This window comes from Camponotus vicinus, unplaced genomic scaffold (genome assembly GCF_025532165.1).
Source record: "Camponotus vicinus isolate PSW18456_S1 unplaced genomic scaffold, iyCamVici1.0 SCAF_3, whole genome shotgun sequence".
Classification (NCBI taxonomy): domain Eukaryota; kingdom Metazoa; phylum Arthropoda; class Insecta; order Hymenoptera; family Formicidae; genus Camponotus; species Camponotus vicinus.
In genome coordinates this window covers 25,654,914-25,724,719 of record NW_028141967.1, presented here as the reverse complement: position 1 = coordinate 25,724,719, position 69,806 = coordinate 25,654,914, and the positions used below count along the sequence as shown (strand labels likewise).

General features: G+C 34.3%; 3 protein-coding genes across 3 annotated transcripts; 2 read left to right on the top strand and 1 right to left on the bottom strand.

Annotated features, from left to right (window-relative positions):
• Positions 1-25,011: 25,011 nt before the first annotated feature.
• Positions 25,012-41,312, top strand: LOC145969121 (uncharacterized). The gene is made up of 9 exons (XM_083094974.1): positions 25,012-25,231; positions 30,257-30,405; positions 31,928-32,128; positions 32,278-32,655; positions 33,314-33,630; positions 35,562-35,706; positions 36,953-37,189; positions 39,718-39,860; positions 40,290-41,312. Exons 2-9 carry the CDS (start codon positions 30,328-30,330, stop codon positions 40,375-40,377), a joined length of 1,587 nt encoding a protein of 528 aa, XP_082951100.1. The 5' UTR covers positions 25,012-25,231; positions 30,257-30,327; the 3' UTR covers positions 40,378-41,312.
• Positions 41,313-46,667: 5,355 nt separating this feature from the next.
• LOC145968501 (uncharacterized) lies at positions 46,668-58,969 on the top strand. The gene is made up of 3 exons (XM_083094008.1): positions 46,668-46,704; positions 54,062-54,264; positions 56,076-58,969. Exons 1-3 carry the CDS (start codon positions 46,683-46,685, stop codon positions 58,053-58,055), a joined length of 2,205 nt encoding a protein of 734 aa, XP_082950134.1. The 5' UTR covers positions 46,668-46,682; the 3' UTR covers positions 58,056-58,969.
• A 6,065-nt stretch (positions 58,970-65,034) lies between these two features.
• On the bottom strand, positions 65,035-69,120 carry LOC145968093 (uncharacterized). The gene is made up of 5 exons (XM_083093340.1): positions 68,979-69,120; positions 68,819-68,871; positions 68,084-68,254; positions 67,450-67,653; positions 65,035-66,536 (listed from the first exon to the last, which is right to left on the bottom strand). Exons 1-5 carry the CDS (start codon positions 69,004-69,006, stop codon positions 66,228-66,230), a joined length of 765 nt encoding a protein of 254 aa, XP_082949466.1. The 5' UTR covers positions 69,007-69,120; the 3' UTR covers positions 65,035-66,227.
• Between the last annotated feature and the right edge of the window lie 686 nt (positions 69,121-69,806).

Here is a 69,806-nt window from a genome sequence, read left to right as displayed (position 1 = left end):
CCTAACCTAACCTAACCTAACCTAACCTAACCTAACCTAACCTAACCTAACCTAACCTAACCTAACCTAACCTAACCTAACCTAACCTAACCTAACCTAACCTAACCTAACCTAACCTAACCTAACCTAACCTAACCTAACCTAACCTAACCTAACCTAACCTAACCTAACCTAACCTAACCTAACCTAACCTAACCTAACCTAACCTAACCTAACCTAACCTAACCTAACCTAACCTAACCTAACCTAACCTAACCTAACCTAACCTAACCTAACCTAACCTAACCTAACCTAACCTAACCTAACCTAACCTAACCTAACCTAACCTAACCTAACCTAACCTAACCTAACCTAACCTAACCTAACCTATACCTAACCTAACCTAACCTAACCTAACCTAACCTAACCTAACCTAACCTAACCTAACCTAACCTAACCTAACCTAACCTAACCTAACCTAACCTAACCTAACCTAACCTAACCTAACCTAACCTAACCTAACCTAACCTAACCTAACCTAACCTAACCTAACCTAACCTAACCTAACCTAACCTAACCTAACCTAACCTAACCTAACCTAACCTAACCTAACCTAACCTAACCTAACCTAACCTAACCTAACCTAACCTAACCTAACCTAACCTAACCTAACCTAACCTAACCTAACCTAACCTAACCTAACCTAACCTAACCTAACCTAACCTAACCTAACCTAACCTAACCTAACCTAACCTAACCTAACCTAACCTAACCTAACCTAACCTAACCTAACCTAACCTAACCTAACCTAACCTAACCTAACCTAACCTAACCTAACCTAACCTAACCTAACCTAACCTAACCTAACCTAACCTAACCTAACCTAACCTAACCTAACCTAACCTAACCTAACCTAACCTAACCTAACCTAACCTAACCTAACCTAACCTAACCTAACCTAACCTAACCTAACCTAACCTAACCTAACCTAACCTAACCTAACCTAACCTAACCTAACCTAACCTAACCTAACCTAACCTAACCTAACCTAACCTAACCTAACCTAACCTAACCTAACCTAACCTAACCTAACCTAACCTAACCTAACCTAACCTAACCTAACCTAACCTAACCTAACCTAACCTAACCTAACCTAACCTAACCTAACCTAACCTAACCTAACCTAACCTAACCTAACCTAACCTAACCTAACCTAACCTAACCTAACCTAACCTAACCTAACCTAACCTAACCTAACCTAACCTAACCTAACCTAACCTAACCTAACCTAACCTAACCTAACCTAACCTAACCTAACCTAACCTAACCTAACCTAACCTAACCTAACCTAACCTAACCTAACCTAACCTAACCTAACCTAACCTAACCTAACCTAACCTAACCTAACCTAACCTAACCTAACCTAACCTAACCTAACCTAACCTAACCTAACCTAACCTAACCTAACCTAACCTAACCTAACCTAACCTAACCTAACCTAACCTAACCTAACCTAACCTAACCTAACCTAACCTAACCTAACCTAACCTAACCTAACCTAACCTAACCTAACCTAACCTAACCTAACCTAACCTAACCTAACCTAACCTAACCTAACCTAACCTAACCTAACCTAACCTAACCTAACCTAACCTAACCTAACCTAACCTAACCTAACCTAACCTAACCTAACCTAACCTAACCTAACCTAACCTAACCTAACCTAACCTAACCTAACCTAACCTAACCTAACCTAACCTAACCTAACCTAACCTAACCTAACCTAACCTAACCTAACCTAACCTAACCTAACCTAACCTAACCTAACCTAACCTAACCTAACCTAACCTAACCTAACCTAACCTAACCTAACCTAACCTAACCTAACCTAACCTAACCTAACCTAACCTAACCTAACCTAACCTAACCTAACCTAACCTAACCTAACCTAACCTAACCTAACCTAACCTAACCTAACCTAACCTAACCTAACCTAACCTAACCTAACCTAACCTAACCTAACCTAACCTAACCTAACCTAACCTAACCTAACCTAACCTAACCTAACCTAACCTAACCTAACCTAACCTAACCTAACCTAACCTAACCTAACCTAACCTAACCTAACCTAACCTAACCTAACCTAACCTAACCTAACCTAACCTAACCTAACCTAACCTAACCTAACCTAACCTAACCTAACCTAACCTAACCTAACCTAACCTAACCTAACCTAACCTAACCTAACCTAACCTAACCTAACCTAACCTAACCTAACCTAACCTAACCTAACCTAACCTAACCTAACCTAACCTAACCTAACCTAACCTAACCTAACCTAACCTAACCTAACCTAACCTAACCTAACCTAACCTAACCTAACCTAACCTAACCTAACCTAACCTAACCTAACCTAACCTAACCTAACCTAACCTAACCTAACCTAACCTAACCTAACCTAACCTAACCTAACCTAACCTAACCTAACCTAACCTAACCTAACCTAACCTAACCTAACCTAACCTAACCTAACCTAACCTAACCTAACCTAACCTAACCTAACCTAACCTAACCTAACCTAACCTAACCTAACCTAACCTAACCTAACCTAACCTAACCTAACCTAACCTAACCTAACCTAACCTAACCTAACCTAACCTAACCTAACCTAACCTAACCTAACCTAACCTAACCTAACCTAACCTAACCTAACCTAACCTAACCTAACCTAACCTAACCTAACCTAACCTAACCTAACCTAACCTAACCTAACCTAACCTAACCTAACCTAACCTAACCTAACCTAACCTAACCTAACCTAACCTAACCTAACCTAACCTAACCTAACCTAACCTAACCTAACCTAACCTAACCTAACCTAACCTAACCTAACCTAACCTAACCTAACCTAACCTAACCTAACCTAACCTAACCTAACCTAACCTAACCTAACCTAACCTAACCTAACCTAACCTAACCTAACCTAACCTAACCTAACCTAACCTAACCTAACCTAACCTAACCTAACCTAACCTAACCTAACCTAACCTAACCTAACCTAACCTAACCTAACCTAACCTAACCTAACCTAACCTAACCTAACCTAACCTAACCTAACCTAACCTAACCTAACCTAACCTAACCTAACCTAACCTAACCTAACCTAACCTAACCTAACCTAACCTAACCTAACCTAACCTAACCTAACCTAACCTAACCTAACCTAACCTAACCTAACCTAACCTAACCTAACCTAACCTAACCTAACCTAACCTAACCTAACCTAACCTAACCTAACCTAACCTAACCTAACCTAACCTAACCTAACCTAACCTAACCTAACCTAACCTAACCTAACCTAACCTAACCTAACCTAACCTAACCTAACCTAACCTAACCTAACCTAACCTAACCTAACCTAACCTAACCTAACCTAACCTAACCTAACCTAACCTAACCTAACCTAACCTAACCTAACCTAACCTAACCTAACCTAACCTAACCTAACCTAACCTAACCTAACCTAACCTAACCTAACCTAACCTAACCTAACCTAACCTAACCTAACCTAACCTAACCTAACCTAACCTAACCTAACCTAACCTAACCTAACCTAACCTAACCTAACCTAACCTAACCTAACCTAACCTAACCTAACCTAACCTAACCTAACCTAACCTAACCTAACCTAACCTAACCTAACCTAACCTAACCTAACCTAACCTAACCTAACCTAACCTAACCTAACCTAACCTAACCTAACCTAACCTAACCTAACCTAACCTAACCTAACCTAACCTAACCTAACCTAACCTAACCTAACCTAACCTAACCTAACCTAACCTAACCTAACCTAACCTAACCTAACCTAACCTAACCTAACCTAACCTAACCTAACCTAACCTAACCTAACCTAACCTAACCTAACCTAACCTAACCTAACCTAACCTAACCTAACCTAACCTAACCTAACCTAACCTAACCTAACCTAACCTAACCTAACCTAACCTAACCTAACCTAACCTAACCTAACCTAACCTAACCTAACCTAACCTAACCTAACCTAACCTAACCTAACCTAACCTAACCTAACCTAACCTAACCTAACCTAACCTAACCTAACCTAACCTAACCTAACCTAACCTAACCTAACCTAACCTAACCTAACCTAACCTAACCTAACCTAACCTAACCTAACCTAACCTAACCTAACCTAACCTAACCTAACCTAACCTAACCTAACCTAACCTAACCTAACCTAACCTAACCTAACCTAACCTAACCTAACCTAACCTAACCTAACCTAACCTAACCTAACCTAACCTAACCTAACCTAACCTAACCTAACCTAACCTAACCTAACCTAACCTAACCTAACCTAACCTAACCTAACCTAACCTAACCTAACCTAACCTAACCTAACCTAACCTAACCTAACCTAACCTAACCTAACCTAACCTAACCTAACCTAACCTAACCTAACCTAACCTAACCTAACCTAACCTAACCTAACCTAACCTAACCTAACCTAACCTAACCTAACCTAACCTAACCTAACCTAACCTAACCTAACCTAACCTAACCTAACCTAACCTAACCTAACCTAACCTAACCTAACCTAACCTAACCTAACCTAACCTAACCTAACCTAACCTAACCTAACCTAACCTAACCTAACCTAACCTAACCTAACCTAACCTAACCTAACCTAACCTAACCTAACCTAACCTAACCTAACCTAACCTAACCTAACCTAACCTAACCTAACCTAACCTAACCTAACCTAACCTAACCTAACCTAACCTAACCTAACCTAACCTAACCTAACCTAACCTAACCTAACCTAACCTAACCTAACCTAACCTAACCTAACCTAACCTAACCTAACCTAACCTAACCTAACCTAACCTAACCTAACCTAACCTAACCTAACCTAACCTAACCTAACCTAACCTAACCTAACCTAACCTAACCTAACCTAACCTAACCTAACCTAACCTAACCTAACCTAACCTAACCTAACCTAACCTAACCTAACCTAACCTAACCTAACCTAACCTAACCTAACCTAACCTAACCTAACCTAACCTAACCTAACCTAACCTAACCTAACCTAACCTAACCTAACCTAACCTAACCTAACCTAACCTAACCTAACCTAACCTAACCTAACCTAACCTAACCTAACCTAACCTAACCTAACCTAACCTAACCTAACCTAACCTAACCTAACCTAACCTAACCTAACCTAACCTAACCTAACCTAACCTAACCTAACCTAACCTAACCTAACCTAACCTAACCTAACCTAACCTAACCTAACCTAACCTAACCTAACCTAACCTAACCTAACCTAACCTAACCTAACCTAACCTAACCTAACCTAACCTAACCTAACCTAACCTAACCTAACCTAACCTAACCTAACCTAACCTAACCTAACCTAACCTAACCTAACCTAACCTAACCTAACCTAACCTAACCTAACCTAACCTAACCTAACCTAACCTAACCTAACCTAACCTAACCTAACCTAACCTAACCTAACCTAACCTAACCTAACCTAACCTAACCTAACCTAACCTAACCTAACCTAACCTAACCTAACCTAACCTAACCTAACCTAACCTAACCTAACCTAACCTAACCTAACCTAACCTAACCTAACCTAACCTAACCTAACCTAACCTAACCTAACCTAACCTAACCTAACCTAACCTAACCTAACCTAACCTAACCTAACCTAACCTAACCTAACCTAACCTAACCTAACCTAACCTAACCTAACCTAACCTAACCTAACCTAACCTAACCTAACCTAACCTAACCTAACCTAACCTAACCTAACCTAACCTAACCTAACCTAACCTAACCTAACCTAACCTAACCTAACCTAACCTAACCTAACCTAACCTAACCTAACCTAACCTAACCTAACCTAACCTAACCTAACCTAACCTAACCTAACCTAACCTAACCTAACCTAACCTAACCTAACCTAACCTAACCTAACCTAACCTAACCTAACCTAACCTAACCTAACCTAACCTAACCTAACCTAACCTAACCTAACCTAACCTAACCTAACCTAACCTAACCTAACCTAACCTAACCTAACCTAACCTAACCTAACCTAACCTAACCTAACCTAACCTAACCTAACCTAACCTAACCTAACCTAACCTAACCTAACCTAACCTAACCTAACCTAACCTAACCTAACCTAACCTAACCTAACCTAACCTAACCTAACCTAACCTAACCTAACCTAACCTAACCTAACCTAACCTAACCTAACCTAACCTAACCTAACCTAACCTAACCTAACCTAACCTAACCTAACCTAACCTAACCTAACCTAACCTAACCTAACCTAACCTAACCTAACCTAACCTAACCTAACCTAACCTAACCTAACCTAACCTAACCTAACCTAACCTAACCTAACCTAACCTAACCTAACCTAACCTAACCTAACCTAACCTAACCTAACCTAACCTAACCTAACCTAACCTAACCTAACCTAACCTAACCTAACCTAACCTAACCTAACCTAACCTAACCTAACCTAACCTAACCTAACCTAACCTAACCTAACCTAACCTAACCTAACCTAACCTAACCTAACCTAACCTAACCTAACCTAACCTAACCTAACCTAACCTAACCTAACCTAACCTAACCTAACCTAACCTAACCTAACCTAACCTAACCTAACCTAACCTAACCTAACCTAACCTAACCTAACCTAACCTAACCTAACCTAACCTAACCTAACCTAACCTAACCTAACCTAACCTAACCTAACCTAACCTAACCTAACCTAACCTAACCTAACCTAACCTAACCTAACCTAACCTAACCTAACCTAACCTAACCTAACCTAACCTAACCTAACCTAACCTAACCTAACCTAACCTAACCTAACCTAACCTAACCTAACCTAACCTAACCTAACCTAACCTAACCTAACCTAACCTAACCTAACCTAACCTAACCTAACCTAACCTAACCTAACCTAACCTAACCTAACCTAACCTAACCTAACCTAACCTAACCTAACCTAACCTAACCTAACCTAACCTAACCTAACCTAACCTAACCTAACCTAACCTAACCTAACCTAACCTAACCTAACCTAACCTAACCTAACCTAACCTAACCTAACCTAACCTAACCTAACCTAACCTAACCTAACCTAACCTAACCTAACCTAACCTAACCTAACCTAACCTAACCTAACCTAACCTAACCTAACCTAACCTAACCTAACCTAACCTAACCTAACCTAACCTAACCTAACCTAACCTAACCTAACCTAACCTAACCTAACCTAACCTAACCTAACCTAACCTAACCTAACCTAACCTAACCTAACCTAACCTAACCTAACCTAACCTAACCTAACCTAACCTAACCTAACCTAACCTAACCTAACCTAACCTAACCTAACCTAACCTAACCTAACCTAACCTAACCTAACCTAACCTAACCTAACCTAACCTAACCTAACCTAACCTAACCTAACCTAACCTAACCTAACCTAACCTAACCTAACCTAACCTAACCTAACCTAACCTAACCTAACCTAACCTAACCTAACCTAACCTAACCTAACCTAACCTAACCTAACCTAACCTAACCTAACCTAACCTAACCTAACCTAACCTAACCTAACCTAACCTAACCTAACCTAACCTAACCTAACCTAACCTAACCTAACCTAACCTAACCTAACCTAACCTAACCTAACCTAACCTAACCTAACCTAACCTAACCTAACCTAACCTAACCTAACCTAACCTAACCTAACCTAACCTAACCTAACCTAACCTAACCTAACCTAACCTAACCTAACCTAACCTAACCTAACCTAACCTAACCTAACCTAACCTAACCTAACCTAACCTAACCTAACCTAACCTAACCTAACCTAACCTAACCTAACCTAACCTAACCTAACCTAACCTAACCTAACCTAACCTAACCTAACCTAACCTAACCTAACCTAACCTAACCTAACCTAACCTAACCTAACCTAACCTAACCTAACCTAACCTAACCTAACCTAACCTAACCTAACCTAACCTAACCTAACCTAACCTAACCTAACCTAACCTAACCTAACCTAACCTAACCTAACCTAACCTAACCTAACCTAACCTAACCTAACCTAACCTAACCTAACCTAACCTAACCTAACCTAACCTAACCTAACCTAACCTAACCTAACCTAACCTAACCTAACCTAACCTAACCTAACCTAACCTAACCTAACCTAACCTAACCTAACCTAACCTAACCTAACCTAACCTAACCTAACCTAACCTAACCTAACCTAACCTAACCTAACCTAACCTAACCTAACCTAACCTAACCTAACCTAACCTAACCTAACCTAACCTAACCTAACCTAACCTAACCTAACCTAACCTAACCTAACCTAACCTAACCTAACCTAACCTAACCTAACCTAACCTAACCTAACCTAACCTAACCTAACCTAACCTAACCTAACCTAACCTAACCTAACCTAACCTAACCTAACCTAACCTAACCTAACCTAACCTAACCTAACCTAACCTAACCTAACCTAACCTAACCTAACCTAACCTAACCTAACCTAACCTAACCTAACCTAACCTAACCTAACCTAACCTAACCTAACCTAACCTAACCTAACCTAACCTAACCTAACCTAACCTAACCTAACCTAACCTAACCTAACCTAACCTAACCTAACCTAACCTAACCTAACCTAACCTAACCTAACCTAACCTAACCTAACCTAACCTAACCTAACCTAACCTAACCTAACCTAACCTAACCTAACCTAACCTAACCTAACCTAACCTAACCTAACCTAACCTAACCTAACCTAACCTAACCTAACCTAACCTAACCTAACCTAACCTAACCTAACCTAACCTAACCTAACCTAACCTAACCTAACCTAACCTAACCTAACCTAACCTAACCTAACCTAACCTAACCTAACCTAACCTAACCTAACCTAACCTAACCTAACCTAACCTAACCTAACCTAACCTAACCTAACCTAACCTAACCTGAGTGGGAAATTTTGAGAATTTCGCGCGGTCAGGACTGGTAAACTAGCGGGTACTTGTTGTATACTAATAGAATCTCCCGGTCAGGACTGGAAATTTTTATTTTCATTCTTCTACCGAGGTCAGGAGTGGGAAATTTTGTGAATTTCGCGGTCAGGACTGGTAAACTATCGGGTACTTGTTGTATTCTACACGAATCTCCCGGTCAGGACTGGAAATTTTTATTTTTCATTCTTCTACCGAGGTCAGGAGTGGGAAATTTTTGAGAATTTCGCGGTCAGGACTGGTAAACTAGCGGGTACTTGTTGTATACTAATAGAATCTCCCGGTCAGGACTGGATATTTTTATTTTTATTCTTCTACCGCGGTCAGGAGTGGGAAATTTTGTGAATTTCGCGGTCAGGACTGGCAAACTAGCGGCTACTTGTTGTAGTCTACTCGATTCTCCCGGTCAGGACTGGAAATTTTTATTTTCATTCTTCTACCGAGGTCAGGAGTGGGAAATTTTTTTGTGAATTTCGCGGTCAGGACTGGTAAACTAGCGGGTACTTGTTGTATACTACTCGAATCTCCCGGTCAGGACTGGAAATTTTTATTTTTCATTCTTCTACCGAGGTCAGGAGTGGGAAATTTTGAGAATTTCGCTGTCAGGACTGGTAAACTAGCGGGTATTTGTTGTATTCTACTCGAATCTCCCGGTCAGGACTGGAACTTTTTATTTTCATTCTTCTACCGAGGTCAGGAGTGGGAAATTTTGTGAATTTCGCGGTCAGGACTGGTAAACTAGCGGGTACTTGTTGTATTCTACTCGAATCTCCCGGTCAGGACTGGAACTTTTTATTTTCATTCTTCTACCGAGGACAGGAGTGGAAAATTTTGAGAATTTCGCGGTCAGGACTGATAAACTAGCGGGTACTTGTTGTATACTACTAGAATCTCCCGGTCAGGTCTTTGGCGTCTGCGCAGAAGTTCGCGTTGGCACGAAATAACTCCCGCGCGTGCGCAGTAGCTCGCGTATGTTCGAAAAGACTCCCGCGCTTACGCCGAAGGTCGCGCATGCGCCAGAAGATTCATGCGCGTGCTTCGAAGGTCGCGCATGCGCGGAATGTCTCCCGCGCGTGCGCAGTAGCTCGCGCATGTTCGAAAAGACTTTCGCGCCTGCGCAGAAGTTCGCGTTGGCACGAAATGACTCCCGCGCGTGCGCAATAGCTCGCGCATGTTCGAAAAGACTTTCGCGCGTGCGCAGAAGTTCGCGTTGGCACGAAATGCCTCGCGCGCTAGCGCAGAAGGTCGCGAATGCGCGGCAAGTCTCCCGCGCGTGCGCAGTAGCTCGCGTTGGCACGAAATGACTCCCGCGCGTGCGCAGTAGCTGGCGCATGTTCGAAAAGACTCCCGCGCGTGCGCCGAATGTCGCGCATGCGCCAACAGATTCATGCGCGTGCGTCGAAGGTCGCGCATGCGCGGCAAGTCTCCCGCGCGTGCGCAGTAGCTCGCGTATGTTCGAAAAGACTCCCGCGCGTGCGCCGAATTTTGCGCATGCGCCAAAAGATTCATGCGTGTGCGTCGAAGGTCGCGCATGAGCGGCAAGTCTCCCGCGCGTGCACAGTAGCTCGCGCATGTTCGAAAAGACTTTCGCGCCTGCGCAGAAGTTCGCGTTGGCACGAAATGACTCGCGCGCTTGCGCAGAAGGTCGCGCATGCGCGGCAAGTCTCCCGCGCGTGCGCAGTAGCTCGCGTATGTTCGAAAAGACTCCCGCGCGTGCGCCGAAGTTCGCGCATTCGCCAAAAGATTCATGCGCGTGCGCCGTAGCTCGCGTATGTTCGAAAAGACTCCCGCGCGTGCGCCGAAGGTCGCGCATGCGCCAGAAGATTCATGCGCGTGCGTCGAAGGTCGCGCATGCGCGGCAAGACTCACGCGCGTGCGCAGTAGCTCGCGCATGTTCGAAAAGACTTTCGCGCGTGCGCAGAAGTTCGCGTTGGCACGAAATGACTCCCGCGCGTGCGCAGTAGTTCACGCATGTTCGAAAAGACTTTCGCGCGTGCGCAGAAGTTCGCGTTGGCACGAAATGACACGCGCGCTTGCGCAGAAGGTCGCGCATGAGCGACAAGTCTCCCGCGCGTGCGCAGTAGCTCGCGTATGTTCGAAAAGACTCCCGCGCGTGCGCCGAAGGTCGCGCATGCGCCAAAAGATTCATGCGTGTGCGTCGAAGGTCGCGCATGCGCGGCAAGTCTCCCGCGCGTGCGCAGTAGCTCGCGTATGTTCGAAAAGACTCGCGCGCGTGCGCCGATGGTCGCGCATGCGCCAGAAGATTCATGCGCCTGCGTCGAAGGTCGCGCATGCGCGGCAAGTCTCCCGCGCGTGCGCAGTATTTCGCGTATGTTCGAAAAGACTCCCGCGAGTGCGCCGAAGGTCGCGCATGCGCCAAAAGATTCATGCGCGTGCGTCGAAGGTCGCGCATGCGCGGCAAGTCTCCCGCGCGTGCGCAGTAGCTCGCGTATGTTCGAAAAGACTCCCGCGCGTGCGCCGAATGTCGCGCATGCGCCAACAGTTTCATGCGCGTGCGTCGAAGGTCGCGCATGAGCGGCAATTCTCCCGCGCGTGCGCAGTAGCTCGCGTATGTTCGAAAAGACTCCGGCGCATGCGCCGAAGTTCACGCATGCGCCAAAAGATTCATGCGTGTGCGTCGAAGGTCGCGCATGCGCGAAAAGTATCCCGTGCGTGCGCAGTAGCTCGCGCATGTTCGAAAAGTCTTTCGCGCGTGCGCAGAAATTCGCTTTGGCACGAAATGACTCCCGCGCGTGCGCTGTAGCTCGCGTATGTTCGAAAAGACTCCCGCGCGTGCGCCGAAGGTCGCGCATGCGCGAAAAGATTCATGCGCGTGGGTCGAAGGTCGCGCATGCGTAGCAAGTCTCCCGCGCATGCGCAGTAGCTCGCGTATGTTCGAAAAGACCCCCGCGCGTGCGCCGAAGGTCGCGCATGCGCCAGAAGATTCATGCGCGTGCGTCGAAGGTCGCGCATGCGCGGCAAGTCTCCCGCGCTTGCGCAGTATTTCGCGTATGTTCGAAAAGACTCCCGCGAGTGCGTTGAAGGTCGCGAATGCGCCAAAAGATTCATGCGCGTGCGTCGAAGGTCGCGCATGTGCGGAAAGTCTCCCGCGCGTGCGCAGTAGCTCGCGTATGTTCGAAAAGACTCCTGCGCGTACGCCGAAGGTCGCGCATGCGCCAGAAGATTCATGCGCGTGCTTCAAAGGTCGCGCATGCGCGGCATGTCTCCCGCGCGTGCGCAGTAGCTCGCGCATGTTCGAAAAGACTTTCGCGCCTGCGCAGAAGTTCGCGTTGGCACGAAATGACTCCCGCGCGTGCGCAGTAGTTCGCGCATGTTCGAAAAGACTTTCGCGCGTGCGCAGAAGTTCGCGTTGGCACGAAATGCCTCGCGCGCTAGCGCAGAAGGTCGCGAATGCGCGGCAAGTCTCCCGCGCGTGCGCAGTAGCTCGCGTTGGCACGAAATGACTCCCGCGCGTGCGCAGTAGCTGGCGTATGTTCGAAAAGACTCCCGCGCGTGCGCCGAATTTTGCGCATGCGCCAAAAGATTCATGCGTGTGCGTCGAAGGTCGCGCATGAGCGGCAAGTCTCCCGCGCGTGCACAGTAGCTCGCGCATGTTCGAAAAGACTTTCGCGCCTGCGCAGAAGTTCGCGTTGGCACGAAATGACTCGCGCGCTTGCGCAGAATGTCGCGCATGCGCGGCAAGTCTCCCGCGCGTGCGCAGTAGCTCGCGTATGTTCGAAAAGACTCCCGCGCGTGCGCCGAATGTCGCGCATGCGCCAACAGATTCATGCGCGTGCGTCGAAGGTCGCGCATGCGCGGCAAGTCTCCCGCGCGTGCGCAGTAGCTCGCGTATGTTCGAAAAGACTCCCGCGCGTGCGCCGAATTTTGCGCATGCGCCAAAAGATTCATGCGTGTGCGTCGAAGGTCGCGCATGAGCGGCAAGTCTCCCGCGCGTGCACAGTAGCTCGCGCATGTTCGAAAAGACTTTCGCGCCTGCGCAGAAGTTCGCGTTGGCACGAAATGACTCGCGCGCTTGCGCAGAAGGTCGCGCATGCGCGGCAAGTCTCCCGCGCGTGCGCAGTAGCTCGCGTATGTTCGAAAAGACTCCCGCGCGTGCGCCGAAGTTCGCGCATTCGCCAAAAGATTCATGCGCGTGCGCCGTAGCTCGCGTATGTTCGAAAAGACTCCCGCGCGTGCGCCGAAGGTCGCGCATGCGCCAGAAGATTCATGCGCGTGCGTCGAAGGTCGCGCATGCGCGGCAAGTCTCCCGCGCGTGCGCAGTAGCTCGCGTATGTTCGAAAAGACTCCCGCGCGTGCGCCGAATGTCGCGCATGCGCCAACAGTTTCATGCGCGTGCGTCGAAGGTCGCGCATGAGCGGCAATTCTCCCGCGCGTGCGCAGTAGCTCGCGTATGTTCGAAAAGACTCCGGCGCATGCGCCGAAGTTCGCGCATGCGCCAAAAGATTCATGCGTGTGCGTCGTAGGTCGCGCATGCGCGAAAAGTATCCCGTGCGTGCGCAGTAGCTCGCGCATGTTCGAAAAGACTTTCGCGCGTGCGCAGAAATTCGCGTTGGCACGAAATGACTCCCGCGCGTGCGCTGTAGCTCGCGTATGTTCGAAAAGACTCCCGCGCGTGCGCCGAAGGTCGCGCATGCGCCAAAAGATTCATGCGCGTGGGTCGAAGGTCGCGCATGCGTAGCAAGTCTCCCGCGCATGCGCAGTAGCTCGCGTATGTTCGAAAAGGCCCCCGCGCGTGCGCCGAAGGTCGCGCATGCGCCAGAAGATTCATGCGCGTGCGTCGAAGGTCGCGCATGCGCGGCAAGTCTCCCGCGCGTGCGCAGTATTTCGCGTATGTTCGAAAAGACTCCCGCGAGTGCGTTGAAGTTCGCGAATGCGCCAAAAGATTCATGCGCGTGCGTCGAAGGTCGCGCATGTGCGGAAAGTCTCCCGCGCGTGCGCAGTAGCTCGCGTATGTTCGAAAAGACTCCCGCGCGTACGCCGAAGGTCGCGCATGCGCCAGAAGATTCATGCGCGTGCTTCAAAGGTCGCGCATGCGCGGCATGTCTCCCGCGCGTGCGCAGTAGCTCGCGCATGTTCGAAAAGACTTTCGCGCCTGCGCAGAAGTTCGCGTTGGCACGAAATGACTCCCGCGCGTGCGCAGTAGTTCGCGCATGTTCGAAAAGACTTTCGCGCGTGCGCAGAAGTTCGCGTTGGCACGAAATGCCTCGCGCGTTAGCGCAGAAGGTCGCGAATGCGCGGCAAGTCTCCCGCGCGTGCGCAGTAGCTCGCGTTGGCACGAAATGACTCCCGCGCGTGCGCAGTAGCTGGCGTATGTTCGAAAAGACTCCCGCGCGTGCGCAGTATTTCGCGTATGTTCGAAAAGACTCCCGCGAGTGCGCCGAAGGTCGCGCATGCGCCAAAAGATTCATGCGCGTGCGTCGAAGGTCGCGCATGCGCGGCAAGTCTCCCGCGCGTGCGCAGTAGCTCGCGTATGTTCGAAAAGACTCCCGCGCGTGCGCCGAATGTCGCGCATGCGCCAACAGTTTCATGCGCGTGCGTCGAAGGTCGCGCATGAGCGGCAATTCTCCCGCGCGTGCGCATTAGCTCGCGTATGTTCGAAAAGACTCCGGCGCATGCGCCGAAGTTCGCGCATGCGCCAAAAGATTCATGCGTGTGCGTCGAAGGTCGCGCATGCGCGAAAAGTATCCCGTGCGTGCGCAGTAGCTCGCGTATGTTCGAAAAGATTCCCGCGCGTGCGCCGAAGGTCTCGCATGCGCCAAAAGATTCATGCGCGTGCGTCGAAGGTCGCGCATGCGCGGCAAGTCTCCCGCGCGTGCGCAGTAGCTGGCGCATGTTCGAAAAGACTTTCGCGCCTGCGCAGAAGTTCGCGTTGGCACGAAATGACTCGCGCGCTTGCGCAGAAGGTCGCGCATGCGCGGCAAGTCTCCCGCGCGTGCGCAGTAGCTCGCGTATGTTCGAAAACACTCCCGCGCGTGCGCCGAAGGTCGCGCATGCGCCAAAAGATTCATACGCGTGCGTCGAAGGTCGCGCATGCGCGGCAAGACTCCCTCGCGTGCGCCGTAGCTCGCGTATGTTCGAAAAGACTCCCGCGCGTGCGCCGAAGGTCGCACATGCGCCAGAAGATTCATGCGCGTGCGTCGAAGGTCGCGCATGCGCGGCAAGTCTTCCGCTCGTGCGCAGTAGCTCGCGCATGTTCGAAAAGACTTTCGCGCTTGCGCAGAAGTTCGCGTTGGCACGAAATGACTCCCCCGCGTGCGCAGTAGTTCGCGCATGTTCGAAAAGACTTTCGCGCGTGCGCAGAAGTTCGCGTTGGCACGAAATGACACGCGCGCTTGCGCAGAAAATCGCGCATGCGCGGCAAGTCTCCCGCGCGTGCGCAGTAGCTCGCGTATGTTCGAAAAGACTCCGGCGCGTGCGCCGAAGGTCGCGCGTGCGCCAAAAGATTCATTCGTGTGCGTCGAAGGTCGCGCATGCGCGGAAAGTATCCCGCGCGTCCGCAGTAGCTCGCGCTTGTTCGAAAAGACTTTCGCGCGTGCGCAGAAATTCGCGTTGGCACGAAATGACTCCCGCGCGTGCGCAGTAGCTCGCGTATGTTCGAAAAGACTCCCGCGCGTGCGCCGAATGTCGCGCATGCGCCAACAGATTCATGCGCGTGCGTCGAAGGTCGCGCATGCGCGGCAAGTCTCCCGCGCGTGCGCAGTATTTCGCGTATGTTCGAAAAGACTCCCGCGAGTGCGCTGAAGGTCGCGAATGCGCCAAAAGATTCATGCGCGTGCGTCGAAGGTCGCGCATGCGCGGAAAGTCTCCCGCGCGTGCGCAGTAGCTCGCGTATGTTCGAAAAGACTCCCGCGCGTACGCCGAAGGTCGCGCATGCGCCAGAAGATTAATGCGCGTGCTTCGAAGGTCGCGCATGCGCGGCATGTCTCCCGCGCGTGCGCAGTAGCTCGCGCATGTTCGAAAAGACTTTCGCGCCTGCGCAGAAGTTCGCGTTGGCACGAAATGACACGCGCGCTTGCGCAGAAGGTCGCGCATGCGCGGCAAGTCTCCCGCGCGTGCGCAGTAGCTCGCCTATGTTCGAAAAGACTCCCGCGCGTGCGCCGAAGGTCGCGCATGCGTCAGAAGATTCATGCGCGTGCGTCGAAGGTCGCGCATGCGCGGCAAGTCTACCGCGCGTGCGCAGTAGCTCGCGTATGTTCGAAAAGACTCCCGCGCGTGCGCCGAAGTTCGCGCATTCGCCAAAAGATTCATGCGTGTGCGTCGAAGGTCGCGCATGCGCGGCAAGTCTCCCGCGCGTGTGCAGTAGCTCGCGTATGTTCGAAAAGACTCCCGCGCGTGCGCCGAAGTTCGCGCATGCGCCAAAAGATTCATGCGCGTGCGTCGAAGGTCGCGCATGAGCGGCAAGTCTCCCGCGCGTGCGCAGTAGCTCGCTCATGTTCGAAAAGACTTTCGCGCTTGCGCAGAAGTTCGCGTTGGCACGAAATGACTCCCGCGCGTGCGCAGTAGCTCGCGTAAGTTCGAAAAGACTCCCGCGCGTGCGCCGAAGGTTGCGCATGCGCCAAAATATTCATGCGCGTGCGTCGAAGGTCGCGCATGCGCGGCAAGACTCCCTCGCGTGCGCAGTAGCTCGCGTATGTTCGAAAAGGCTCCCGCGCGTGCGCCGAAGGTCGCGCATGCGCCAGAAGATTCATGCGCGTGCGTCGAAGGTCGCGCACGCGCGGCAAGTCTCCCGCGCGTGCGCAGTAGCTCGCGCATGTTCGAAAAGACTTTCGCGCCTGCGCAGAAGTTCGCGTTGGCACGAAATGACTCGCGCGCTTGCGCAGAAGATCGCGCATGCGCGGCAAATCTCCCGCGCGTGCGCAGTAGCTCGCGTATGTTCGAAAAGACTCCCGCGCGTGCGCCGAAGGTCGCGCATGCGCCAAAAGATTCATGCGCGTGCGTCGAAGGTCGCGCATGCGCGGCAAGTCTCCAGCGCGTGCGCAGTAGCTCGCGTATGTTCGAAAAGACTCCCGCGCGTGCGCCGAATGTCGCGCATGCGCCAACAGATTCATGCGCGTGCGTCGAAGGTCGCGCATGCGCGGCAATTCTCTCGCGCGTGCGCAGTAGCTCGCGCATGTTCGAAAAGACTCCGGCGCGTGCGCCGAAGGTCGCGCATGCGCCAAAAGATTCATGCGTGTGCGTCGAAGGTCGCGCATGCGCGAAAAGTATCCCGCGCGTGCGCAGTAGCTCGCGCATGTTCGAAAAGACTTTCGCGCGTGCGCAGAAATTCGCGTTGGCACGAAATGACTCCCGCGCGTGCGCAGTAGCTCGCGCATGTTCGAAAAGACTCCGGCGCGTGCGCCGAAGGTCGCGCATGCGCCAAAAGATTCATGCGTGTGCGTCGAAGGTCGCGCATGCGCGAAAAGTCTCCCGCGCGTGCGCAGTAGCTCGCGCATGTTCGAAAAGACTTTCGCGCGTGCGCAGAAATTCGCGTTGGCACGAAATGACTCCCGCGCGTGCGCAGTAGCTCGCGTATGTTCGAAAAGACTCCCGCGCGTGCGCCGAAGGTCGCGCATGCGCTAAAAGATTCATGCGCGTGGGTCGAAGGTCGCGCATGCGCAGCAAGTCTGCCGCGCATGCGCAGTAGCTCGCGTATGTTCGAAAAGACACCCGCGCGTGCGCCGAAGGTCGCGCATGCGCCAAAAGATTCATGCGTGTGCGTCGAAGGTCGCGCATGCGCGGAAAGTATCCCGCGCGTGCGCAGTAGCTCGCGCATGTTCGAAAAGACTTTCGCGCGTGCGCAGAAATTCGCGTTGGCACGAAATGACTCCCGCGCGTGCGCAGTAGCTCGCGTATGTTCGAAAAGACTCCCGCGCGTGCGCCGAATTTTGCGCATGCGCCAAAAGATTCATGCGTGTGCGTCGAAGGTCGCGCATGAGCGGCAAGTCTCCCGCGCGTGCGCAGTAGCTCGCGCATGTTCGAAAAGACTTTCGCGCTTGCGCAGAAGTTCGCGTTGGCACGAAATGACTCCCGCGCGTGCGCAGTAATTCGCGCATGTTCGAAAAGACTTTCGCGCGTGCGCAGAAGTTCGCGTTGGCACGAAATGACACGCGCGCTTGCGCAGAAGGTCGCGCATGCGCGGCAAGTCTCCCGCGCGTGCGCAGTAGCTCGCGTATGTTCGAAAAGACTCCCGCGCGTGCGCCGAATTTCGCGCATGCGCCAAAAGATTCATGCGCGTGCGCCGTAGCTCGCGTATGTTCGAAAAGACTCCCGCGCGTGCGCCGAAGGTCGCGCATGCGCCAGAAGATTCATGCGCGTGCGTCGAAGGTCGCGCATGCGCGGCAAGTCTCCCGCGCGTGCGCAGTAGCTCGCGCATGTTCGAAAAGACTTTCGCGCGTGCGCAGAAGTTCGCGTTGGCACGAAATGTCTCGCGCGCTTGCGCAGAAGGTCGCGCATGCGCGGCAAGTCTCCCGCGCGTGCGCAGTAGCTCGCGCATGTTCGAAAAGACTTTCGCGCGTGCGCAGAAGTTCGCGTTGAATTAATCATTCTATCGTGTAGGAAAGGTCGCGAATCGGATTCTATTGGAGGTCCGAGGTCGAAGTAGGACTAGATTCCCGAGATAATCGATATTTTCGATTATCTCACGAACCGTTGGAGATACAACGTCGGGGTCCAAAGCGGGATTATAGTACTCTAGGAGTCCTACAAAATAGCTCCTATGACCCGAGGACGTAAGTCATTTCATTTCGGAGATAGCCTCTAGGCGTGACGCGTCATCTTCGTTTTTCGGGCAAACGGTGGGTGCTAGAGATAGGGGTATAGGACCTCATAGACGTCATTTAGGAACAACAAAACAGGTCCCATACCTCGTCGCGATAGGACTTATAGTTTCGGAGATACAGCGATTCAAAAGTTTAAATCTCGTTTCCCTGGCGAACGGTGGTGCTAGAGGGAAAGAGTGTAGGACCTCATAGACGGCATTGTGCAACGGCAACAAGAAAGGTCCTATACCTCGGCGCGATAGGACTTATAGTTTCGGAGATACGGCGATTCGAACGTTTAAATCTCGTTTCCCTGGCGAACGGTGAGTGCTAGAGGAAAAGGGTATAGGACCTGATGGACGGCATATAGAAACGGCAACAAGAAAGTTCCTACACCTCGTCGCGATAGGACTTATAGTTTCGGAGATACGGCGATTCGAATGTTTAAATCTCGTTTTCCTGGCGAACGGTAAGTGCTAGAGGGAAAGGGTATAGGACCTCATAGACGGCATTGAGGATCGGCAACACGAAAGGTCCTATAGCTCGTCGCGATAGGACTTATAGTTTCGGAGATACGGCGAATCGAAAGTTTTAATCTCGTTTCCCTGGCGAACGGTGGGTGCTAGAGGGAAAGGGTATAGGACCTCATAGACGGCATTGAGGAACGGCAACAAGAAAGATCCTATACCTCGGCGCGATAGGACTTATAGTTTCGGAGATACGGCTATTCAAAAGTTTTAATCTCGTTTCCCTGGCGAACGGTGAGTGCTAGAGGGAAAGGGTATAGGACCTCATAGACGGCATTGAGGAACGGCAACAAGAAAGATCCTATACCTCATCGCGATAGGACTTATAGTTTCGGAGATACGGCTATTCAAAAGTTTTAATCTCGTTTCCCTGGCGAACGGCGGATGCTAGAGGGAAAACGTATACCACATTTTTTAATGCCCATTCGAAGTCCTATAAAATCGGTCCTATGGACTTTAGCTCTAGGACCGATAGTTTCGGAGATAGGGATTTTACTCGACTAAGTCCCTCAGTAAGAAAGTTAAAAAATCGACCAACATCGGTATATACCAATCGATAGAGAATCATCCGAAACGTATTTCTGGCTTATAAGTTTTGGGTCGAATTTCATTTTTTCATTCTTTTTCGCGGTCAGGACTGGGAAATTTTGGGAATTTCGCGGTCATATCTGGAAACTAGCGGGCTCTCACGGTGAACTAGCTGATTCTCGCGGTCAGGGCTAGAAATTTTTTAATTTTTTTTTCTACCGCTGTCAATACTGAAATTTTTGGAATTTCGCTGTCTTTCGCGAAATCTTCGCGCATTCGCGAACTTCTGCGCACGCGCGGGTCTTTTCGCGCATGCGCGAACTACTGCACACGCGCATTCGCACCGGCAGACTCACGCGCATGCGCAGTCGTTCGCGCATGTGCAGACTGGCGCCTGTTCGAATACGCCCGCGCATTAGCAGCCTTAAGCGCATACGCGCATGAGCAGATGTTTGCACCTGCGCCACTCATGCGGACGCTATATTTTTTACCATGGGAGTGCCTCGTTATATCACGTTGCGATTGATCACAGCCAATTATGTCGAACTTTTCCTAGGGAAAGCAAAACTATTGACCAATCAGGAAGTCCTATTTTGAATTTTCCAATTGGCGACATGATCAATCGGCTGTCACTCTTTTACCATACTTTGAAGCGCAGTGTATTATTCTCTAGGTAGAGAATATTACAGGGGAAGATAAGAATAGGTTTAATTATATTGCGTTATTTGTTGGTGTAATATTAATTATTTAGGAATAGTTTAAGATTAATTACATTGCAATATTTTACGATGTCGCGATATTTATAGCGCAGAGTATTATTCTGCATCAAGGGGTTGTTTAGGTTTTATTTAAAGCGATATTTTACGATATTAGTCGCAGTGGATTAAATTTGACTCTCGCGCGATATCTTTCGATATTTCGCAATATCTAGCGATATTTAATGATATTTCTCGATGTTTCTCAATATATCTAGACGCAGAGTGATATTATAGAGTGATAGACCTAGGGATTGATTAGGTTTGGCTATCGAGCGATATCTCGATATCTCGCAATATCACGATATTTCGTAATACATCGCGATATGTATCGATATTTCTCAATATGTCTAGACGCAAAGTTATATTATGGATCTAGAGGTTGATTAGGTTTGGCTATCGCGCATTATCTTTCGATATTTCGCAATATCGCGATACTTAACAATATTTCTCGATATTTCGCGATATGTCTAGACGCAGAGTTATATTCTGTGCATGCGCAGTCGTTCGTGCATGCGCAGACAAGCCCGCAAACTCACGCGCATGCGCTGCCGATTGCGAATGCACAGACGCATCCACGAACTCGCGCGCATGCGCAGTCGTTCTCTAATGCGCAGACACTCCCGCAAACTCACGCGCATGCAGAGACGTACACGCATACGCATTTGTTCGCGCTTGCGTGGAAGTTTTGCGCATGCGTGTACGTCTACGCATGCGCGCGAGTTTGCGGGTACGGGTACGTCCACAGATATCTATACTATAACTAGATCGCTAACTCCCATTGATTTTGTACATAAAATGTGTCCCTGGAAACCATGTAATATGGCGGTCGCGCATGCGTAATATTGGTGGAAAACTAATATGGTGGACACTTGTGGCCAGCTAATATTTAAGTTTTCACCTTAAAACTTGTACTTTTTACATTATAAACTTCTAATTTTGTGATAAAATAAATATTAATATAAATATATAAATGTTATATACATATATTTTTAATCTTTATATATTTGTAATCTTGATTTTAATTATATCATATATCTTTTAAATAAATTTTTATATATTTTATCTTTAAAGGCTGTAATAAATTTTAATTAAAAATGAAGAACATTATATATTATTTAAAAATAACTTATATTCATCTGTAAGTTTGTACACAAATTACATACTTATGCACGAACTCGCATGCTTTCGCGCATGCGCAGACGCACCAGCAAACGCGCGCGTGCGCAGTCATTCTCTAATGCGCAGACGCACCCGCAAACTCGCGCGCTTACGTAAACGTATGCGTATGCGTAGTCGTTCACGTATGCGCAATCTTCCACGCATGTGCAGTCGTTCGCGCATGCGCAGTGACACCTGCAATCTTGCATGCGCTGCCGTTTGTGCATGCGCAGACGTTCGCGTATACGTAGACGCATCCTCAAACTCAATCTCTTGCGCATGCGCAGATATACGTGCATGCACCACAGACTTCTAATATAACTAGACTGCTAACTCCCCATATTTTGCTTATATAAAATGTCCTCACATTTTATGTACTAACGTGACTTATTCTGCGCATGTTTACTTAACCTTGCGTATGTAGCTTGCGTATGTATATACATATACACATGCGTTATCGCAGAGCGCATGCGCAGAATAGAATACCTTTATATACCTATCTGTGATTTGTACATAAAATCGAAGCCGTCTTATATATAAGGAGTTAGCAGTCTAATATATATAGAAGTCTGTGGCATGCACAGACGAACCCGCGAACTTAGGCGCATGCGCAGTCGTTTGCGCATATTTCGCATACGCAGCAGTACGCGCACACGCAAATACGCACGCGTCCTCACACACGCGCAAACGCACACACACAAGCATGCGCAAACTCTGGCGCTATATCGCGAGATATCGGGGCGCAGATTTTTATTCTTAATCGAAGGATGGTTTAGGTTCGGCTTTCTCGCAATATATCGTGATATTTCGCGTGATCGCGGAACCGTATTCTAGATCTGAAATACAATCTTATATGATCACCATATGTCACGAAATCTAGGAAATTTATTCTAAATGAAGAGTACGATTTTTGCGATATATTGCAATATATCGCGAAATCGCGAAACCATATTCTAGATATATTGCAATATATGGCAAGAATCGTACTCTTCATTTAGAATAAATTTCCTAGATTTCGTGACATATCGTAAGATTGTATTTCAGATTTAGAATACGGTTCCGCGATCACGCGAAATATCGCGATATATTGCGAGAAAGCCGAACCTAAACCGTCCTTCGATTAAGAATAAAAATCTGCGCCCCGATATCTCGCGATATTGCGCCAGCGTTTGCGCATGCTTGTGTGTGTGCGTTTGCGCGTGTGCGTTTGCGCGTGTGTATTTGCGTGCGCGCGTACTGCTGCGTATGCGAAATATGCGCAAACGACTGCGCATGCGGTGGTTTAGGTTTATTTTCATTGCGATATTTTGCGATATTAATGGTCGGAGAGTATTATTATTTATCTAGGTGTAGTATAAGTATAGTTGTATTGCAATATTTAAGGGCACAGTTTATTATTCTGTTTCTAGTGGTATTTTAGGTTTAAGTGTTTTGGGATTTAACGAAAGCGGTGCGAGCAGAAATTTTGAGACTGCGAAGCGATCATGTGCAATGTCCATTATATAGCGTGCCGATCATGAGGCCCTTTTTCAACGTGGGCCAATGAGTTCAAGATTATGATGGTAACCTTAGAGCGCCGCGTGTAATTGGCCGCCGATGAGGTTTGACGTGTATATTTTTGCGGTTGTCATGCGCACAGTCTTTCTCCATCAGCATATTGGCAATTAACTCATCGTGTTGTATGGGCGCGCATGCCCGTGCGTTGCGCTGATTTTGCCGACGATTTTTTGACTTTATTTTGATGAATGTTTATAATAAGCATTTCTTGTACGGCAGAAAAGACGAGAGATAGCCTAACGCAAGCGGTTTAGTTTTTCTAACAAATTGGAAAGTTGAGAAGATTCTACGCAGGTAGCAAGCACACATCATTTTGACGTTCCAACGTAGTCACGTTTGGTCGTATGTCGTCAAAATGACTAATTTGTTACATGACTATATTGACATCTTGATATATAACATTATTTTGACGTCATATTTTAGTCATGAACTGATGATTATTTTATTATTTAATTATTTTATTGTTTTATTATTTAATGTGATTAATTAGTGCTTCAATCCCATTAAAAAAAATTTAATTTTTTATATAACATGACTTTCGCTATCAGACTTTAACAACTTTTCTTTCGACGCATGCGTTTATCTGTGCACGATTCATGTTGTTTAATCACTTAAGTGTTCATTAAATTAGTGCACAGTGAAAATATTAGCTATATCAATCGAGTGTAATTAAAGTGCCAAAAAAATATACACATTTTTTTATAATACAGTTGATTGGTAAAATATATTTCTATAAAACGCAGGCAACGGAAGACATTATTTGTTGAAATTTCATATGATATTAGAAGTAAATTTATTTGTTTAAATGAAATATATAATAACAAATATAATACTTGTGACCTATTTTCTTACCATATTTGCGTTTTCCAGCGTTTTCAAATAAAGCAGTTTAATCAATCCGAAATTCTTCTGAAAAATAGAATGGCTGTAGTAATTGTTCAATGATGCTCTCGAATCGGTCAATCTGTTTTATTCGACAATACTGTTAAATACATTATGCTAAGAAAAAGACGTCAAAATATAATACATTTTATGACGTCAATATGCGGTACATGTCATCACGTTAAGAATCTGTGACATTAGACTATCACTTTTACGTCATAAAAACGTCAACTCGTGACGTCAAGAATAGTCAGTGAATGACCAATTTGAAACATCAAAATAACGTGTGCTTGTTACCTAGGATATAATCAAGATATATAATAAAATTAATAATAAATAAATGATCATCGCTTAAATTATTTTATTTAATATTATGTGTTATAAATCTAAGATATATAATAACTCGGAAATGGGAAGATTATATATATAATATATTATATATATAATATTATATATATTATATATATAATATAGAGTGGCCTCCCCCCTCTCTCTCTCTCTCTCTCTTTCTCTCTCTCTCTCATATATTTTTCGTATAAAACACAATTATTTCGAGAAAGATATTATGATGAAAATATATTACATATATTTATGTGCCTCTACTGCAAAATTATAATATATAATATATCGGATAGTTTTCTGGCCGATAGATTATCTCGATCGTCTAGTGAAAGTGTTTCAAACTCGACTTACGTACTCAACCTCCCCGAGTATATCACGAGGCACACTCTTACCAACGTGCTCAGTATCATCTTCACCATTCTTCAACTTCCTGACCCGGTTCCTATTTGGTTAAATAAGTCTGTTTGCTGTACGGTGTGCGTTTTAGAAATAATTTTTTTTAGGATAATTATACAAAAAATTATTTCTAGTAATTTTTTTCTTGCAACGAAATGCGGTAAATAACACAATTTTTCGCAGTCAGCGTAATTTTTTCAAATCTGCTGGAAAGTTTATTGTGTGCTTTCAAGGTATGTGTTTTGATATTCTATCTATTATTTATTTTTGTTATTTACTTTTGATATTCTATCTATTATTTCTTCATTTCTTTTATATTGTTATATTACAATGTTTTCTATATAATATAATGCTTATAATTTCTGTGTTAATTCTGTTTAGTATATCTTGTATCTTTTCCTATAAAGCACTCAATTGTTTCAAGGAAGATATTATAAAGAAAATATATTACATATATATTTATGTGCCTCTACTGCAAAATTAAAATATGTATATCGGATAGTTTTCTAGCTGATTGGTTTTTCACGAAGAAATAAAAAAAAAGAACCTGACGGTAAAATTACATTTCTTTTTGCAGGAATAAAACTACCGATCAATTTTCTATTATCTTTTCTTAAAATTATTTTTAGATATATATTTATATATTGTATAATTATATTGCGGTGAAATATGAGAGAAATTTTCTCGTACTAAGCGAATGATATCCTTCATTCAATTTCTGTATACCTCGCGAATTAATTTTATGATGATAAAATGTCTCATTCTAATAAAAAATTTTTACTGTATATAGAATAAAATAAACAATGTAGAAATTGTTATTGTATCAAACTTTTAATAATGTTAGAATTAAAAATTTTTACATTTTATGGTTATGACAGATACATTAACAAAAGTATGTTTATTCTCATAATTACCAACCCATTATGGTAATCATGGGAATAAACATTATAACATGATGAAAAACTTGTGCAAATGCGATTCTGTCAATATTATAATATAATGTCTTGGAGTGCTGTTACTGTAATTACGATAACTAATGATGCATTATATCACTGGGTTTTATTAGATTTGAAGAATATAGACGTAATAGAGATTATATTAATATGAAATTCTTGCACAGATTTTGAATTTAAAGTTACATTTTTTAATATCTCATAAGTTAATATGATGAAACATTACATAAGTAGTTATGCTGGGAGATGAAATACTTGATTATATGTATATTGCAGAGCCATTCACCAAGGCTCAATGTAATTCTTCGACTTTCTTTAATTACGCGTATATGTAGATGTATTCTTCTGTAGTATCTCATGTTCCCGTAAAATCTCAATCGCGAGAAAGCGAAAGTGCTCGCGAAGAATCTAGGTGGTACGAACATCCGGATGGATGATTTAATACAAACGCATTGATGCTTGTGTGATGGAACGAAAAATCTAACAGCTCATCCTTTCGCTCGAAAGGCAATTTAAATTCGCTTTTACTTTAACTATAATGGAGAAATATCAAGCCTATATCAATATATTGAGAATTTATTAAATTATGTAAATATATATGTTTCGTTGTATGTCCATCGCTTTATTTTCAAAAAAAGTATACTTTTTTAAAATAAATTTTTAATATTTTTCAGTTTTATGCAATTATTTTGATATGATGATTCGTTGATGAATTTATTTTAATATTTTATATTCTTACTCCCATTCTATCTTTAATATATTTCTCTTTGATTTTATTTAATTTACACTGTAACAATTTCTATATTGGTATTATTTCAATAATATTTAAATAATGTTTATATTTAGCTATCAAACATCTTTCCTAAATGACTCAGTGAATTGTTTTATATATTAATTCGTATTCATCTTTGTTATTGCGATATATCGTACATTTATTTTTGTGTCATTAAAAAAAATCTTCCTTTAGCATGATTATAAAGTGAAATAAATTTATATATATATATATATATATATGTCCTTTTTTAAAATAATAATATCACATTGCAATGTTAATTTGAGTCCAATTATTAAATGTTTGTGAGATTAAAATCCGAATATTGAAGAACCATAAATTTTGTAAAATTAAAGCTTACATATTTGTATAAATAAAAATTATGAAAAACAATTTCTATTCTATCTGACAGATTTATCTATCTACTTTAAATGTGTTTCGAGTATAGAATGTAGTTTATAGAATGTGTTTATTCTAAAAACTTTACTTATGCAATGGTTATAAAATCCCATAACTTTATTTTTTTGTGAAATCGAAACACTTGAATATCCTTAAATTAATTCGAATAAAACAGAATATAAACATATATTTTTAATAATCTTTGCTTTATTTCTTTTAGTCTTATTTGATAGTTTTTTCAACAATTTTTTTTATAAAAACGTTATCTAATAAAATGATTGTAGAGCACAAATAATAAAACAAAAATAAAAACTTTTTGTCTTATAATTTTAAAACAAATTTAAAATATTAATTAAATCTACTAAGAACTCTATTTAGCTAGCCAATTATTGAGATCCGTCATAATACTCTCAACTCGACGACGCGTAAAATCATTGTGAATTTTCTCTTTATGATGCTAATATGTCGCGTTTATGATTTTTTCTACTGCTAAATGAGATATAATAAAGTTTACAATTATTAAGCATGCACTAGAATGGCATGGTCTTTGTTGTGTTTTGATACATATTTTTAATATTATATATAATACAAAGCAATTGTCAGCTTCTCTTTTCTTTTCAAAAAGTATTCAATAAAATCTAACAACGAAAATAAATGTATTTTTGTTGATTTTATATATTAATAATAATAAATTTTTATCAAGTATAATATATAATATGTCTACAGAGAGAGAAGCATTTTTTCTCCAATAGATGCAATTTTTTCATATGAAGTATGCAATTCATGAAATGTTTGTTATTTATAAAATGTTAATATTAATTCAAACGAAAAGAATTACATTATATCGTAAAGTCTATCCAATTAAATCTTATGACTAGAATATTGGGATGCAAAAAAAATTTATCAACATACAAAATCTATGACAGTTTAATAACGTATCTAGTTTAATAACGCATTAAAATTCGCACGATGCGTAAAATCATCTGGAATTATATGTAAAATGAAACAATATTTGACACTGTCAATGTTTTTGGGGAAAAGAGGAATTAAATATAAATGTACCAAATACAAATAAAAGTATCACGTAGGACTTTCATTGGAAAGAAAGGTGAATGCGATCTCATGAACAAATTCACTCGACTGTGACAGATGTTGAAATTAAGTCTATCCATATAATAACATAGCATCATTGATAATGAATCGTTTGTTTGCCACTGGAAAATTAATATTAAGAGAATGGATCCTTTCAACTACTTTCATTAGTGATGACTGTCATTATATATTTATTTAAAAATTAAATATATTTTTGCAATAACTGTAAAATGCGTAGCGCTAAAAAATGTATTATGTATTAATCACCAAATTTTTTAATTTTAAATTGCTTTTCTTGTTTGCATAGAATTCAATTTAAATGCGAAAAGAATTCAATTTGAAGTAATATGTACTTATACATATATTCTTTATACCTAACAGTTTTTTACCGGATGGCATATTTTATCTTACTATTGTATAATAATTGTCACAGAAATCATCAAACAATATAATTGCGATATCACCGTGGAAGTAATATTGTATTAATTTTATGTTATTATACAATCCTAAATTATAAAAGACTTATTGGAAACTGTAATGTTAACTCTTATTTATTTCTTTACTTTAATTCCTTATTTCTTATATATTTATTTCTTATCAGTAATGAAGCGATATTGGTATGTAATACATATGCTAAATATATAATAACTACAAATATATGATAACTACAACAGAACGTAAAATTAATATCATATAACACACACACACACATTAATGTACGTTATCGTATATATGTACATATAATAAAATAATACGTGCTACCACGGTACCAAAAATAATTCGAAAGAAATTCTGGCGTTGTCTAAAAAAGACAGCAAAATCATATTAATAAATTCTATTTAATTACCAAAATTAAGTAATAGTGAAGAATAGTTTAATTAAGCTTTCACTCTCTAATTTGACGAAAAACTAATTTATTTTTAATACACTGTTGAAAACGAATTTATATCTTTCTATGAAAAAATGTTTTAGCTTTAATAGTATAAATTTTTATTATACATATAATGTAATAAGACTTCTTTTATACTTTTAGAAAAAAAAATAAAGCTGAAAACTGCGAGCTGAAAACAAAAATATAATAATAAAAATTTCGTCTTTATTTGAATTTTGCATTCAAATATGCTGAATATTTAATAAAGAATTAAATTGTTTAGAAACTATTTGAAAATTTAATATATGCGCAATAATGCAAAATTGGTAGAGAATCATGATATTTTTAGTAATCTCTCATTTTTCCATATTTATCCACCGTTATGTCTCCGCCGTTATGTGAGAGTCGAAATAGAGAAGATTGCAATAATTTATCTCGAGAACATAATTAGAACAAGGCTAAAAGAAAATGGTCAGTGATTGTAACAGTCGTGTAAATACTGGTTACTTGAATTAAACGTCTCAAATCATACCATATTGCGAGATTTGGAATTCAAATATATAATGACAGCTGGACAGATTATATATTTTTATTGTGCATGAAGTAATTTATTATTGAAAACAGATTGAACATCGCAGGATACCTCTTACCACAATTCTTTTATAAAATTGAATACCAACTTCCTAAAAAATAGTTTTGTTATCAATTTATTATGGTAAGATTAAGTTGAAAAGTTTTCTTTAAGAAACTGTTAAGAATAGAGAATTGAATATTCTATTATAACAATTCGAATTCTTATAAATATTATTATTTTTATATAATTTAAAAAAATATTACAATTATAAATCAAGACATGAATGTCTTAAATAAAAATACAAATATATGTACATATACATATACATAAATTTATTTACGAACATAAATTATCTTATGTGTAATCTATGCATATTTCATAAAATTAAAGGGATGAATGCCTCGGCCATTTCGCGTATGTGTATAAACTCCATGTTTGAACAGCAAAAGAAGTAATGATAGTATTGTTTAGAAGATTTTCAGTTTTAATTTTAAACAATAAAAAGATAATTTTGGAATATTGCTCTATAGCGAATTATATTAAAAATATAATTAAAAAATATTAAACAAATTTTATAAAACATGTTTTACATTACAGATCAAAACAATCACATTAGAAGGATGCGGGCGACAACATAATTGCAAACATCAAATGAAACTTTCATCATTATGAAGATTAAACAAGGATTCTGGTATCGATTGCTACTAGCAATCACGATTTTGTCGGGGCATATTAAAGCAGAAAAGGTTAGATACCTAAATAAGCAATTTTTAGAAGCAATTTTTTTGATACTTTCTCTCAATAGCAAGTAAAACTAGAGCGACAAGTTGAATTAAAAACGTGACAGCATGCAGTATTTATATGCAGTTTCAACACTTACAATTTTCGAGACTAATTAATCTCTACAATTTAATCACGCTACATTAATGTATTGCATAATAATATGTAAATATACACATATACACGGAGTATCAATAAAAATCAGAATTAAATTTATACAATATGTATTAATGGAGTCGGAAAAAGTTTATGTGAAAAGTTTAAATGAAAAAAGTTTATATAAACTTATGTTCGAATATGTTTTATTAAAAAATTATAAATTATAAGAGTTTAAAAGTAGGTGAATAAAATTTTATTCTTATAACTTGTAACTTATAATTTTATTCTTATAACTTATAACTTGTTTTTATAACTTGTTAGGTTGAATCACTACAATTAATATATACATGTTGCATAATTAAAAAAAAACATTATTGTTTATTATAATTGCAAAAATAAAATCATAGCGACCCAAATATCAGAATTCTAACATTGAACAAATTAAATAATAGAATCAGACATATGATAGAAGTCTAGAGATTATATAGATTAAGATAAACAATAATTGCAAATTATTTGTTTCCGAATTAGCAATTCCACCTAATATAGTTAATTTAAGAATCTAATAATATTATCAAAACAATTTTGCCCGTTTATCTCTTTGAAAGCTTATATAACTCTTTAATAAAGCATTTTTGTACTTCGCTTTAGGTTTATATAATTTTTTTTTATCTATTCGACTCTATTAACGCATTATATAAATTTGATTCTGACATTTATATACATCCTGTATTATACATTTGCCTCAGATAATTTCAAATCTAAGATCCAAATTATTTCTATAATAAATTGTACGTATTTTTGTATATAATGTGGATTTTGTATGTAATTTTTTAAATTACATTCTCTGCGCATAATATTAGATTTAGATTATTCTCAAAACTGTCACATGTATACATGTACTTATAATATTACCTAATACGATTACATAATTATCGTGTAAAACATTTTAAAATAATTTAAAGAAAGAATGTGTCAATCATTTTTTCATTTACTTATTATGCGTATACATATGCGTATGTACGTATATGTACGCGCGCGCACATAGCCGTCATGGAAAATCAAATCGAAGGACGATATAATCGTGTGTAATTAGTGAAAGTAGCGGAAAGATTATTAATGTCACATGTTTATCTCAAAAAGTATCAGCGCATAAAACTCATGTTTATCATATATAGAACGTTAAATAATTATTGATGTATGATATTTTGAAGTTATAAAGTAATTAACATTTTTCAATGTATAATATTGCATAATTTATTGTCGAATTAATATAAACAATAATTGTAAATATCGCATTTTGCATTATATTATCATCAAAACTATGAATATACATTATTATCGGTCTTACTAAATTTTATGTTTAATTGAGGAAAATGGCCGTTGCAGCAAAAGCGGCAGATTTTTCGAGAGCAAGTGCTACCAGCATTGGGTGGTAAGATTCCAGATGAAGCTTTCAAAACAGATCGCTTGGCGTTAAATCGATTAAACAAAGAAGGTATTACTATACCGGATGGTATCGTCTTAGATGCTCGGCACGTTCATAAACATCCTCATTCCGATCAAAGAATGCCAACAGAAATAATTAAGGCATGTTTGTATATATTATTAATTACAAGATAATACGTTAATTACAAAATATAAGTTTTTATCAAATATTTCGAATTATTACCTTTAATTATTTTATTAGAATTTAATATAAATTTCACACAGTTAATGATTCATTGATTCTAATCAAGGTTTATCTAACATCAGACGGTCGATATGTATCGCCAGAAGGCCAAACTTACTATAATCATCCGAAAACCGTCGATACAACTTACATTATACGAAGACCGTTTATGCACACAAATTATCAAACGTCGAACAATTTCGAAAACGTTAAACTCCGAAGTTATCCAAAGCCACAGATCTATTCGAATTATGGACAATTTGTACCAATTGTACCACCTATCAAACCGGATATTTACAAATCTATTATAACACCTTTAATTCTACCGACTAATAAAGATTTGTTTAATTTACCAAGCTGGAGGTTGAGTTATGATTGGGACACCGTATACGAACCGTTTAATGATTATTTTGTTAATAACATCGCACTCTTCAATTCGCATCAGGTAATGTCTTATATTAATAGTTACTTTCATCATATTACTATTCTATCTTCTATAAAATGTTAATCCTATATGTATGTATAAATATATGTGTCTGAATATGAATATATCTATGTGTGTGTGTGAATTTAACATTAAATTTTTAACTTAAATGTAAAAATTTTATATATGTATCATAATAAAATTTTTATATTTAAATACAGACGATGATGCATTTTTTATGAATAAGTATTTAAATAATCAATCATATTGTATATAAAGCATAAAATTATTATTTTTAAAGTATCTTAAATCTGTAAAAAGTATTAGATTATGTGCATTCTCGATTAAATATTTTAAAATTTCTATTTCTTTACCTTAATCAATTTTTTTGTATACATCATATTTATTATAATACATACACACATATATTGTTCATGTATATAATATAGCATATAGTTTTAAATAATATAATAATGGAAGAGTGTACTATATAATATATTAATATAGTATTATATGGTATACTATAATATAGTATATATTATAGTATACTATATTATAATATAGTATTTTACTATAATATTTTATATTTCTTTATACAATTTCTTTATATTTACGCGCGCACGCATATTGGCAATTGTTGCGTATTATTTTAAACTAATAATGACACATTCTTTAATAGATTATCGAGGATTATCAAGGATTCCTCAATAAATTTCATAAACGAACTTTGAGACATGTAAGCTCAAAAAGTGGCAACATGAATCATCAAGAGCATCACGAAGTTCGAAACCAGGATTTAAAACTTTCGCCAATACTTTATCAAAAAATCATATCGAATATCGCTAATTTTCACAATTCTGCTTATGCAAGTATACCAGAAACCAGTTTTTCTTGCCACGAGAGGAAGGAAAAATTCGTCAACATCGAAACCAACTGTCAAGTAAAACTAACTCGTCAACATCGAAACCAACTGTCAAGTAAAACTAACTCGTCTTAGCGAAGCCTAACTTAGCTTTCCTTTTATATTTTTTATGCATCATATCTTCCAAATAAAAAAAAAATGCGATCTCTACATTACAAACTTAAATTAAATGAAGGATATAAATAGACAAAAATTTTAAATTTTAACTAAAGTAAAACTCTTCGAATTAAATGTTTATCTAAAACATTTATCTAAAACAAAGTCTCAAACTTTGATTCTATACTCAATAAATAAAATTTTTTACAATATAAAAATCTAAAAATATTAATTGAAACGCTCTATTTATTCTAACGATATATCTATAGAACAAAATAAATATTGCAGTATGATATGAATTATAGCACTTGGTTATCTGCGCGTATGATTGATATATAATACATTGATACGATTGATATACATTGTACACGTACTTTTCATCTCTATATATTCATTAATTGATATGAGATTAAGTAATTTTTTACAATATTATTCAAAGTTTAAACATATACAAGGAGGAAAAAATATTTTTGAATCTCACATAACTGTCTGTAATACATCTTTGCGCGATAATTAATGCAGATGCTTTATTTTTCTCACAAATTTTTCTTAAGTTTGTTCTTTAAATATTTTACATATGAAGCAAATCGCGAGATTTTATTTTTCACGACATCTAATTTGCGAAGTTATATGACAAGAGTGTTTGAATAATCGTAACGTTATGATGTTATTTCCAACTCAATGAGTAATTTTACAACTTCAATATGTATTATCCATCCAGATTTTTACATACGATGCAATGCAATCTAGATCAACGTTCATCTATATATGTACTTCTATAATGAAGTGACCGATTTGAATTATAGAATATTGCAAAGTTGATTTTCGAACAATGTTGCATTGACCTTCTCGTACGATACGAATGCAGAAAGAGCAATCACTATCATACCAGCATGTAAAAAAGATCCGTGCAACCATGAGCAGATTAAACGGTTATTTTGCCAATTATCAGTGCCAACTGTTATTGTAAACAAATTATTACAAATCTTCTAAGTTCGCAATTTGTGTTATACTATATATATCCTGCATCTTCTTTTATTAAATTCTCTTCCTCTATATTAATAGTAAAATAAATATATATATACAAGATATTCTAAATCGCCCAAAAAATTTAAAGAAATTTTTATTCAATTATGTTATATTATTTTATTCTGATATCATGTAAGTATTTCAAACTGCCCATTTCAATGCACAAGAAACATTTTACTCACATTTACATGATAAATTGAAAGATATAAAATTTATTTTTGGAAAGCGTATTTTATATATATATATATATATATATATATATATATATATATATGTATATACATATATATATACATATATGTAAATTATAATTGTAAAATATAATAATAATTGTATAAAAAATTATATAAAATATATATCTCTTGTGAGAAAGAATTAATGCTGTTTTTACTTTTGCTATAAAATTTATACAACATGTATTTTGCTATAAAGTCTATATAATATATATTAAATATTGCAATATTCCATCGCATTAAATTTTATTGATAGTATCTGATTAAATATTACGATCTGCTTTTTACAAGAAAACGCTGGAACTGTCTGCAGTTTTTGACTTATGTAAAAATTAGCAAGAAATATATATGTAATAATTAAAACATCAGATTTTCTAGTGAAATAAAAGATTTATTTTCTCTTATAGTAATATTAGCATCAGCATATTGTATTAAAGAATGAATTAGACAAAATTTCGTTTTATACATTTATTTACAATTCATTAAATTATGTTGAATATCATTAATAATCGTCAGCAACATAGTTTCGACAGTCATCTAAATTTCTGTTGTACGATAATTAACTGATGTGCATCTTATAATGGAAGGGGCTCGATGTCTTGTGTTACGTGTAGTTTAGACTTTCTCTTTCTCTATGTGACATAATTTCTCATATATCTAGCAACGCAACTGAAACTGGGTCCAGTTTCGTTCATATTCAAACTCAGTGCAGACATGCTAAGAAATTGGCAAGATATCCTTTCCGTTTTGCTCGCCACCATACTGGTAACGTTCTGTTCGGCTATCGTACAGGTATGTATACATCTCAATTTTACTAAACAAAAATAATTCTTTGTTGTATAAATTGCTTAGAAAATATACAATATCTAAAATTTAAGCTATATCTATTGAACAATTCTAACATATAGTTTTTTATTTAAAGCAATCTTTTTACTTATATTGTGCATTCCTTTTTGAAATTTTAATGTAATATGTGTGTATACAATATGTTACAACAATATGAAAAGGAATATCTCAACTCTGAGACAAATTTATTTCACAGAAATTACCTTATAAAATATTATTTAGTAGATTTTAATTTAAAAAGATGTTAATTTTGGGAATTCTTATGCCTTGCAAATGTTTAAAAAAAATTGAAAATTTTTTAATAAATGAGTGTTTCTTCTTTTGCAGATATTAATTATTGCTAAATAATTGTATTAATGTGTAATTGTGTAATATGTGTAAAATAACTTTTGAAATTGTGAAGCATGTAATATTACTAATCGTAAGTGTGATTATATATTTTTGTAATATATATTACGGTTCATACATAGATAGAATTAAAAATAACTAACGATAAGTAATATTTTTTATTAACAATGACATATATATATATATATATATATATATATATATATATATGTGTGTGTGTGTATGTATGTATATATTATATATTATATAATGTGTACATATATATATATATATATATATATATATATATATATGGTTTGTTTTATATATATATATATATGTATAATACACACACATATTACATTATACTATATGTATATACGTTATGAAATTCATCAATACCTCATGTAGTTTGTACATAATAATTTTTTAACTTTAGATTAAATTAAGTTGATTGAGGTAAATCGATTTCTTTCATAATATGAAAAGTAAAAATAGTATGAAGAACATTCTTGGCTTTGAATAAATCAAGGCAACATTTCGTGAAGGTTCGTTACACTCTACTGAACTTAACAAACTTTTTCGAAACTATGAAAGAAAGCGAATTATATGTGATATATATCTCTCTCTCTCTCTCTCTCTCTCTCGGAAAAAACTTATTTTTTACTATTTGTATATATATATATATATATATATATATATATATATATATATATATATACAATTTTATCAATCTAACTTCATATATTTAAATTATCAACTTTAAATGTCCCTGTGAATATTTTTCATACTTTATACCTCATGTTATTGTGCTTTCTCAATAATGTTAATAATAGATTTCTATCAATTTTTATAAATGGATTAGAAACAAGTTCCGGTGGATGATTATTACGATGAGTATCAAAATTTTCAACCAGTAGTAGGATTTCGCCGACCCATTGTCGTAAAAGAAGAGTTGAAGAAAGAGCAGGACTTGAGCAAAATTCCTGGAATTCCTGGAGTGGATTATCCCATTTACCATGTAGTGCCGCCTACAAGTTTTTCTTGCGCATATGTTCCGATTATACCAGGAATGTACGCAAATGTTGAAACTGGTTGTCAGGTACATATTTATATATACATGCATATATATATATATATATATATATATACACATATACAGGGTGTCAGGGCAATCTATTCCCAAAAAAAGCTCTTGTAACTTACCTCGAGAGCTTTTCAAAACACTATAATAAAGTATTTTTTTATCGAGTACTTTTCGGGTTATGTGGCTTGAAATAATTTCTTAATTTTTATATAAGTCATAAAATATCTAGTAAAATATTCATTTTTACTAATTGTTAATTGCAAATTATATATTTTTTCTTCGAAACAATTATGTGTTTTCTTTATACTAATTGATTCCTCTCATTATTTTGTACATAAAAGTATTAAGGTAAGATAATCGAAAAATGAATATTTTATTAGATATTTTATGGTTTATGTAAAATTAAGAGATTATTTCAAGCCTCATATTTCGAAAAGTACTCCATGAAAAAATACTTTATTATAGTGTTTTGAAAAGCTCTCGAGATAAGCTACAAGAGCTTCTTTTGGGAAGAGATTGCCCTGACACCCTGTATAGATACTTTTTTTCTTTATTTATTTATATTTTATATTTAACAAGTTTTAAAACTAAAATTAAAAGATCATTAGTGGAATTAATGCTACATACACAGTTAATTCTACTATTGATTTTCTCAAATTTTGCTATGCGTATCTATATTTGAAAAATTTTAATAATTCTTTTATCTTGAAAATATCTACAGAAGAAAAATTTGGTGTTATTTATCTTTTACAAAAATATAGAGAGCAATAAATATTAAATCAAATACATTTATTTCGATAAATAGAATATTAAAAAACGCGTACGGTATGCGCATACCGTTTAATTCCTCTTATTGTATATAAATATATGAATAATATAATTATATATATGAATATACTTAAATATATAATTATGTATGGAATGAAACTTAGATACATTATGTACAATAGTGCAATTCTTTATCAGCTCCTTTCATGTTATTAATTAGATTATATAATATTTTATATATGTATAATTACATATAATTAATATTTTATATATGATTACATATAAACAACTTTTTCTTCTTTCTTCAAACAAATGAAAACCAATACAAGAAGTATTCTTTATTTTTATATTGCTTTATCCTTAAATATTTGTACATCATGATTGTTGATTAATAACTATCACCATCATCATCGCATCATAATATTATATATGATTACATATAATCTACTTTTTCTTCTTTCTTCAATTTTAATTTAAGAAAAATCAATGCAAAAAGTATTTTTGATCTCTGTATTTCTTTATTTCTGAACATTTGTGCATCTTAATTGTTGATTCAATCACTACATATTATCATCATCAGCATCTTGCTTCTTTTCTACATCTTTCTCTCTCTCTCTCTCTCTCTCTCTCTCTATATATATATATATATATATATATATATATATATATATATATACAGGATATCTTAAAATCATCGAATGTTGTTTTTAATAAACTATCCATAAGATTATAGTGGAAATATTTTCTTTTCTTAACTAGAATGTCATGTACATGTTGAAAATAACTTATTAACATATTGCTCTCTCTTCCTTACTCCCATCTTTGTACATACTTTTAACAATATATTTATAAAATACTTTTGCGTGTTACGCACTTTGCTGAAGTTCTATGCAAAACTGATGACGCTGTTTGCAAAGTAAGAAAAAATCACTGATTTTAATGTAACATGAACGGACAAAGTAGAACGGATTTATTATGTAAGAGAACAGGCTGGCATTATTAAAACTTCAAGGCAATGCGGGAATAAGGACCAATCTCGCATTGGTGAAAGACAAACTCTATAAGAGAACAGTCTCGGCAAATTGTTGTCGTAATTGAGCTTGATTCAACCTCTCTCAATGTATCAAATGTATGCGCAATGTAATTTTGCCTTTGTTTAACAATTTTTAACATTTCGAAGAAGATATTGTACACTTTGTATAAATTATATTATCTTTGATATTTGAATTTAATATATAATGTAAAGCGTGAAAACGATAATTATCATGAAAATATAACAAAATAAGCTATTGCTAATTTCTATATGAACAATAAAATGCAATAAATGTATATAAATGTCATAACGTATATGTAAATGTGTATGTCGTAAATGTATATAAGTGTCATTACGTGACTAAAATGTTTCGTCATGCATCGTAACTTGATTTCCAGAGCTAAACTTTCCTCTTCAAGAATATCATTCTCTTCCTCTATATTTTCTTAAGATTTATTTCTTTTTACTATGTTGTGTTAAATATTTTTACCAAACTTGCACAATATGTTTCGTATTAATTTCTTAATTATCATATTTATATAACAATAAATTATTATCTTTTGATTCTATTAATTTATACCGAATAATTTTGTATATTCGTATTATAGAAATCAAAATTATAAATGCTAAAAAAAGAAAACACTTATTAAATGTATCAAACACATTATTAAATCTATCAAAATCCTATTTCCAGATATTTGTGAAATTTTTAATTTTATGTATCAAACTAATATTGTTGTAGGCATATCACATTTGCCACGATGGACGTGAAGGACATCAGGGTGCTTCCTTCTTATGTACCAATGGAACACTTTTTAATCAACATGAATTTGCATGCGATTGGTGGTACAATGTTAATTGTGCTAATGCACCAATGCTTTATAGGTAAATCTTTCGGAAATGTTTAATTTGGAATAATTGCAACAGATATATATTATTGTAACAATTTAATTATCGGAAATTTGTTGAAATTAAATACAAAATTAATCCATTAAATATAAAATCTGATAGTAAAAAGTGACATTATTTTACGTATTTTATCTATATATATTCTAATATTAATCTAATATTAACCTAATCTAATAGTAATCTTATATATATATATATATATATATATATATATATATATATATATATATATGATTACTATTAGATTAGGTTAATATTAGATTAATATTAAATACGTAAAATAATGCCACTTTTATATATTATTATATATATGTGTGTGTGTGTGTGTGTGTGTGTGTGTGTGTGTGTGTGTGTGTGTAGTAATGCAATATTAATCTGTTTTTTCTTTCTTTTTTATGTTTGTAGACTAAATGCAGATCCATTAAAAAATCCATATGTATCAAAGGAGACAAAGGACGAGATTCGAAAAAGATTGAAGATTGTTGTATTTTAAATATAATTAGTTGAATGGCTATTTAATTCTATACAATTTAGCTATTTAGATCTATACAATTTACCATTCTTACATAAGTATTAATTATAATTGTTTCATTACATTCAGCGGTATCACGAAACAAGCTATATATAACATTTATGTGAAAAAATAATAATATTAATTAGAATAAGCAATAAAAAATTGTTTAATTCTTTAGATATTTTGATTTGAATTGTCGAGATATATGTATACGAATATCAAAATTGATATCATAATAATTATCTGTTCGCGTATTCTCTTAACATGTTCCGTGCCGAATCAATTTTAGATGACTTTCTGTACCGGATCGATTTTAGATGATTTCCCGTTCCCCACATTATCAGGACTAATAGTTTTGTTAATAGTATATTCCTTACAATATTTATAATACTACAAAAATCATAATTATGAAAAAAAGATATAAAAGTTAAGATACACTACATAAAAAAAGCTTGAACGGAAAGTTTAGAATGGGACGTATACGACCCACGCCGCATGGAATGTGTTAAATATAATGTCAATAATTCATAATATGCATCTAATTATTGAATTGGGCTACCGGCACGAGAAACTTTCGACGAAATCTCACCAAAACTTCTTCGCTTTCACAAGGATAGCATTCCTCGACAATGGTTATGTCTCGATGATCACATATCCGATTGCCATTAATTATTTTACGGAAAGGATGAAAGTCGTAGATAACGATTTAAAGCGAGGATTGTTCGCAAATGGTTTTATTAAGTGAATGATAAAAATACCGTAGGTATTTATTCTTTTCCACGAGATAAATTAAATGATTATCAAAAGGCGCAATTAAACTTATGGATTATGATGAAAAAATTCTAATAATATATCCATTGATTGAATTTAAATAATTTTATCATAATTTAGAATCTAGTAATTAAGAGTTGTTTGCGAAATATCTGTATAATAAATTTATTAAGTAAAACGTGATTGTAGATTTTTGCTAAGTATTATTAAATTTAAGTATAAAATTGCTAAGTATTATTAAATTTAATTAAAGATACACACACATATATATATATATATATATATATATATATATATGAATATTGAAAATATATTCAGGAAGAGAGAGAAACTTGATCGCAAACTCTTGCGAAAATCAGAAAGAGTGTTGGTACCTAATGGGAAGTAAAGTCAAGGACGTTACCTGGCTCGCTTTCGTTATCGAAAGGCTGTGAACGCACAGCGGAACGGTTGCACGGAGGCGGATAAGAATTGCCCTTTCCTCTAGGACGTTTGAAGATAATAATGAAGTAGATAATGATAGATAGGTCAATCACACAACACACCGTCTCGCACCGAACAATAACGTTCTCTGCGATTTTATTTGATTCCTTCAACAAACGAATCGACAAACGGACTTATAAAGAGACAATACAGTACAATACATTTTGAGCTTTAATATCATATGACTTGAATAATACAAATATTAAAACATCAAGCGCTTTAAAGATATTAAAAGAAATTTTAAACTAGATATATGTAAGTAAAATGTGTGAAAGTATATTATAAAAAAGGAACAATTCTATAATTTCTATAATTTGTTACTCTTAATATACTTAGAGTTAATGTACGGTATTTACTATATATATATATATATATATATATATATATATATATATATTAGCATTTTTCTAATTAAAAATTGAATTATATGTGTGCAAAGGTGCAATCACATCAAATTACATAATCATGAGTACTATAATATATTATGAACGCGCGCATGGGACAATCGTGTTTAACCATTATGCATGTTTATCATGATTACGTTGGCTTGACGTAACGTTTGCTTTTATTCATCCATCTTGTGACGGTTACATTGTAGAAAGAATTGTCGTCTTCAATAATAATAGTCCGTTATAATATTGTATTCAATCGTGTAGCATGAAATATAAAGTAGTGAGATATAGAATTTACAAAAAATTCAAGTAAATATAATTGCTACATATTTTATGTTATATATAAGATACACAAATATTTGTAAAGATTATGGTGGTTGCTACTCATAAAAACTGTAGAACTGAGCAGAGAATGTATTTTAAAGACATATTTTAAAGACTAATATATTTAAACTCAAGATAATAGATTACACAAATACAACTACACAACTAAATGAATAATTATGAAAATGTCTTGTAGTTTAGATCATGTATCATTTTCAATGTTTTGTTAATATATGTGTTGATAAAAGAACATATCAAGAAACTGTTTAAATAAAATTTTCGTGCATTAAATCGTCAACAAACATGCGAGTATATATTTTCATTAATTATGATGTATAATGAGACAAGACTAATATAATAATAAATAAATTATTATTATACCAGTGTTTGTATGTATAGTTCCATATATAAACATGACATTTACAACAAATTAATATACCCAATGTTGCGCCATTGAAAAATATCGAAGGAAGGATTTTAGTGAAATTTGTTATATTTATTCGATATCACAATCTCGCTGCAGAAATTGTGCAATAATTTAAAGATTATTATGGGATTATATAAAATACAAATGATGAAAATAATATACTTTATTTACAGTTTTTTGTATCTTAAGAAACTACTGACTCTCAAACATTTTTTACGTTGATCTTCTTGCACTGTTATAATCACTTGTCTCGCAAGTAAAAGAAAAGAGATTCCACCGTGATGCTAATAAAGCTCCAATTGGCATATTAAAACAAAATTACCAAATATTTTTGCTTTAAATAATAAAAATATAAAATTATTACTTAATTCACGACTATCATTTTTAATAAATATTCGTATATCACACAATATGTCGCTTTATTCTATATAATTCATTTATTAAACGGAATATAAAATATGTGTTAAAATATATGTATGTATGTTAAAAAATACATGTATAATACATAAAATACATGTTAAAGAATACATATACGTACGCAAAAAGAAAGAGAGAGAGAGAGAAAGAGAGAAACATGTACACAATCAAATAAAGAAAAACAGCTAACAATATAAAAACTTTTATATAAAATGTAATTAGTGTAATAATAAGTACTATGTAGAATTTTATTAAGAATCGATGCGATGTAGCAAAAATCTTTTTAAAAAATATTAACGCATTAAAACAAAAATTACAATTTTCACATAGGTTTCACTTAAATGAATAAAATTTCATTTATAAATGTATACAAGATAAAGAATACATTTTTTCATATTTTTAAATAATTTCAATGTAGCTAGAAATCCGAGTTCTAAGACTTATTCTGTACAGATAAATGAATAAATAAATCAATCAATTTTACACACACACACACACACACACACACACACACGCACACACACACACACACACACACACACATATATATATATATATATATATATATATGTAGCATAATTTCATAACAAGTTGAGATAAATTCATAATGAGATGTGCTAATAATAAAGTCCAATTATACAAATACAGGAATAATTTATGACAAATATATATTAAGCACGTCTTAAATATGTGCGATTAATTTTCGTTTCTACCACTTATCAAACAAATCATAGTTAAAGATTTAAAATAGGTACAATTATCAATTAATACATTAAAAGTAACACTTCAAAAGTAAAGTATCAATCTTTCTCTAAGTTTTTCTCCGTTGTAGAATAAAACACCTTTCAAAATGTAATTAGAAAGGAGCGCGTAAAATCTGTTTGGCTAATTTATGTAGAAATAAGTGCATGCCTCCATCGATTCTTGTCATTTATGTTTCGGTTACAATGTTTATTTACCCGGAATGATTGATAAGTCATTGATCAAGTTTTGAAAATGTATATGTGTTTTGTAAAATGTGTGTCACTACGCGAACAATATGATAAATATTATCATGCCATTTCCGGTTATATGTTATAGTATTGCGCAAATGCAGTTGCCTGACATGCATGAAGTAGATGAGATATTTGCTAAGTGTCATGCTTGAATAACGAGATGTATATTACGATAAGCGTGCAAATATCAAAATAATCTTTAATTTAATAATGATTAGTTTCTCTCTCTCTCTCTCTCTCTCTCTCTCTCTCTCTCTCTCTCTCTCAAATTTGCGCTCACGAGATTATAATATATGAACTAAGTAGTGAATGATAAATAAGATTAAGATATATTTTATAAAACAGACAAATTGAGCATTAAAAACTAACATCAAACATTTATCAAAGCGCATCAATAATTAAATAACATCAGATTGAAAGAAAATTAGTTTATTATTATATATTCAAATTATGTAATCTGTCGTTGGAATATATACATATATGACCCGCTGAGAACATAACACCTTGATATAGTTTTGCTTTCTCAATTTACAATTTACTCTAATTAACATCAACTCAAGACAAAAATCAAATTATTAAACAAAAATATCATTATTATATGTACATATTAGACAATAACAAACATATATATAAGATAATAACAAACATTTAGTATAATTGTGAATTTTTTTCAGATTTGCACATAGTGAAGAAAAATATTATAATAATATGTATTAATACACTTAAAATGTTAAAGTATCTTTATTTAAAAATAGAAAAATATTCAAAAATTAATTTGATTTTGAATATTTTTTCACAGATTTACACAAATTTTTTACAAATTTACACAAAATAGATTTACTAAAAACAGCGACGCAACGAAATTTAACAAATTTAAGAAACATATATAAGAAACATAACTATATATATATATATATAATGATATATATATATATATATATATATATATATATATATCATTTCGTCGATCGAATTATTTTATATCTTTACATTTTACGATTATCTAGAGCAAAATAGTTTAATAAAGTCACAATATCCATTTTGTAATACAAAATAATACGAGCACATAATAATATGAGTTTAAAATTCTTTGATGTATGTATAAACTTTAAATTTAAGAACAATACTAAAAATATTAATAAAACCATTTTTAATAAAGATACAGATAAAGCTACACAAATTGAAAATAATTAATATACTTGCAGCTAATGAAAAATGTTGCATCGATGATACTATTTTTCCTACAAGACAGTTATCAAGAATAAAATTAATAAAATATTTGATAAATTGGCAGTTATATATTTATATGTTTTTTTGGCCATTATACTATTGCTTGACTGCCTAAACTAGCGTAATCAGGATTTCATTATAAACGTGTTATATGCTTACGGCTAATAAACAGCGTGAGACTGCAATGCAAAAACATGTTGACATCACCAACGAAGGCACGCGGTGTGCCACAGTATTGTAAAAAAAATCAGACACTGATATCTAGATTGGATGCCGATGCTTTGAATAATTTTTATTCTTAAAAGTTTCTTATTTTTTATAATTGTTTCTTACAATTTAAAATATATCTAAAGTTTGCATGAATAAGCACTGACATTAAGAAATATAAAGATGTGTTTTAAATTCTTTTTGTTAGGCTTAGAGTTATATCTTTTACTGTGTGACTGTCTGTTACTGAATGTGTGTGTGTGTGTAAAAATAATATAAATTTATTCACGACGAATTATTCGATGATAAATCGAAAAGATTTAGGATAAAAAACATATGTTCATTTAATATATATCCAGTTTATTTTTCCTACAGTCGATTCCTTTTCCTATGACAGTTCGTAACCAGCAAAGCAATCACATTTGTATTGTATAATATTCTTTCGTATGCACTTAGTCACACTAGCTCGCGTGCATATATTGTATATGCGATATGAATTTAATATACAACGTGAATTTATACAACATATGATGCGCGTTATAAGAAAAGTCTATCGATGGAGATGGATGCAATCATATAATGCATAATACAATTGTAATATAGTTCTAGACATTAATCCATTTTAAAAATCAAACAAGAAGAATCGTGAAATTACACATCTACGTCAAATATTATTTAAGTATATCTACATTAAGTATTATTTTATTATTTACTGCATTGGTCTTTAATATACTAACGATCACTAGTTAACACTCATTGCTACATTTCGCATTTCATAACAAAAGTAATTTCGACTAAAATTTTTCAAGTGTGTGTCTGATAATTGAAGCTGATGAAAATGAAGAAGGCTCCATTGCCGAGCCTGCATATATAATAATGTGCACTTGAGTGCACAACATGCCATGGAAAAGTGACGGATAGAAGAACCCCACCTAATCCGGATTGTAGGCACGGCCTTTCTCCTCGGTCTATAAAGCCACTAGAAATTCACATTTACTCAACATTCCCTCAACGCTCTGTCACTTATTTACTCTCACCATGTGGCTGCTTATTTTTACAGGTGAGTGCAATATATTAACGAAAGGAGTATAAAATTTTTTCGTAGGCTATTTTTCTATAAAAGTGCTTATGATTCATTGTTTCTACTGTTTTTTTTCATCTTTCCTGTGAACAATACTTTGCAAAGTGTATGACAAGTGTGCGACGATATTTTACGTGTGTTTCTTATTATAAAGCGTATATGTGAGCTTTGTGCGAAAAAAACGGATCTGCTATTGAATGGAAGCTTTTGCGAAAAGTTTGAAAAATATATTCGGATTCTTTTTTATGGTGTTTTTTTATACATGAAAAGTACAAGAAATTCGCAAACTTTGCTTTTACATTTTTTTATAAAAACTACAATATATATGTATGTTCCAAATGTATTTCTAGTTAAAATTGCTTACGTAGATAAACCTTTTGCAGAGATTTCATGTAGCGCTTATATCATAAAAGTTTTATACGTTTTGTACTCTTAAATATATTAAACACGTTTTATTAAGACATATAAATATATATATATATATATATAAACTGTTAGAATTTAAAATTAATAGTTAGGAATTTAGCTCAAATAAATAAATCAAAATTGGCACATAAGAGCTACAACGCGGTAGTTGGAGCGCAGGGGAAAAAACAACTCTTCCTTCTTATATATATATATATATATATATATATATATATATATATATAATTGTTGGTTTATTTCAAACTAAAAACTACAAAAATAACGGGCGATCGTTTTAGATCGTCTTTTGATGTTAGAATTTATTAACTGTGGCATAGTTATAGCAATGATTATCAATTTTAAAGTAAAAATAATATGTTTGTGTGTATATGTGTGTTTAAATTTTGGTACATTGATAATATAATCTTGAATTATAATACACGCGCGCGCGCACACACACACACACACATATATGTATGTATGTATGATATGTATATGTGTATGTGTATAAACATAGTTTCAGTATTTTAAAAATTATGTTAATAATTAATAATTATACATTTTACTTGATAGGACAGGAATTCTGTAAACGAAAAATTATGCATGATGAAAAAAAACTTTACAAAAATGGATATCGGAATTTCTTATTCGATAATAGTCAATCCGTTTTTAAAGTTTGTAAGTGATAGCTGATTCAATTCAACTATAATGAAAGTCAAAGATGTATATAAACTATGGTAAATGATTAGTGAATTACATTAACTTTCTAGGTCATTGGCCAATTGTACTTTCGATGCATTATGTAAAATTAGCATTACACTTTACATAGTGAAGTTTTCATTTATAGATTCCAAAAATCATCTACGTTTTCTCACATTTTAAGATTTGTAAAATTTATAGTTTATAAAATCAGTGGAATTATTCTACAGTTAATAAATTTTTTTACAACATTATTTATATACATATATATAATAAGTTTGCGTTAATACATTCTTCTTTATTAATATATCACCGAACTAACACAGAAGTAACTGAAATATTATCGAATTTTAATTAATCTTAATATAATTACTACGCTCAACTGTAACAATATATCTCGACAATGTTAAATTAATAGAAAGTTACTCTTTTGATATTGACGTTTACACAGAGATTGCATACAGCAACCTTTCAATTTCTACTCGATACGTTTTGTTCCGTAGTTTTATTCTCTTTTATGAGTTTTTTCATAATTCTTTCATGACATCGATACAAATCATCTTTCTCATAATGTAAGATTATCGGATTTTCTCACCTTTGAAAAGATGTATGTAATGATGATTGCACATGAAGCAGGAAGTTCTCTTCCTCTCTCTCTCTCTCTCTCTCTCTCTCTCTCTCTCTCTCTCTCTCTCTCTCTCTCTCTCTCTCTTGTGTGCGCTCACAATTTCTTTCTTTATATAGAATAAAAATTTCAATTCATATTTTATGATTTTTCGCGACAAGAAAACTTAAGAAACATATTTCCTTTCTATATATTTTTCATGTCGACGCGGTATTATGAGAATAGCAAGATACACATATGCGTATGTGTATCTCAAATTGATATCATTCAATATTCTTGAATTTGTAAATATAGTTTATATTTAAAATTAAAATGTATATATTTATTTAAAAAATTTTAATACTTATTTGTTTACATATATAGTATGTATTATTCACATCTATGTATATATATATCATAACACAGATAATAATCAAATGTAATGTAATCTATAACAGAGACAGATATATTTCAATAAATTAGTTTTATTAACTGTTTTCAATTTTTATACTTATATAATAGTAATCGTGTTTCCAGGGATGAGCATAGCTCCTATGAAAATTACATTTGTTGTTTTTCATATAAATTTATTTGCAAATGGAAATGCGTAGAAGCTCATGTAAGGAATCATCTCATCATTGCAATTGTTCTCATGTTATTTATAGAGATTATTTGTTTACTTTGAGCAAAATATTATTTATAATATATATCATAAATATGGCATGACAAGAACAAAAAATCTTATGCTTGTATCGCCATCGATTGAGAAATCCGCATCAAATGTATTGCAAACGAATGGTATCACCTTTCTAACCAATCCACAATTCGGTTACTATGGTTACAGCAACCAGCTTGCAAACTGAAAGTAGTAGAAAGGAAGGTACTTTCATACGCAAGTATAATTATAAGTATGATTATAAATGTAAATTTTATTAAGTATGAATATATATTTAAAATTCTTTTTCATATTGTTGTTTTATGTCAAGGTAATGTACGTAAAAAAATTAAATATTGAAGCTATGGATGTAACTCTCATATACTAGTTATATATTTACACACACACACACATATTATCCGAGCGAGCCAGGTATGTGTGAGTACGGTAACCCGTAATTGAGACGGAAGTCTCCGCGTAGCTAGAACGAAAGCTAGAACGAAAAGTGAAAACTGTTAGTAATAATATACGACAATATATGTTGATGCAACGCTCTACGTGTACCGTTTTTAGAATATTTCAGTCAAGGCTATTTTACAATATTTTTATTTTTCAAATATACTTTTCTTTTTGTTCCTCCAATCTTATAAAATATTTAGATAAGCAACATAGTTTATTTACCTATTAAAATATGAAACTTTTATGAAGTATAAAGATCTCTTTTACATTTTACTTTGAATCATTAAAGACTATTATTGGTATGTTTCAACATTTCGAATTATACAAAATATTGAGCATAAATAAAGAATATAGAAAATAAATGAATAAAGAATATAGAAAACGGAGAGAGAGATTTGATAAGTATATAATATATCTCTTATCTCGTACGTTAAATTTTATTAAATATTCTTCTATATAATAAAAATTTTTCTAAAATCAATTTTTAATTAACTTTTTTCCCTAGTCATCTATTTACAAGATTCAATTTAAAAAGAATGCTATTTTAAAATATTAAATTTAATAGAATATTTATCTAGACATTTCTTTGCCATAATAAAATCAAAATATTATACGGTCTTGAGAAATATCTTTATGTCAATTCAATTGTACATACAAGAAAGAATATCCGAAAGTGAAAGGTCGAATTTCGCATTGTTCCAATTGCACCTAACTAATTTCATTTCTCATCCGACATAGCTCGAACAGATTGACTTTAATGCCATGGTTTTGAGAGACGGCACGTGTTCATACAATGTTGATCAAACGTTTATTTAATGATAATTATATTGTATCAATTAAATGAAAAGGAGAAAAAAATTAACGATTCTAAATTTCTTTAAAAAAGTATTAAATTTGCATGTATATTGATGTAATTTTAAGCGTCAATATTTCTATAGATATATTTGTATTGCTTTCTTGCCTTCTTACAAGACTACATATCATTATTTTTAATTATATATATATATATATATATATATATATAATATATATATATATATATATATATATATATAAGCCAATAAATATAAGCCAATAAATAATCTCCGTACATCTGTTTTTAAAATCGAAGAATAGTTAATATAATACGTTATGACAAAATACATAATTTAATTTAACACTAAGATACATGTTTTTATGCAAACTTTAAGATGCATAAATACGTAATCGTAAAAGATTTACAACTTTTATATTATATACATTGTTAATGAATCATTATTCTTAGATATAATTATTATTTAAATATAATGAGGTATCATATAAATTATGAGTGAAGAAAGATGAAAATGAAAAGCGGGAGGAAGCAAGCAGGAAATGGAGAGGGAAAGAAAAAGAGAGAGAGAAGTAAAGAAAAAAGGCATAGAAAGTTCTGACTTTGTACATTGCTGTACTCTTCTCATGTGCACAATGAGAACATTAGACCGCACTTCCGATGTTACGCAAATATAATGGTTTGAAGCGCAAAGGAGGTCAGATAATTAATATTTTTATGTGGGAGCACTACCGAGAGAGAAAGAGTTCGTTAATTAGAAAATATCTTTTTTCTCTCGATACGTTGTCATATATCAATCTTACAATTGTCCAATATGACAAGATCCAATTAGAGCAATGTCCAAACCATAGTTTATTAATTATAAAGCTGAAAAAATATTTTTGTAATAAATTCAACATAGTCTTGTTAAGATGTAAAAATAATGCTGATATAAAGATCTGTTTAAGATATGCATATAAACTATTAGTATAAAATATTTATATTTCGTTGATTTTTGGTATTGAACATTTTTATATTTCAATTCTCGCTAAAAAAATCATTTTTGCTCATTTAAAGCGTCTTGCTCTTTATTTTTTTAAAATTATGTAATTTGATAATTATTATCACAAGTTTTTAAAAATTGTGTACTTTTTGATAATTATTAAAACAGAAACATATTAACCCAACGCATTAATTTTGTATATAATAAATATATATCTAACATAATTTTGATAGTACTATAATATATAAAAATGCTGAAGTAATATTAGAGTAATATAGTATCGAATAATATTAGAGTAATATTAGTATCGAATAATATTAGATGAAAGATTAAAATATGCTTTATACAAATATACATATTGTACATATACAAAATAGATTTTCCAATTTTGGAATTCTGGTTACAGAATATAACAGAAAAAAATAGTATATGTACAGCAGAAAATAGGATATTTTCGTATTAAATAAATTGCTATCTGCAATGGTTATAATTAACATTTTCACAGCACAGATGCAAAATCCGCGAAGCGTTAATTAGGTAAGATTTGTTAATCGTGCCGGCGCGCGCTCGCGGAATGACGGATATTACTTAACCGCACCTTCCACCTAAGGACGCGTACGTAGTATTACTCAACGCAGGAAAAATTACTCACATCCGCGGAATCTCACAGACTAACAAAGGAAGGAAAGCTGACCAGACTGCGTGCGCGCTTTCCTCTGTTAAGTAATTTCAAAAGGATCTGCACGATCGCGTCCAAACGTAGTAGTTACGGAAATAAGAACAATACTACGAGATGCGTGCTTTTTCTCTCTAATTATATTACATTTTTATAATAAAATCTTTGAAACATTTTATATAATATATATTCGTTTTTATAATAAAAATTTTGAACATATATATATGTGTGTGTGTGTGTGTGTGTGTGTGTGTGTGTGTGTGTGTGTGTGTGTGTGTGTGTTGATTGAAATTGTTTATTTTTTTATTTTTTTACGTTACAGAAACGTCTTTAATTATACATATATCAAATGTTTTGGAAAATTAATTAAAATTTGCTTTAATGGATTAGCCTTTAATGGATACTTTCCATTTAGCGAGCTTTTCATTTATCTTTGTTATTCACTGATATTGAAAAAGGACAGAATGACACTTGTGTCGACTTGTATCGCTAAATGGAAAGTACCCAATCAACATTAAAAATATCAAAATAATTTTTTAAAAACTTTTTAAAAAAGATCAAAACAGATCAAGAGAAAAAAAGTCACATTGATAATTTTATAATTATGCAATTTATTAAATTAATTAGAAAAGAGATTATTTAAACTAGCCAGAAAACATTTATTAATAATTAATCATCCTTTGTAAATTTTAAGCATTTGTAAGTGAACACTTATTTTTCATTTTTACATTAATGGTTTACAATTTCAATTTAAAATCGTCTTTATAAAAAGATATTAGGCCATTTGTCTTTAATACAGCTTCAATTCTCCTTAGAATAGAATCATTCAATTTTTAAATAGTCTCCAGTGCAATATTGTCCCATTCTTCTATTAAATAATGTCATTTTTCAAGATGGTGACGCACACAGCACGTACACACAGTTAGAAAAGTTTAGTCTTGGTTTGAACAGCATCAAAATGAACTTCAACATCTTTTCTGACACAATTATCCGATTTAAACATCATCGAACCACTATAGATAGTTTTGGAAAAGAGAGTGAAAAACGGATTTCCTTCTCCTCCTCTCTAAAACAATTGGCAGATATTTTGATAAAAGAATGAGATAATATTCCACTGGAGACTATTCAAAAATTGTAGAATTCTATTCCAAGGAGAATTGAGCTGTATTAAAGGCAAATGGTGCCCCTTATTAATAAACAAATATAAATAGTGTATTTTTCAGGTGTTCACATTATTTTACCTACTCCCTGTACATATATATATATATATACACACACACACACAAAATAGCGATGTATGTGTATCGAGCTTAAAATCTGACAAATCTATTAATGTAATTTAAATGTAAATAATTCCTCATAATATGTTTTGTCATAGACAATATAGGAATGTGAACAATATAAAAATATTTACTGTCATATCAATGAAGAAAACGCTTAAAAATTAAATGTTATATATAATGTGCTAAATATAATGTATTTCACAATTTATGAACAAACTATTTATAAACTTAACATATTGATCTTTATTTCTTTCAACGACGACGAGACGCTTGAAAACATTGAAAGCAAAATCCGTGGGAAGAGTTTGTCGAGTGCACGTTCGACTGTAACTTTCTCTGCATTGCTTTCTCAGCTCTATTCTGAACACTCGCGGTCAAGCAGAACGATATAAAAGCCACTTCCACGTTCAATTATCTGACGATCACATTCGAATTTCAAGACAATATTTGAATAGAATTTGACATCTTATACAATACACACTAAGAGAATTCTTAAATGAACGCATTCTATGCCATGCAAAAGAGATGTAAAATAAAGAATATATTTTTATATATTTTTTTTATTTTATATATATATATATATATTTTACGAGAGATACATTTGTTAATGAGGAAGGAAAATTGATTTGGATAAAGCAACTCTTTCAATTAAATGAATAATATTTTAATGCAAAAAAGAGGCGCTTTTACACCCCGTCTCTATTTCTCTGCTTGCCTCTCTTACCCCATTTTTCACTCTTTTTATCTATTATAATGTTTAAGGTCTCTTGACAGTCTCTGTTGGAGAAGAAACCATTGCCAATGTCGCCAAAAAGACGGTATCATCATCGGCCAACATCGATGACATTGTCCTGTTGGAAATCGACATCAAAGATCCTGTTAAGAGATCACCAGTTTCCGATAGCTCCATTTATGAACCTTCAGCCAGCCAATTTATTATTCGGCACGGTGATGATTCTAGAGAGGTATGAAATAATGATACTATATCCGTTAAATTTTAACGGTTGCGGTTAATCTCATCGTTAAATGTTCAACATTAAATATTTCATGGAACATTCAGTATCATTGTTGTCGGTCAACCATGACTATTGATCGCCTATTATCCATTAACGTGTTGACTAACTAGCCATGAACAAACCATTTTTCTATGGTACTTGTTAGGAATGGCAATACACAGAGTAGAACGCCTAGGTCCGCCTCCAAGATCTAGGCGTTCTGACGCAATGTGATAGTAGTCATGACTCGACTTACTTTCGTTACTTGTACGAGGATTTTCATTTCACCAGTACTTTAAGAATAGCCAGAGATTGTATATTCCATGCTACAAGATTCATAAAACGTTGACTACCTCTGTATTCCCTAAACTCTTTGTGATCTTTCCTCAAAAAAAAATTAAGCTTATGTAAATTTGAAATATTACACTACACTATCCGATTAATGTTACAAACATTTTGTGCTGCATTTTAAAAATAAAAATAAATAAAGAATTGAGATATTTTAAAAATCTAATATACAAAATTAAAGTTTACCAAAAGCAGTCGAAATAATATTGAAATATTGAATAATATTTTAAATTATAATTGAAATAATATTGAAAATTTGTATAACAAAAGAAAAAAATATTTCCTACTTTCATATTTCTCCTAGTTGTGTTACGTAACGTATTACATTTTTGAAAATTGTTTTGTATACTGCAACGAAATTAAAGAAAAACATACTTTATAGCACGCAATATTATTCTTCTATAAAAATACTACTGTAAAATAATTTATACATATGTGTGTATATATATATATATATATATATATATATATATATATATATGTATGAATATATACATTCATAATTGAGCTAATCAAAAAACGAGTAAAAAATTTTGTAAAAAACTGAAGACATTTCATTGATACCTGTAAATGTTCTTATATTACATGTATTCAATGTTGCCCCGATATACTGATGTTTTCTCCGAGTGGTCTCTCTTTAAAACAAATATATTTGCAGATTTTTATAGATTATGTTGTGTCGTATTACGATTTAAAAAGAGAGAGAAGAAAGAAGAGACATATACCTTTAAATACTTCCTACGCGCGATCACGCTCATGATCGCTTGGCAATGCCGTATACTCGAATGCAATCGCTCGCTTGCATAACTCAGCAAGTTTACACGCCTTCTAATCGCTCTGACCTGACAGTACTAGTACAACCACACCCACTTATAACCGAGTGCAGATTTCCAATTTTATCAAGCAGCGAACGCGATTAATATCTTATCCGTGGCCTTGCGTTACAGTGCAATGAGTCAAGAAGTTACGATTTACTTTCATGACCATAACTTTTTTATCGATTATTGGCTCATCTGTTGCGCCAACGTGCACTCAAATATACTTTCATGGAGCGATAATTTTCGATGATTCGCTTGCCGTCTGCTTGTAAAATCAAGTTTAATACTCAGATTCAACCAAACGACAATAACTATCTCTGCTGTTTCTTATAAGTTTACGTCGCTTTTGATTTACTTTTAACTCTTATCTTTAGTTAAATTTACAATATTTAAGAAAGTCCATTTGAGATAATGACTATATTACGGAATAGCTATTTTATCCATCTGTTATATATCCTGCTTAATTTTTGAATTTCTTCAGCTATATATAACTTATAACTTGTCTATTTAAAATTTGCTAAATATTACTTTATTGTGTGTCTGCTTTTATATCATTAATTAGTACATTATCTTACGTAAATGTTTCATCAAAATAATAAACTTTGTAAATTTCAGCTGTCGCCCGAATATTTAGCTGTTTTGCGACAATTTACCGGAAGTGAACCGCAGCCGTACACAAGCTCGAATAATGTGGCTCAACGCAGGCCGCTTCCAGCTTATGCCAAACAGCAACAGGCATTGCAACAGGCATATTATAATTACCGCAAACCTGCCGTAGTTCCTCCCAGACCAAGAGCTCAGTTGCATCCTCAAGCATTAACTCAAGGCGAAGGCGTATCGCAACCTCAGACACACATCGACGCGCAGCATCGTGCTGTAGCATTGCAGCAGGCGCGCGGCCCGTCCGGAGCATCTACGTACCAAGTACAGTCTTACACTCCACCAAAATTAGGCACTTTCGAGCAGGAATTGCTGCAATTGGTATCTGCTAATCAGGCTCAAGAGTTTAATCTAATTTCTGCACAACCTAAAGGAGACTATTCACAACAAGGATATACTAAATCGACGGTAGCACCGGCATCTCAGTTACCCGAACAATATCATATTGAGACTAGTCCACCCCCACGTTATCCACCGCAGCAACGAATTGCAGCAACATATCAATCGATCGAACAACCAATCCAGCTTCAGTATCAAACATCGCAGACGGCAGATTACGCGACAAAGAACATTCAAGACCGACCTTTCAGACCGTCTCCGCAATACGATTATGTAGATGACGGTGCTCAGCTGAAACCCCATCAAGCGCATGTTCAGACCGAAGCCGAGGCGGAGGCTAGAGCTCAGGCCCACGCCGAGGCGCAAGCTTTAGCTTTTCAAAAGATCGCCCAGGCGTCATATCGGAAACATCACGAAGCCGCTCTGGAGCAGATCAGGATTGATCACGAGAGATACAGACAGCAAAGCGCCTTAGAACAGATTCAACAAGGAGATCACGTCAGCGAGGCCGGACAAGCTCATATCGAGGGTCGGCTGGAACCAAAGGATCCAGAAGCCGCTTATAAAGCTAAGTTGAAGGCACAAGCGGCTGCTGAAGCCGCCGAAGCCAGAAGGCTCCAAACAGATGCTGAATACAAGGCTCATTCTGATGCCATACGCCAAGTCGAAGCTCAGCAACAGGCTCATGTGAGAGCTCAGGAGAAAGCCCATCATGATGCTTTAAATTTTGAGAGAAATCAATTGCGTGCCCAAGCTCAAGCGCAGGCGCTAGCACAGGCTCAAGCCGAAGCTTTGTATAAAGTTTATCAACAGTCGCGTGCTAAAGCTAACAATGAGATTCTAGCGGTTGCCAGAGCCCAGGCCGAGGCTAAGAAAGTAGACCCCGAAGGCACGCCAGTCGTTCAATATCTTCTACCTAGTACTCCTAAACTTCCATCCCCCAATAATTATTTTACCAATGACGACGTAAACAAGTATCAGGTTTCTGGCTCCACTTATGCTCCTAGGTCGGTGACTAAACCAGAGTCTACTACTACGTCTACCAATGGCGACTCTAGCGTTGAAGAACAAGTTTATGTCCAACCTGTTATCAATCAACCTCGACAAGTACACAAACTGAAAGTTGCACCAACTCAATCTTCTGTCTACATTTCTCAATCGGGTCTCTTGAAAAAGTCACCCGTTAAATCTCTTACCATCGAGGAGATTATCGATCAAGATCAACTAAACAATCCTCAAGTTGTACGTATACCTTCGTCTAAAGATCAACAGCCTCTAAATCAAGAAGAGTTGTCTGCCCTTATTAATGCCGGTTATAGCGTTACTCCGATACCTCAGACAGTTAAGTCGACGCAACAAAGCTACGTGCCGGAAAATACCCCTTCTGCCGTATATTATTTGAAGAAACAACGGCCAATAGCTAGGTCCGAATATGTTGCGTATGAGGAGGTTGTACAACGACCTCGAAGACCAACTAGGAAGAATACATCTGATCTCAAACAGGAAAATATCAATACTAGCGAAAAGGTTACTTACTTGGTGCCTTTGGAATCCAGTTTTGGTACAAGGCAACCATTACTCACGAGTAACGAGTAATAATCGCGTAAACTTTCTTTCATTGTTAGACAATAATGGCAAAACATTAAAAATTATTTTCGCTGCTTTTTGCGAAATTTATTTGTTTGTGTCATGTACTATAATCTTTGTCTTTTTGTCCCGAATTAAAAAAAAAATTATGAGTATATACATGAGAGTCAAAAAAATAATTTTTATAAGAAAAATTGTCTAAAATTTTTTCTCTTTAATTTTTATTATTTGCGTGTTTGAACTGTTGTAAGTTTACGACTAATAATTTATTTTCTAATGTATTTTTTAATGTTTTACGGTTCAGTCTATAAAAAGAAGAAAACGTTCCATGTATTTTGTACATACAATTTTCTTCTTGAACGCTAACGATGTTTCCTGGATAGATTTATAAATTATGTTATGAATAAATTATATATAAATTGACTATTAATATTTTGTGTTAATTAATATTTTGTAAAGATTGAAAAGTGGAAAGCAGATTTATGCTAATTTTGAAAAATAAAATAAAATATTTTTAAAATTGCATTACAACAGATTCTAAAATAATCGGTGTGATACACATACGCACACGCACGCACGCGCATACACACATAACGCAAAATGCAAATAAATTACAAATTTATTTTGTTGCGAATATATATATATATAACGAAAAATAGCATATAATCGAAGGATTTTATGATAAATGTTACGCAACATTATTACAGATTTATTTGTGCGCCGAGATTGAATCGAATATTTTTATTAATTTATACTTTTTTGTAAATAGAATTTTAGCTAATAAAAATTGTTTAAAAATTTTACTTCGTAGTATGCGCGATATTCACCATATATTTGGTTTTTATGTGTTTCTTCAAATATTTATTAATACGAAAGTAATTAAACTACTATACTACTTGCTACGAGAGATATATCTTTTTATTAAAATTATTACAATATATCTTTTGATTAAAAATTCTTATCTAAATGAAAATTATGAGATTAAAGTCTAATTTAATAAGTTTTTATTATATTTTTATGATATAATTTAGATAATATTGCACGATAAGGTTTACAATCTTATTTGTCACTCATGTTATCACAAATATATGTATTATATCAATTTATTCATCATTATCATTATCATTACTACAATCATTAAAATCTAATTGCAAAATGAAAAGAGAATACCAATAATTTCAAAAAGATATATTAAAATACTATTTTATTAATGCATTATATTATATATACATACATACATATAAATAAATAAATAAGTAAATATACACTAGTCAAAAAAAATAGGAAACACTTTTTGAACTCTAAAAAAATTGGGCAATTTTCAAACCGCTGAAACTCGTCGAAAAATCATCGTAGACAAAAAGTAAAACAAGATTTTAAAGCTTAAAGTTTCATCTTTAACGCGCAGTTGGTGGTTTTAAAAAATTTTTTTATCTTCCTTATTCTGCACTTGACTATAAACTAAAGTCAAAGTCATATAGCTCGGTCAAAAAAACTCGTAGGAAAATTTTAAAAAAAGTGTTTTGTAAACAAAATGTAGTTTATAGAATTCGAGTTTAATTTTTCGAGAAAAATTTTTTTATCAAACTGCAGAGTGTCAAATATACATAATTTTAAGGAACAAAACAATGTTCTTTTTTAGAGCACAGAACAAGGAAGATAAAAAAATTTTTTTTAAATAACGATAGCGCGTTAAAGTTGAAATTTCAAGATTCAAAATGCTTTTCTTACTTTTTGCCTACGATGATTTTTCGCTGAGTATTGACATCATATCTAAAAAGTACTGGTTTATTTTCAAAATCGTATTACTCGGTCAAAAAAAAACGTAAGAAAATTTTCCAGAAAGCGTTTTGTAGGCAAAATATTGTAGTTTATGGAATTTGAGTTGAATTTCTCGAGAAAATTTTTTTATCAAATTGCAGCGTGTAAAATATACATAATTTTAAAGAACTAAACAATGTATTCTATTTTCAAGTGCAGAATAAGGAAGATAAAAAAATTTTTTAAACCACCAACTGCGCATTGCAAGTTGAAACTTCAAGCTTCAGAAAGCTTTTTTTATTTTTTGTCTACGATGATTTTTCAACGAGTTTCAGCGGTTTGAAAATAGCCCAATTCTTTTAGGGTTCAAAAAGTGTTCCCTATTTTTTTTTTACTAGTGTATATGTATATATATATATATATATATATATATATATATATGTATATATATATATATATATATATATATATATATATATATGTACACACACACACACACACACACACACACACACACACACACACACACACACACATGTATGTATGTGTATATATGTGTGTGTGTGTGTGTGTGTGTGTGTATATATGTACATATATATATATATATATATATATATATATATATGTATATATATATATATATATATATATGTATGTATGTATGTATGTATATATATATATATATATATATATATATTTAAATTATAGATATTGCAAATTATGTATTTTTTCAAAGTAATTAAGTGTTCTTGTAATGCTCTTGTTTCTTTCCTTTCAGGCTTTTCAAGAGCAGATAGTATTCACGAAAAAAAATGGAGGTGAAAGGTAAACATAAATTTAGCAAGGAAGAGAAATTATCTTGATAAAAATAAATTTACATTTTATAATAACTAAATTATTAGGTATTCTCTCAGCGTAAGCTATATATATTTCATTATATTTTTTAATAAAAAAGTAATATTTATATTTTTGTCGCAAGTAATATATGTAATTTAGAATGTAATGCTTTTTATGTCGTGATCAATAAAGAATATTTTTTCTCTAATAAGCATGCGAAAAATAAATTTTTTAATATATGTATTTATTGATTGTACATATTTTCAAATCTATAGTTTTTCTCTATTTTTTTCTTTTTCTTTTCTTTTTTGGCATTTATCTTATTATAATCCTGCTTTGGTTTATGCACCCTACATGAACATAAAATGTAACAACAAAGACATAATGAATATATTGCGAATACACAATGCTTCAAAAGATTTAATTAAAATACTATATTTTCTCCAAAATTCTATAGACTTATTATACATCTATAATAACAAGTAAATATTAAAAAATGTTCTGAAACCTTCTGCGTTAAAGTCAACAAGGGTAACCGCTCTGTCACTAGTTACTTGTAAGGTCACAACATTGACCTCAATAATACAAGGTAATTCCGTTCTCTTATTCTCTATTTCAATTATTCAAGAATTCATTTCCAGTAAGAAAATTGTTTTTGTTACTAATACACACAATAAAATTACAATTAATACAAATAATACACTCAATAAAATTACAATCAAATATTGATAAAAAATAACAAAAGCGATTTAAAATGAGATAAATTATCTTAAAATTCTTATTTTTTATATTTTTTAGATTACTTGTAATCTAATCGCTTTAATATTTAAAGTTTATTTAGATAATTAAATGAAAATGTGTGTTAACATTTAATGCATCAAAAGTACATTATATATTTTAATGTGTGTAAATTCGTTTCATGTAAATTTATAAATAAAATTTAATATACGCGTTATATGTATAAATGTGTGTGTGTGTGTGTGTGTGTGTGTGTGTGTATGAGTATTGTGAAGTGCGCGCGCTTAAAATTTTTTTACTGTAAGTATACATATATGTACGTAATTCTTTTTAATTATAACAATTAAAAACAAGTAAAAAATGTAATATATTTATTGTTACACACAAAAAACTTTTAAAAAGTTGTAATTATAATTCTGCCAAAAATTTTACATTTATATATTTACAAAATATCTGTCTCTTTATTATAAAATAGTTATTATAAAACAGTTTAACAATGTAGTAATGATTATTCCACATGCAATATACCATTTACGAAAAAAACAAATGAGTCAGATAATCCGTTTCTGATTGCATAATACAATAAAGCACTAAATATAATATATCGCCAAATATAATATATATGCCAGAAAACAATTTTGCTGAAATTTATACATGTGGTTAAACCATAGACGTCTATGGGTTAAACTCGATTGCGAGAAAGATATAATAGATGGATCCGATTCAAATCACACTTAATTTCAATCACGTGCGAAATAGTTAACATTGAAATTGTGTATGATTATATGTGTATGATATGGTTTTATACCTTATGCTTTCGACATTTAATTACTCCATAACAATCATGTCTAATTTATATATATATATATATATATATATATATATATATATATATATATATATGTATATATAATATTTTTATGAATGCTACATTTACTCGACATTTGATTAAAGCAACGATTGAAAAGGATAGTCACCCTTGACTCAGTTCAACGAAAGATTAATGACCTTGTTTGAAGGTAAACACGAAAAAAGTAGTCTCTGTACTAGTGAATGACTAAGGGACGTCGGATTTAATTTTAAATCGCGTTCCAAGAAGACTGGTCGAGTAACGGTGACGATGTATATAAGCTTTGCTGTCACGGATCTTGAACTCAGTTAGACACGCATGAAGCACACAAATACAACATTATTGCAAAATATTATAAATTTCTGTAACGTCTGAAAGGTGAATTATATACTTTGTATAAAATCTAACGATTTTTGCATAATCATTTTTTATGAAGTCAATTTCATTTGTACGTATAATATTTGCACTATCGTATTTTAAAACATTAATATACTGGCTCTGCCTTAAAACTGGATGAAAATCAGTTTATTATAATTTTGTAGCATATGAAAAGTACATATGCAATTTTTGTAAATAGTTTAGAGACTCAGATTAAGTTAAAGATGTATAATATTATAACGCAACAAATTAAAACCATCGAGAATGAAAACAATTGTATTTTTGCTTTTTTTGACATAATGTTACATTTAGCGTTACATTTGGTTAAAGTTTAAATTTTATTTGTCTAATACTATAAGGCAAAATAATTTTACATATATATATTGCCAATGTTTGATAAAGAGATCGGACGGTATTTTAACATAGATATTTATCTCAATAATAATCATTATTACTTACAATTAGATTGTATATTATTTGTTTTGAGCAAAAACGTTTTAATTTTACAGGAAAGTGCCTGAAAAAAATGACGACTATCTACATGAATGTTATTATCTTGTTTAGTGTAATGTCAACTTACATAGCTATGCCAATCTATTTTGTATCACCCGAAAATGTGATACAAGACACAGTGCTAACTCATCCAGCTGTTTTAATAAATTCTGCAATGGAAGACAATTTGCCTAACCAATTACGAAATGATTTCTATAAAAATCCTAACGTTGCTGCTAATCTCGCCAAGGAATCTTGGTTTATTGATAAAGAAATGCAGGTACAACATTTCCATAATTTATCCTGTTATGTGAAATTTAACATGCATTTATCATTAATCCTTTAGCTATTTGTTTATTTTATTAGATTAAAAGCTTTCGAGAGATAAAATTACTTTAAACGTTCAAGTTTTAATGTTAAATATGATTTTTTTTGTCAGTTTTGTAGTGATATTGATATTATTCACATTATCAATTATGTAATAATAAAAAATTATATGGATTATATACACAGACACATATTGCATGCGTGCACGTATGAAAACTTTTATATATTAATGTTTTTGATAATATTATCATAAGTATAAGTAAACAAAAAAATAAAATAATTTAATACACTTTGCATATATTACACAATTCTCCAGAACTATAAATTAGTTACATTATTAAATTCTTTACTCTTTATATAATATTAAAGAAACAAAATTAAAACTTTAAAAAATTAAATTCTAAATAAAATTATAATTTTTTGAATTGTTCCTAATACTTAGAAATTTTAAAAATGTATTTACCTACTGCATTTTCTGCAGTTTATTTTTTGCATGCTGCTTTTTGTCTGATTTTTAAATGGATCGAAATTAAATCGAATTAAATTTGCCTAGCATTTTACTTTTTACTACTTATCATGCTATTACAGGTAATCAATCGAGAAACAGATAAAATTTCGAGAGAAAAAATCTATAGCATACTACATAATGCTGGACTAACTCGCAAATAATATTGCGACAATATATGTATATGTGTGTGTGTGTGTGTGTGTGTGTATACATATAAAACTACATGTAATTTTACCTCTAGCGAGTAAACTTTAAAAAATTAAATTATAAATAAAACTATAATTTTTTGAATTATTCAATACTTAGAAATTTCGAAAATGTATTTACCCAGTGCATTTTCAGCAGTTTATATTTTACGTACGATTAGATAAACAATAAAAACAATTAAATATATGCATATTAAATTTTAAATATGTTTATTTCTTTCAATTTTTTATATTCATCGTAATAAATAATAAATTATGTCAATGTTAATAATGTTATGTAAATATTCTATTTTCAATTTTAAGCGTTCTCGTTTATATTGTATTATATATTAATTATAATTAATATAATTATAAATCATTAATGTAATTAGAAAACTTGAAATAAAATCGTATCTCTTAATTTAGCTCAACACGTAGCGTGTATATGTAATTGTGTATATTTAGAAACATAATTATTTCTTTAATAATTGCTCGTTTAATTAATCGTTTCATTTTATTATATAATTAGTTTTATTATATAATTAGAATACAAATATTCCAAAAGCTATACTTTAAAATTATAAAACAAAATTATTTCTTTTAAATTAAAATAATTAATCTTGTTATTCGATAATTACAATTATATTTTTCTAAACTAGCATGCTCTTTATCATAAGAATTATTTACAATTAAGATGTGTTACATAATTTAAAATTGCAAACACAAACATAATTGGTTAAAAATTACCTTTTAAATCTCACGGACAAATAATTGTATGAACATATAATTATCCAACATGAATAAGGTTCAACTCTATTTTATTTTTTTTCAAAATAACTTTTTTATATAACAGTAAATTATAAATATATATTTTTTTTAACTTGATGATTTGATATATACTAATGTAAAATAAAAGGTTTCTCGAGTCTTTTAAATATTGAATTTATTACTGCTTATAAATTGATTTTTATAATTTGTGCTCATCCGTGTAAACAAATTCAAAATATCTCGTTCTGTTGCAAAAATATTAAGAATTGAAGTTTTCATTGAAGTATCACCGGATGATGTTTGAAAGACTGTTTTCCGAAATGTGTCGTAAAGAGGAAACGCACCTGTGCTTAATTGATTAATATACATGTAATATGAGAGCTACAAAATTTGAACAAAGTTGAGTATATACAATTTTACACAATTTTGCATATTTGCGTTGGTAATATTGTATGGAGTACGAGGAGAACGAGGCATTTGCAATGTTTTAGAAAGGTGATAACTGAAGCGTGACACATATTTTGTAAAGTAAGTCACGATTTCAATGTAAATCTCAACGTGTACACACACAATATTATATAATTATACAATTGAATCGTTATAGTATGTTAACATTCTTTATGACTATTATGATATGATTGTATAATATTTTAATTTTGTTCTATTCGATGTTACCATTATTGTCATGCGGTATTTATTTATAATTTTTAATTTAAATTCAGGAAACAATAAAGCAATCTTTTATATATTATAATATTGTATATATTGTTAATATATATTTTGAATTTTAAAACAAAATTTTTTATATATCAAGGTTTCTTACCTTGTTCAATTTACGATCAATTTTATAAATTTTATTTAATAAAATGAATGCTAGTGTGTGATTTTTTTGAATAATTTCCTCGACTTTTTTAAAGTTGTTTTTTTAAATTTCAGTAATTATTTAATAAATATGTGTATATGTGTGTTATTACTTTGTAATAAACACACAATACAATATCCTTTCACTATCTGCATTATCCTTTCACTATCCTGTCACTATCCTGTTACTAATCTGCATATCTGAATATCAGTAATTAATCCGCTTTATCATCATGATGATATCCTTTTTATTTATGCTCATATAATAAATCATCAAAGATGATTTGTTAAGTAGTGTTCATGTGTAATTTCCTAAAATTATTCAATCTGCATTTTTTCCAATTGTTTATTACAAAGGACATACACAAACTCGAAATCTGTATATTTGTAAAAAAAAATCGCTCAAAACTGCTAAAGTGCATAGTCTTGTTAATAATTAAATATGCATTTGAAAAAGTCTTCCTGCATGTCTCATTTCAAGAAATAGCTCGCGTCGCAGTTGAGTGTATCGCCCGCAATCTCCTAAGATTCGCCAATCTCCTTTTATTTCTAGCGTTCACTTTCGCCTCATGCGCAGCAGCATTAGCTTTGGCCGCTGCACGATTCGTATTCACAAGATCCTGCCGGGCACTTCGTAATTGATTCGATAGTTCGTCCACTCGTCTCTTGGCCGCCTCCAATAGTTCCTCTTTCTCTCGTAATGATTTCTGCGCTCCACTCGCGGCCGCCTGCGCGTTTGCCGCGTTCGATTTAGCTGTACGCACTGCATTTGTCAGTGTCTTCAACTGTAGTTTTAAAATATATAATACATTTTTAAATTGCATAATTAATGTTTTATAAACTATAAATTCAAAATTTTAGATAGTAAAATTGAAGGTTACGATGAGGCACCGAGCGACTCACTCTCTAACTTAATTCCTGACAGCACTCCTTTTAATTTAATATATTGACAACCGAATTTGCAAAATTATCGTCATATTATACATTGTTATATTTGCGCTGAAGATGACCCGAAGAATGAGTAGAAACGTACACTATAGGACTCTTTAATAATTGTTTATTTATTATTTTTAACTTTATTTTTATATTAACATCTCATATAATAAATATTTGTATATCAACAACAACACTAGACTTGTATTGCCGTTGACTAATTTATTATAATCAATATATTTGATTCAAAATTTGAATAAAACAGATTATTAAGAAAGAGGAAAAGGAAGAGAGAAAGAGTGAGAAAGAGAGAGAAACAACAATTTTTATCTTTTCACATTTAACAAATTCAAGACTCAACTTTTTTAAAATTATCAATCAAGCGACTCTATCTCTATATATAATATACACAAACTTCAATATAGATAATATATAACATTTTGTTTCATATTTTAATAAAGTAATAAAAGTCTTCAGTTTCCTTTCAAGTCTTTGAGTGTTATAAGGATAAAAGAGATAGAAAAAGTATAGGAAAAATAAAAAAAAGTATAAGCGGTATACAGAGAGAAAGCTAATATCAAAATATAAATATAAAAATGTTCAAATAGAAATTGTAAATCATAAATAGAATCTTGTTAAATTGTGATCTATAAATAATTCAAAATAAAATATTTTCTTTTAAACTGATATTTATATATTCAAACACTATTCGTCTTATTATCATTCACTTTTAACTTGCAATTACTTCGGTTTTTAATGTACAACCTGATCTTGTGACTGCCGTGCTGCCTGCATTGCTGCATTGACGTTAACTTGCGCTTGTTGCAAGGAAGACGTTTCTTCCTGAACAACCGATCGTGCTTCCTTCACTTCTTCTAGCAGCTGTTCGACTATCGCTTCCTTACTCGATAAAGCCGCTTCAGCGGCTTTGGCAGCTTGAACGGCCTTCTCTGCCAGTTGAGCCTTTACCTATTATATGCCTTTACTATTACGATGGCATATTTGCTGAACAAAATACCAATCTTAACAAATAAATGTAAATATATGCAAATGTAATTAATGATGCAAATTACTCTCATATCCCTAATTAATAATTTTGCGCGATTTTGTGCGATTTCATCAGCAATAATATGCGCGGAGACACAAATCTGAGATAGATAATTAAATGCCAGAAAATTGAGAAGAGGAAACCTTTTTTATTTCCTTGCGCATATGTGTGTGTGTGCGTGTGCGTGTATGTGTGTGCGCATATAAATTCTGCCATTAATAAACTCTTTTCAAATAATATATACTAAAGAAATAAAAGGCAACAAGACATTTTTGAATCACGAGAGTGCAATACTCTTGCACAATGTTTCTTTCAAAGAAGTGACATGTATAATATAATGTAATTAAGTACTTGACGCGCTGCTTGTTGACCAGCAACATTCTGTGCTTCAGACGCGGCTTTTGCTTCTTGCGCTGCTTTCTGTGCGATATTGCTTGCTTTTTCAATGGTTTTTTTCTGGACATTAGATAAAACAGTGCCACGGCAGTTTCCACTTTCGGTATGACGCATGTCTGCTTGATTCTACAATATAATTGTTTTTCATATAATATAACATAAACAATTATATATATATATATTAATATCTTATAATTGTTGTCTTAATTATATAACGTAAGATATAAAAGATATTCGTGTAATAATGCTTCTTTAATATGACAATTACGATTTTAATATAATAATTAAGATGGATGTTGCTAATTTAAAGAAAATCTACATTATATGTATATGCTAGTAAATGTAAATCGCACATAAATATAAATGTGAACTCATAGAGTCAAAAGTTGCCAGAAATAACTGTAAATATATATATTCATTATATTCACGTTCAAAAGCTGGAAATAGGGTTTTTACATAAATATTTCACAAATTTAATTTGCACATCTTGCACTGATAAAAATATTGTCGAGATTTTTAATCCGAAAATAAAAATAATAATAATTGTAAATTCATAATCGATCGATACTGGAGATATATAACAATAGGTTATTAACAGTATTTCAGTTTTTTTATAAAAGAGTCAAAATTATTCAAACCGGATATTATTTAAATTTTCTAATGAATAAGATATTGTAGATTAAAACTTACCTCATTGATCGGAACTTTGTGAATTCGTCCGCAATTAGATTCTACAAGTATGACTAAAAAACAGCATATTGGTTATAATATTGGTTATATATATAAAAATATAAATTATTCAACACATAAAATTTTGATGTAAATAATTAACCATATAAGCTACACTCACTGATATAAAAAATGTAGAAAATATTCATTCTGAGGAGTAAATTTAAATGGGCACGTTGTTCCTCTCTCTCTCTGTGCAAAGAAATTATAACAAAACATAACAAATTTGCACCGACTGAACACTTCTATATTTGACAATAAAACCGATTAATTAAGTGCTTTCTTCGACTTCGAGATATTTAATAATACTATTAACTGAAGTTATACAATATTATATAGCCCGTTTTTCTCATTTGTATAAAAAAGTGAAAATTTGATCTAATATAATAGAAAACTTTTTTTAAATTATACATCCTCTGTCACATAAACACAACTACGTACTTTTCTGATAGTTCCGAATTTGCGAAAATGTAAATAAAATTTACTTAATAATCTTATATAAACAGATAGTAGATAAAAAACTTCACAACTCTTTTTACAGTTTTACATAAATGACATTTCCTTAATTCCATGAGAAATTGCGCAAATAGAACTCAATGTCCAATCGGATGAGCGCGGTCCTTCATCTAAGAATTTTTATTTTAGATACGTTACAATTCCCCGCAATTATAAGTAACTCAAAGTAGTTCAAATATAGATAAATTTTTTTTTAAATAGAATTTACGGTAGAAAGTAATCGCGATTTTTATCAGATCTGGCTTTTTGTAAATGTAAAAATAAAGAAAATATTTTATTTTTAAAGATTTACATAATGTAAATTTAAAAAAAGAGATGTTATAGAAAATTATATATTTCAACTAATTATAATGGACATTTTTTCGCGACTGTTTCTTATTTTTTAAACAATTTTATTATTTTTATTAAACTTAAAGAATTAGCAGTATCATCT

Coding starts and splice junctions, on each gene's coding strand:
- LOC145968501 (XM_083094008.1), top strand. CDS start 46,683: ATGTGGCTGCTTATTTTTACAG. Junction 46,705..54,061: donor GTGGCTGCTTATTTTTACAG/GTGAGTGCAATA, acceptor ATAATGTTTAAG/GTCTCTTGACAGTCTCTGTT. Junction 54,265..56,075: donor ACGGTGATGATTCTAGAGAG/GTATGAAATAAT, acceptor TGTAAATTTCAG/CTGTCGCCCGAATATTTAGC.
- LOC145968093 (XM_083093340.1), bottom strand. CDS start 69,006: ATGAATATTTTCTACATTTTTTATATCA. Junction 68,255..68,818: donor ACAAAGTTCCGATCAATGAG/GTAAGTTTTAAT, acceptor ATTATATTGTAG/AATCAAGCAGACATGCGTCA. Junction 66,537..67,449: donor CACGGCAGTCACAAGATCAG/GTTGTACATTAA, acceptor TTAAAACTACAG/TTGAAGACACTGACAAATGC.
- LOC145969121 (XM_083094974.1), top strand. CDS start 30,328: ATGAAGATTAAACAAGGATTCTGGTATCGATTGCTACTAGCAATCACG. Junction 32,656..33,313: donor CACTCTTCAATTCGCATCAG/GTAATGTCTTAT, acceptor ATTCTTTAATAG/ATTATCGAGGATTATCAAGG. Junction 37,190..39,717: donor ATGTTGAAACTGGTTGTCAG/GTACATATTTAT, acceptor ATATTGTTGTAG/GCATATCACATTTGCCACGA.